A 72089-nucleotide genomic window follows, 5' to 3' on the forward strand; every position below is an offset into this window, starting at 1 on the left:
TAAAAAATGGTAACAACAGCAAAAATACAACATACACACAAAGGGGGTCATTACGACCCTGGCGGCCGGCGCTAAGGTGGCGATAACACCGCCAACAGGCTGGCGGTGTTCCGCCAGCGATTATAACCGTGGCGGAATAGCCACTGCCATACCGCCGGCCCCTCCAATTTACCACCAGGTTTCCGCCTGGCGGTCATAATCCCCAGGGCAGCGGTGCAAGCACCGCTGCCCTGGGGATTTCTGAGTCCCCGACCACCAGCCTGTCCGTGGCGGAAAACACCGCCATGGAAAGGCTGGCGGTAAGGGGACTTGGGGTGCCCCTGGGGGGCCCTGCACTGCCCATGCACTTGGTATGGGCAGTGCAGGGGCACCCAGGCAGAGCCCCGTCGCGCATCATTATTGCCGCCGGCTCTATGATGAGCCGGCAGCAATGTTGATGTGAAATTTACGCTGCGCCAGCGGACGGTAACACTGTTACCGTCCACTGGCCCAGCGGAAATGTCATAATAGGGAGCCAGGAATACCGCAATGGCGGTATTCTGTCTCCTGTGGCCTCGGCGGTCTTCTTGCAAGACCGCCGAGGTCGTAATGACCCCCAAAGTCTTGTTAAACAAAATCAGAACCCCAAAAACAAAAATTAGTACTTTTGAGAACTACCAATAACAATATGAATATGTCCCTATTGTTAGGCCCTGCACTGCAGGATGGGTTTAGGGCCTCACTGAATGTCAGGCCGTATAGCCAACCCCAATGGACACAGCCAACTGCAATGCTCAGCAGGATTTGACCCCCCACTGTGAGTCATGGAGTAGGGTCAGGGCCTGTGGCCAACTTCTGCTGTGCACAGCAAAAAGCACTGTATATCACCTTTACATACGATTTTAAAACTCTGAAATTTACTTAAAACACAGTTGAAGTGAAGTTACAAAGTAAAAATCTCAAAATCACTGAAATTCAACACTTATGGTCAGTCCACAATCGATAACTCAATGACAGCCATGTTAACCGTAACTAACTTATGCAATCTTTGTGACATATTACAGTACATGATTGTTTTCTTTACTGGAGAAAATATAGGTGGTCATTACAACCCTGGCGGACGGTGCTAAAGCTGCGGAAAAACTGCAAACAGGCCGGCAGACAAAAAAAGGGAATTATGACCCTGGCGGAAACCGCCAACAAAGACAGCCACTTTAACACACCGCCCGCCACGGTGGTACAGACAAGCAGTTCGGCGGTTACCGCCAACAGACAGGCGGGAGACAATGTACCGCCCACAGTATTACAACCCACCAATCCGCCACCTTTTCCGGGGCGGATTCACCGTGGATAAAAACACGGCGGAAACTGCTTTTGCTATGGGAAAACGCTCACCTGAACACATCCCACGAGGAAGGAGGCCACCATGGAGCCGGAATTACAAATACTCCCTGTCCTTGTCTTTCTGCTCCTCTACGACCAAAAGCTACGTAGGCGCCAAAGACACCGGTGAGTACTGCACCTACGACATGGGTAGGTGGGAGGCAAAAGTTAGGGGGGCACCCACCAAACACCCCCACCCTCGCATATTACAACATACACACCAATGCATTCACAAAAATCACAGTAACAACCCACAATCCCCCCGGAAGAATTAATAGACAATGCGAAATTCGGTCAAACATTATAATGTGCCAATATACATGTCATACAAAAATATACAGATATATATTTCAAAATCACTCATAATTATATATACAATATGAGAAGTAGTGCAGATATGTACACAACAATGTCCGTGCACCAACAGTCCAAAAATGCATGGGCGAGGCCCACAAACGATACCTGACCACTATCGGAGAGAACACTGCCGGGGCATCAGATCGAAATACTACAGGCACCTCAGGGGGAAGGGAAGAGGGGGCACCTCAGCCAGATGAATGCGAAGCCAGATCCACGATGGGGCTCCACGCCCATTGATGTATCCTGGGGAGTGCAAAGCCACAGTCTCACAAGTCTCTACAGTGTGTGGTTTGCCCACTGTGCCATCCTGGGGAATGCAAAGCCACAGTCTCACAAGTCTCTACAGTGGGTGGGTTGCCCACTGTGCCATCCTGGGGAGTGCAAAGCCACAGTCTCACAAGTCTCTACAGTGGGTGGGTTGCCCACTGTGCCATCCTGGGGAGTGCAAAGCCACAGTCTCACAAGTCTCTACAGTGGGTGGGTTGCCCACTGTGCCATCCTTGGGAGTGCAAAGCCACAGTCTCTCAAGTAGATGCAGTTCTCTACTGGTACTGGGTGGGACTGGTGCCCAGACTGGATGAGTCTCCCCGTGAAAGTTCATGTCCTGTCACTGTCCCAGCTGCACATGGGATAAGGATGCCTGATGTGGTGGCCTTTTCATTCCTACACGGTGCTTGCCCTGTTCAGCGGTCTTCACCATGGCGGTCTTTGCCCTGTTCAGCGGTCTTCACCATGGCGGTCTTTGCCCTGTTCAGCGGTCTTCACCATGGCAGTCTTTGCCCTGTTCACCGGTGCTTTGCCATGGCGGTCTTTGCCCTGTTCACCGGTGCTTTGCCATGGCGGTCTCTTCCCTGTTCAGCGGTGCTTTGCCATGGCGGTTCAGGACTGTTCAGCGATGCTTTGCCATGGCGGTCTTTGCCCTGTTCAGCGGTCTTCACCATGGCGGTCTTTGCCCTGTTCAGTGGTCTTCACCATGGTGGTCTTTGCCCTGTTCACCGGTGCTTTGCCATGGCGGTCTTTGCCCTTTTCACCGGTGCTTTGCCATGGTGGTTCAGGACTGTTCAGCGGTGCTTTGCCATGGCGGTCTTTGCCCTGTTCAGCAGTCTTCACCATGGCGGTCTTTGCCCTGTTCACCGGTGCTTTGCCATGGCGGTCTTTGCCCTGTTCACTGGTGCTTTGCCATGGTGGTCTTTGCCCTGTTCAGCGGTCTTCACCATGGCGGTCTTTGCCCTGTTCACTGGTGCTTTGCCATGGCGGTCTTTGCCCTGTTCACCGGTGCTTTGCCATGGCGGTCTTTGCCCTGTTCGGCGGTTCTTTGCCATGGCGGTTCAGGACTGTTCAGCGGTGCTTTGCCATGGCGGTCTTTGCCCTGTTCAGCGGTCTTCACCATGGCGGTCTTTGCCCTGTTCAGCGGTCTTCACCATGGCGGTCTTTGCCCTATTCACCGGTGCTTTGCCATGGCGGTCTTTGCCCTGTTCAGCGGTGCTTTGCCATGGCGGTCTTTGCCCTGTTCAGCGGTCTTCACCATGGCGGTCTCGTTGCTTTGCCATGGCGGTCTTTGCCCTGTTCACCGGTGCTTTGCCATGGCAGTCTTTGCCCTGTTCAGCGGTGCTTTGCCATGGCGGTTCAGGACTGTTCAGCGGTGCTTTGCCATGGCGGTCTTTGCCCTGTTCAGTGGTCTTCACCATGGCAGTCTTTGCACTGTTCACCGGTGCTTTGCCATGGCGGTCTTTGCCCTGTTCACCGGTGCTTTGCCATGGCGGTCTTTGCCCTGTTCAGCGGTGCTTTGCCATTGCGGTTCTGATATGGACATTGGTGTGTGGCATGATGATCTCTACACTGGGCATTGGTGTGTGGCATGACGTTCCATCATTGCCCAGTGGGGCTGTGGCAGCCGGGGCCCTCCTGGGCTGTGACTCCGGCGGTGGTCTCTGGACCAGTGACGATACTTGTGCCCTCCTGAGCTGTGACTCCGGCGGTGGTCTCCGGACCAGTGACGATACTTGTGCCCTCCTGGGCTGTGACTCCGGCGGTGGTCTCCTGACCAGTGACGATACTTGTGCCCTCCTGGGCTGTGACTCCGCGGTGGTCTCCTGACCAGTGACAATACTTGTGCCCTCCTGGGCTGTGACTCCGGCGGTGGTCTCCTGACCAGTGACGATACTTGTGCCCTCCTGGGCTGTGACTTTGGCGGTGGTCTCTGGACCAGTGACAATGCTTGTGCCCTCCTGGGCTGTGACTTCGGCGGTGGTCTCCTGACTAGTGACGATACTTGTGCCCTCCTGGGCTGTGACTTTGGCGGTGGTCTCTGGACCAGTGACGATACTTGTGCCCTCCTGGGCTGTGACTCCGGCGGTGGTCTCCTGACCAGTGATGATACTTGTGCCCCCCGGGCTGTGACTCTGGCGGTGGTCTCTGGACCAGTGACGATACTTGTGCCCTCCTGGGCTGTGACTCCGGCGGTGGTCTCCTGACCAGTGACGACGGTGCTGGCGGTTGTGTCTGGACTGCCGGAAATGATGGCGCACTTCTCCGCCGTGACACTCACAACAGGCTGGGCAGACTTCCTCTGGACCTTCCCCACCTTTGTTGGAGTCACAGCTGACTCACCAATCCCCTTCAAACCCATGTCAGTTGTTGTCCCACCAGGAGTCTTAACACAGTCCCGTCGTCCACTCTCCAATTTTAGAGCCTTTACAGGGGGTGGGCTGCCAGTGCCTTGGCTCCGGATCCTACTGCCTGCCCTAGTGGCCGGTGCACTCCACAAGCCTTGAACACGCACCACTGGTATTGGAGGCTTTTTGGCTGAGGCGCTACGACGGGACTGATGAATTGGAGGGGGGGTGGGGGCAAAAAGGTCAATTTTACAGAGAGACAGTTTCTGATGAACACTGGGATGGGTAGCTGGAGGCGGTCTGTAAGTGGAGGAAGAGGAGGTGGTTGTAGGAGGTGTCACTTTAGCTGTTTTGGGTGCAGGTGCAGGTACTGGAGGCTGTCATGAGGTGGATGGATGTTGGGTGAGTGATTGCCGGCGTTTGTGTACTTTGGGAGGGGGCGTCACAGACACACTGGGAGAGGACACAGGGGACCTGTAAATGGCAGTGGAGGTGGTGAGTGCAGGTGAGCGGCTTCTGGTGCTGGGTGTTCTTGTGCGATTCATGGTGCCTGTAGATGTGGTGCATGCAGGTGTGTGTGTAGACAAGACTGGGAGGGAGGAGGGAGAAGAGGAGGAGGGGGACACAGTGGGGACAGTGGATGTTGCTGTGTCTGTATGGGTGTGATGCTTGTGTGAGTGCCTGTGGGATGTGTGGTGGCTATGTTTGCTTGAGCTACTTTTGTGTGTTGACTTGTGTGCATGCTGGTCTGTAGGTGTGCTTGGGATGGGCTGGGGTACAGGGGATTGGGTCTAGGTGGAGGAAGTTGGAGGGGGGAGGCTAGACACAGGGACAATGGCTCCCATCAGTGCTGAGGCCAGAGATTGCAGGGTTCGCTAAAGGACAGCCTGACCAGAATGAATGCCCTCCAGGAATGCATTACCGTGTTGCAACTCTCGTTCTACACCCTGGATGGCATTCACAATGGTAGACTGCCCAACAGTGAGTGACCTGAGGAGGTCAATGGCCTCCTCACTGAGGGCAGAAGGGGTGACTGGGGCAGGGCCTGAGGTGCCTGGGGCGAAGGTGATGCCCACCCTCGTGGGTGAGCGGGCACGGGGCGAATGCTGAGGGGCTTCTGGGAGGGCGGTGCTGGTAGGGGAGGTGGCGGCTGTACCTGTTGAAGTGGGGGGCACAGATGGTGCCGCCACTACAGGGGAGCTCCCATCGGCGGACGAGTCTGTGTCACTGGTTGGTGATCCGGTGGCCGACGAGAAGCTCCCCTCGCCCTCCGTCCCACACGTGCATTCAGAGTCCGTGGTGTGGCCCTCCATGGCCATGTGGGATGCAGCTCCCTCGTGCTCCGGTGCCACTGTACCTCCGCCTGTTGATGCTGATGTACAAAAGGACAGGGAGAGCAGGAAAAGGGGGGGAGACAGAAGAAAGAGAGTTTTAGTGCATGGCATTCCGCTACCGTTGGCGGACAAGACAGACGCAGCAGCCCCCTGGATAACGCCGTGCTCCTGCACTCTGCACACGCAATTTCTGGGTTATGGCCTACATGTCAATGGTGGACACCTGCGCACATGGATGCCACAGGGGCAACTATCCCTCGACTTGGCACTCTGCTGAGGTGGGGTTGAGTGCCACATGGCCTAGGTTACGAAGGGGCCTTGCCTACCTAACTCGCCCTGGCCTAGGGACACCCACAGCCCACCTCCCCCACCCAGACACCTCCACTGCACGCAAAGTCCGCAGAATTAGGTTGTACTCACCCCCTTGTGTCTGCTGTGATGTCCTCAAGCGCCAATCCAACTCCGAGTAGGCCACCGCCAGGATCCGGAACATCAGGGGGGTCATGGTGTGATGCGCACCCCTTCTACATTGGGAGGCCATCCCCAGCTGAGCCTCCGCCGTCTTCTTGCTGCAGCAGCGAATGTCCTCCCATCTCTTCCGGCAGTGGGTGCCCCGTCTCTGGTGGGCCCCCAGGGTCCAGACCTCCTTGGCGATGGCACGCCAAATATCCCTCTTCTGGTGGACGCTGACCTACATGACATGCACAAGGGAAGAGGAACAGTCAGTACCAACTGCACCGTCAATGTGACTGGCCCCCTCCCTACTCTGGCCATGTGGCCCATTCATTCCCATGCATTAATGTTCTATGAACTCTGCCCCCTTCCCTCTTCCACCCAGCCCTCTGCACCCAGGCCTAGCCCATACAACGTGCTCCCTGTGAACTAACCTGTTGGTCTGGAGGACCGTAGAGTAGCGTGTACTGGGGGAGGACCCCATCCACAAGTTTCTCCAACTCCTGTGCAGTGAAGGCAGGGGCCCTTTCCCCAGACACAGCAGCCATCGTCGCTTCCAGACCGAGGTCACAGCAGCACTTGCAGTGTAGGTCCTCTCCTGTCAAAGGTCAGGTATCTAGTGATTGAACAGATAGAAAATGGCGGTGACGTCCGTGGCGGTAACGTCTGCGGTGGTGCGCATCATCACCGCTGGCGCACCTGTTCATTGGCTCCTGGGACCCATAGGGTCCAATGTTAACCAATGCAGCATTGCGCCGCTGTCTACGACCGCCTACCGCGACGGTGTGCAACGCCAGCGCAGTTACCCCACAATCCCATTGTCCCAGTTTAGAGGTCAGGCAGCTGCCATTTCAGGGGCCCACATGGCTTCATTTACGACTGCGTCACACATAGCTAGGCCTACACTCAACACACATACAGGAAGGGTTTTGTGTCTGGTGCAGTCTTGTGTGTAACTGTGGGTACATACCTGGAGGAATAGTGACTGGTTCTTCGTTGTTGTCCTTCGTAGGCACCGTCAGCTGGGACATACGAGAAGATGGCGGAATCCTCCGGTGTACCGACCGGTGGTGGACCTGTTGACAATGGAAGAAAGACATGTCATTGTCACCTACCGGTTTGACCGTGCCACTATCCAGGAACTATGTACCCAGTTGGAGCCAGACCTGATGTCACCAATCCACCATCCGACTGGAATCCCCCCTGACGTGCAGGTGCTGTCAGTGCTCCATTTCCTTGCAAGTGGATCATTTCAGACTACTGTGGCCATGGCATCAGGGATGTCCCAGCCTATGTTTTCCAACGTCTTGTCCAGAGTGTTGTCTGCCCTGCTGAAACACGCAAGGAGATACATCATTTTCCCTCAGGTGGAGGATTTGCCTACAGTGAAAGGTGACTTTTATGCCCTTGGACATATCCCCAACGTCATAGGTGCCATTGAAGGGACCCATGTAGCTCTGGTCCCCCCCCACAGGAGTGAACAGGTGTACAGGAACAGGAAGAGTTATCATTCCATGAATGTCCAGATGGTCTGTTTGGCAGACCAGTACATCTCGCAGGTAAATGCTATGTTCCCTGGCTCTGTGCATGACGCCTACATCCTGCGGAATAGCAGCATCCCTCATATGATGGGTCAACTCCAGAGGCACCGTGTATGGCTATTGGGGGACTCTGAATACCCCAACCTTTCCTGGCTATTGACCCCAGTGAAGAATCCCAGGACCAGGGCAGAGGAACACTACAATGAGGCCCATGGGCGGACTGGGAGGGTGATCGAACGCATCTTCGGCCTCCTGAAGGCCAGGTTCAGGTGCCGCCATATGACAGGTGGATCCCTATTCTACTCACCGAAGAAGGTGTGCGACATCATCATCGCCTGCTCCATGCTCCATAATTTGGCTTTGCGACGCCAGGTGCCTTTTCTGCAGGAGGATGATCCAGATGACGGTGTTGTAGCAGCTGTCGAGCCTGTGGAGCCTGTGGACAGTGATGAGGATGAAGCTGGGGAAGAAGAAAACGACAACAGGGAGTCAGTCATACAGCAATATTTCCAGCGACACACAGGTGAGAACATTTTCTGGTTTAACATTACATTAACTTTCCACGTCTACCTCCATTTCAATCACTATTTGTTAACTGAGTTGTACCCTTCCATTTCAGTTTCACAGGTGTGGTAACCTACGTGTCAACTGTTTGCATCCTTCATGGGCTTGTGATGTGTGACATAGGTATGTTAGCCTTACAATGGTAAAGCCATCATGACACTGTCATTGATAATACAAAGTACCAAATCATAGACTGACTCCAAATTGTTTTGTGTTTCAAGGGTGTTTATTTAAGTGCTCAAAAAATGAAGGGAGGTTGTAAAATGGTGATGGGGAATGGTGGAGGAATGTCCATGGCAGAGTCCAGTATATTAGTCTCACAGGTGCACTGCCCATCTGGGCATAGGAAGTGGAGCTGGGGCAGTTCGAATATGGACAGGGTAACAAAGTGGGACAGTGAGAGGACAAACAGGGTGGTCGTATTTCCTGGCAGGGGTCTTGCCATCTTGCTCTGTCCTGTTCCTGAATCTCAGGGACCACTTGCGTGGTGGTTGTCCATCTGCAGGGGATAGGGTGCTGGTGTGGTGGTCCTGTGGCGTGGCGTCCTATCCACTAGCGCCGGCGGAGGTGGTGGGCAGTTCATCGTCGTGGCTAGTAACAGGGGCCCCTTGGAGTGCCACGGTGTCCCTCAAGGTCTGCTGTATGTCCTTCAGCACCCCTACGATGGTGCCCAGGGCGGAGCAGAGGGTCCTGAGCTCCTCCCTGAACCCCAAATACTGCTCCTCCTGCAGGCGCAGGGTCTCCTGCAACTTGTCCAGGACCTTCGCCATCGTCTCCTGGGAGTGGTGGTATGCTCCCATGATGGAGGAGAGGGCCTCGTGGAGAGTTGGTTCCCTTGGCCTGTCCTCCCTCTGTCGCACAGCAGCCCTCCCAGTTCCCCTATGTTCCTGTGCCTCCGTCCCCTGGACCGTGTGCCCACTACCACTGCCCCAGGTCCCTGTTGTTGTTGGGGTGGTGGGTTACCCTGGGTGCCCTGTAGTGGTGGACACACTGCTGATTGACCTGTCCTGGGTAGGGAGGTTTGGGCCCACTGGGTGGGTGCTGTGCTGATGTTACCAGAGGGTGGAAGGTCGGTGTTGGGCTGTGCCTGTGCAAGGGGAACCGACTGTCCCGAGGCCCACGATGGTCCGGGCTGGTCATCAAGATCCAGTAGGGCAGAGCTGCTCTTGTCACTGTGGGCCTCTTCTGTGGGTGGAGTGGTGTTGTCTGGACCCTCTGGTGTGGTGACGGTCCTTCGGGTTCCTGCAGGGGCATAAGAGCATGAATATTGCATGTATGTGTGTAATGGTGTGCAATGGCTGGGTGTGCGTGAACCCCAGTGCAAGCATTCCTGTGTGGGGGCTTGTGTGATGATGGTTGGGGGGGGTGTTCTGGGTATGTGCAGTGACCATGCTTAGTTGTGTCATGCAGGGCTTGGTGTTGGGATGGGTGGTTTGTGTTATGGGTACATTAGTGAGGAGTTGGAGTGATAGGGGAGGGTGTGAGGGTGGGGGTGTGTGATAGCATGCAGGTAGGGTGGGGGATATGATAGTTAAGATTTGACTTACCAGTGTCCCATCCTCTACCGACTCCTCCGAGGCCCTCAGGATGCAAGATGGTCAAGACTTGCTCCTTCCATGTTGTCAGTTGTGGGGGAGGAGGTGGGGGTCCGCCGCCAGTCCGCTGCACTGCGATGTTGTGCCTGGAGACCGTGGAACGCACCTTCCCCCGTAGGTCATTCCACCTCTTCCTGATGTCCTCCCTATTTCTTGGGTGCTGTCCCACGGCGTTCACCCTGTCCACTATTCTGCGCCATAACTCCATCTTCCTGGCTATTGATGTGTGCTGTACCTGTGAGCCAAATAGCTGTGGCTCTACCCGGACGATTTCCTCCACCATGACCCTGAGCTCCTCCTCGGAGAAGCGGGGGTGTCTTTGGCGTGCCATGGGGTGGTGTGGGTGAGGTGTGGGGTGGTGTATGTGGTGATGAATGTGGTGAGTGTAGTGGTGTGTGGTGTTTTGTGCGTGGATGTTGTGTGATTGATGGTGTTGTGTGCCTCTGTGTGATGGGGTTGTCAATTGCTGTGCTGTCTCTCTGGCCTTCTTTCAGAATTTCTGGTCATAGGGGTTTGTGGGTGATGTGGGTGTGTATTTTATATTGTGTTGGGTGTGTGGGAGTGGTGTTTGTATGTGTATCAGGTGTGTGTATTTGGAATTGTCCAATGTGGCGGTGTTTTGTAGATGTGTGTGTATTTTTAGCGCAGCGGTGTGTACCGCCAATGGAATACCGCGGTTGACTGACCGCCGCGTGGATTCGTGGGTCGTAATAGCATGGGCGTGTTTCTGTTGGCGTGGAGGATTTGTTTCCGCATGTTTAGCACTGACCTTTGGTGTGGCGGTGTTGTGTGGGTGTCTGAATTTCGGCGGATTCCAAGATGTGTGTCATAATAGCTGTGGCGGTCTACCGCGGCCGCGGCGGTGTATTGGCGGTCTTCTGCACGGCGGTAAGCGACTTTTACCGCCAATGTTGTAATGACCCCCATAGTATTATAAAAAACAATTTTACATGGGCCCATGACATTTTTTTATCATAATAACAACTTCACCAGTGTCCATTGTTTAATTAGTAGGAAAATGCTTTAAACATCTCTGAGCTACCCATAACTTATTTTAGCACACTAATTGTGAAGGCCAGAGGAACTTTTAAAAATCTAATTGCAATCATGATACATTGGTGGCTCTGTCACACTGACAGTGAACTATCTAATTGGAATCAGGGTCTATTGTAACATTTGAATTGAGACAATCAAACAATATAGTCCAATGTTATTTTCTAATAAACCTGTCCCTATTTGAAAAAAACAATGTTTTAATGTTAATTACATGTAAATAATATGTCATATAAACCTTCATAGTCGGTGACTAGTGTAATATATTGCCATCTTATGATTCTGGTAACATTTGCATACCATTCAGCCCTAAGCATCGTTGTTTATTACTAGAAATGCTCATTGGCAGTATACAACCATTTTAGATAAGCATTGATTATCTATCTATCTATCTATCTATCTATCTATCTATCTGTTAGAAATGGGGTCTTTCGTTGACAGTAAGGTTACCCCCTGTTCAACAAGGACCCGCACTCTAGTCAGGGGAAAAGAGAATCACCCTCAGCTAACCCCTGCTTACCCCCTTGGTAGCTTGGTAGAGCAGTAGGCGTAACTTCAGAGGTAGGTGTAAAGTATTTGCACCAACACACACAGTAACTTAATGAAAACACTACAAAATGACACAACACCAGTTTAGAAAAATAGGAAATATTTCTCTAAAGAAAACAAGACCAAGACGACAAACATCCACCATACACAAGTCAAGTTATCAATAAAAATGCAAAAAGAGTTTTTAAGTGGTTTTAAACACCCACTAGCGCTGCCAGAGTGAAAAATGTACCTGGTGTGTGTCAAAAATAACCCCGCACGGGCAGGTGTGCGTCAAAAATTACTCCGCACGGCGGTACGTGAGTCGAAAATTCAGCCGCACGATGATCCGAAAATCCAGCAGCGCAGGTTGTGATCTCCCATCCTCCGTCAGCGATGCTGCGCATTGTTTCTCCTGCTCCGTTGGTCGATTCTTCGGTCGCGTTTCCTATGAGCGTAGTTTCTCAGCTGCGGAGCCGGCGGCACATCGCTTTTTCAGCCGCAGATCGGATTTGCGTCAATCTTTTCCACGCACAACGCTCTGTGCTTGGATTTCCTTGTCTTTAGGCTGCCAGCTTCTCCTTTCAGGGTCCCAGGAACTGGATGGGCACCACAGGGCAGAGTAGGAGTCTCTCCAGAGACTCCAGGTGCTGGCAGAGAGAAGTCTTTGCTGTCCCTGAGACTTCAAACACCAGGAGGCAAGCTCTAGATCAAGCCCTTGGAGATTTCTTCTGAAGATGGAAGGCACACATAGTCCAGTCTTTGCCCTCTTACTCTGGCAGAAGCAGCAACTACAGGATAGCTCCACAAAGCACAGTCACAGGCAGGGCAGCTCTTCTTCCTCAGCTATTCAGCTCTTCTCTAGGCAGAGGTTCCTCTTGGTTCCAGAAGTGTTTCTAAAGTCTGTGGTTTTGGGTGCCCTTCTTATACGCAATTTCTCCTTTGAAGTAGGCCTACTTCAAAGTAAAGTCTCTTCTGAATGTGAAATCCTGCCTTGCCCAGGCCAGTCCCCAGGCAGTCACCAGGGGGTCTGAGACTGCATTATGTGAGGAGAGGCACAGCCCTTTCAGGTTTAAGTGACCACTCCTCCCCTCCCTCCTAGCACAGATGGCTCATCAGGAAATGCAGACTACACCCCAGCTCCCTTTGTGTCACTGTCTAGTGTGAGGTGCAACCAGCCCAACTGTCAAACTGACCCAGAAAGGGAATCCACAAACAGGCAGTCACAGAAATGGTATAAGCAAGAAAATGCTCTCTTTCTAAAAGTGGCATTTTCAAACGCACAATCTCAAAATCAACTTTACTAAAAGATGTATTTTTAAATTGTGAGCTCAGAGACCCCAAACTCCACATGTCCATCCGCTCCCAAAGGGAATCTACACTTTAATCAGATTTAAAGGTAGCCCCCATGTTAACCTATGAGAGGGACAGGGCTTGCAACAGTGAAAAACAAATTTAGCAATATTTCACTGTCAGGACATATAAAACACATTACTATGGGGGTCATTCCGACCGGGCCGGTGACCGCGGAAGCACCGCCAACAGGCTGGCGGTGCTTCCTGGGCCATTCTGACCGTGGCGGTAAAGCCGCGGTCAGAAAAGGGCAACCGGCGGTTTCCCGCCGGTTTACCCCTGGCCCAAGGAATCCTCCATGGTGCCATGGGGATTCCGACCCCCTTCCCGCCACCCTGGTCCTGGCGGTAAAAACCGCCAGGAACAGGATGGTGGGAACGGGTGTCGTGGGGCCCCTGGGGGCCCCTTAAAGATTTTCTGTGTCTGCAAAGCAGACACTGAAAATTGCAACGGGTGCCACTGCACCCGTCGCACCCCCGCAACTCCGCCGGCTCCATTCGGAGCCGGCTTCATCGTTGAAGGGGGTTTCCCGCTGGGCCGGCGGGCGGCCTTCTGGCGGTCGCCCGCCGGCCCAGCGGGAAAGCCAGAATGGCCGCTGCAGTCTTTTGACCGCGGTGCGGTCATTCGGCGGTTCCCTCCAGGCGGGCGGTCGCCAGGGTCAGAATGACCCCCTATATGTCCTACCTTAACCATACACCGCACCCTGCCCTTGGGGCTACCTAGGGCCTACCTTAGGGGTGCCTTACATGTAAGAAAAGGGAAGGTTTAGGCCTGGCAAGTGGGTACACTTGCCAAGTCAAATTTACAGTTAAAACTGCACACATAGACACTGCAATGGCAGGTCTGAGACATGATTACAGAGCTACTTATATGGGTGCCACAACCAGTGCTGCAGGCCCACTAGTAGCATTTGATTTACAGGCCCTGGCACCTCTAGTGCACTTTACTAGGGACTTACTAGTAAATCAAATATGCCAATCATGGATAAACCAATTACATACAATTTTACACAGAGAGCATATGCACTTTAGCACTAGTTAGCAGTGGTAAAGGGCTCAGAGTTCAAAAGCCAACGGCAACAGGTCAGAAAAAATAGGAGGCAGGAGGCAAAAAGACTGGGGAGGACCCTGCATAAGCAATAAACTCCAACACTATCCATCTATCTATCTATCAATATATCTATCAGTATATTAGACCATGCAGCCTTAGGGCGGTCTTTCCCCTAACTTTTCCCCTACCTCCTCCACATTTCTGAACTCGTTTTTGCTGGCTTTAGGACTATGGGGGTCATTCCTACCCTGGCGGTCCATGACCGCCAGGGCCGGGGACCGCTGAAGCACCGCCAACAGGCTGGCGGTGCTTCCTGGGCCATTCTACCGCCGCGGTCAGAAAAGGGGAACCAGCGGTTTTCCCCTGGCCCAGGGAATCCTCCATGGCGGCGCTGCTTGCAGCACCGCCATGGGGATTCTGACCCCCTTCCCGCCATCCTGGTCCTGGCGGTAAAAACCAGGGAATCCTCCATGGTGGCGCTGCAAGCAGCGCCGCCATGGGGATTCCGACCCCCTTCCCGCCATCCAGTTCCTGGCGGTTTTTACCGCCAGGAACAGGATGGCGGAAACGGGTGTCGTGGGGCCCCTAGGGGCCCCATAATGATTTTCAGTGTCTGCTTTGCAGACACTGAAAATCGCGACGAGTGCCACTGCACCCATCGCACCCCAGCAACTCCGCCGGCTCCATTCGGAGCCAGCTTCATCGTTGCTGGGTTTTTCCCGCTGGGCCGGCGGGCGGCCTTTTGGCGGTCGCCCGCCGGCACAGCGGGAAAGCCAGAATGGCCGCCGCGGTCTTTTGACCGCGGTGCGGTCATTCGGCGGTGACCGCATGGCTGGCGGCTGTACTTTACCACTGCTAATCAGTGCTAAAGTGCTTTAAACATTGTATTTTGTCCTATCCCCAATTGGCATATTTAATTTACCTATACATCCTTAGTAAACTGCACTGCATGTGCCCATCATCAGCAAAATAAATGCTACTTTTGGGCCTGCAGCACTGATTGTGCCACCCACTTAAGTAACCCTCTAACCATGTCTCAGGTCTACCATTGCCGAGCCTGTGTGACAGTTTTACACTGCCATGTCAACCTGGCAAAGGAATCTTTTTGCAAGGCCTAAACCTTCCCTTTCTATACATATGTCACCCCCAAGTTAGACCCAGAGGACGGGATGCAATGTAAAAGACAGGACATGTACATTTACGCTTTAAATGTCCAAACAGTGAAAAAATCCCAAAGATGTTTTTCACTACAGCAAGGCCTATCTCTCCCATAGGATAATATTGGGGTTATCTTATTACATTTTATAAGCGTAATTCACAATTTGGAAGAGATCGTTTTTCACATTTAGTGTCTCTGGAATGACAATTTAAAATCACAACTTATGGTTCAGTCAGGTTTTAAATTGTGATTCTAAAAAACGCCACTTTTAGAAAGTTGGCATCTTCTTACTTTAGCCAGATCACTTGTCCTAGGTGGGTGACTGCTGGGCTTTGTGTAGTATCCCAGACAGCCACACACAATGAGAGTTTAGGTGTGACTTCATTTGCTGGGCTTTGTGTAGTATCTCAGACAGCCACACACAATGAGAGCTTAGGTGTGACTTCATGGCTTTGATGGGGAATCCTGACTGGATGGGAAGGAGGAGCTGGGCACAAACTCACTTACGCCTGAATAGGCTGTATCCAGTCTCCACATAAAGGGCTGTATAACCCCTCATGGTGAGTCTGGAGCCAGGGCAGGAAGGGCAGAACTTCTGTGTACTTCAAAGGCCTGCCATCAAAGTTTCCCCCACTTCAAAGGCCAAATTGTGCATAAGTATTAGACCTCTGACACCAACAACTCAGTACACTTCTGGACCTGTAACTACTTTGCCAGGAAGAAGGACTGCTGTGCTGCTGAAGGACTGTCACTCTGCTGGACTGCTGCTTTGTTTGCCTGCTGTCTTGCTGTGTTATTCTGCTGCCTGCAGTTCCCCTACCTGGGTGAGAAGGAAAAGACCTGTATCACTTAAACCCAGAGTGACCCCAAGGGCTAGCTGACTGTCCTCCTGATATAAAGTCTCAGGAACATAAAATACTTCCAACCAACACACTTTTGCACCTAGACTCTGCCAGCTGTGAGTTGTCCCTGCCAAGAAGTGCCACCCCAGTCCTGGACCCTTAGAAGTGGGCCTAAGATGCCTGCTCCAGCAGAACCAATGCATCCTTGGTCAACGCAACACATCATCGCTGCTGCATGGACGGGAACCGGTGCATCACTTCTGTTGTGGGGATTGGGACTGACCCATTGTGCGTGTTGCATGGATCAGAATCAGCTCATCACCACGGTTGCAGTAACAAACCTGGCACATAACCTCCAGACCCACTGCATCTCAGAACCGATGCATCGCCACAGCTGCGTGGAGAAATTCTATGCTTCTCCTCTACTGCAAGGGGAAAATTGACACATCTCCTCCACTGCAAAATTGACACCGGTGTATTGCTATTGTTGCATCCTGCATCTTTAACGTTCATGCAACCAGGATTAAGGTAATTTTGTTCAGAAATCCACACAGGCTCCCTGTATATGGCCTGCACTCCATCGTGGTAAGCCTGAACTTGTGTCTTTGTATCAGTCCTTCACAACTAGATGTCCCTGATTGGCGCATCTTGCTTCTAAGTGCTATTTTACAGTTTGATCTTTAAAAATTCAGAATCCTAGTTCTACTTATTGGATTTTTTGTTAATTTTGTTTGTGTTTTATTAATTAAATCTTACTTTATTTTTGTAAACTGGGGGGAATTCATTCTGTGTGGTGTTTTCACTGTTTAACTGTTTGAGGAGTTGCACAAATACTTTATACATTGCCTCTAAATTAAGCCTGACTGCTCTGTGCCAAGCTATCAGAGGGTGAGCACAGGTTAATTTAGGGCTTGCCTGACACTACCTTGACTTGCATTATGGTTTCTGTTTGACCCAGACTTACACCCCATTCAACCAACAACCCAATTTCTAACCCTCTCTCACAGAATTCCCATTTTCTATTGCTAATTACGTCCTTACAGTTCCGCAAATGTGTGTGAAACTCTCCAAAAATAGGTCATCTACTTTGGGGTCTTCATGTAGTTTTGTACAGATCTGTCAAATAGGGGCCAAAAAAAGGGGAGTGACTTTTCTAGTTTTAGCTCCCATATGCTTCCTTATTTCCCAATAAAGCAAAACAGCTGAACGGAATAATATAACATTTAGGGCAGGTAGAACTTAACTCAATGAAGTGCTTTTGCTTAGGTTGGTGTAATCTGTTCCATAATTTGTGAGAAATTACCATTTAAAAAGTGTTGCAGTCAAAGCATGAAGATCTTACATTTCACAGTGTTCCATATCGAAGGCATGCTGTTGGACCTGGGAGATAAATGCCCAATTATCTATTGTGGTATAGCAAATTTAGTTCCTGTTTTGAGCACAGTCACCTAAAATGATACACTGTGTTGAGAGAAATACAAGCAAAGAAAGCATAAGGGAAGAGGGTGAGCCTACTCTGTGCTCCAGGCCCATAAAAATGGGCCAGAAAGGAACCCCCACTGTTACTAAAGCTAATCTGAAAAAATATTGCAGGATTTGAGAATCCTGTGCTGGGTCTGACTCTCCCTAGGTCCCATGGACCTTCAATTTTAGACTCTTACTATATGTATATATATATATATATATATATATATATATATATATATATATATATATATATATATATATATATAATTCTATTTCCTTACTATGAGATCCCTGTAACCTGTCTTTTTCAGTGAATATGTAAATATACATATATATATATATATATATATATATATATATATATATATATATATATATATATATATATACATTCACTGCAAAAAGACAGCTGACAGGGATGTCATAGTTAGGAAATAGACTTTAATAGAAATTCACTGAAAAAAACAAAGGTTACAAGGAGAGTTATCTCTAGTAGCTATAACTCATGCCCTAAGGTAACTATAACTTGTGCCTCAAAAAATATTGTATTGATAAAATCAGTGATGTTATCAAAGATGTCATGAGTGACATAATTTTTGGGCTAATTAACAGTGCACACCGAGGGTGAGAGTTATAGTTACCTTAGGGTACAAATTATAGTTACTTGAGATGACTCTAACAGTTGAAGCTCTACGGTTTTGTATGTTTAAATAGTGAGCCTGACTATAACGTTGCTGTAACCTTTGTTTTTTTCAATTGATTTCTATGTTTTTTTATTCTATTTCCTAACTATAATGTCCCTGTAATTTTTTTTTCAATGAAGTTCTATGTTTTTTTCTAACATAAAGCAATCTTCATTATTATACGTTAATCCAACACCCACAGCGCATGGCCTTCAGCTGTGCCTGGCAGCGGTTGGCATCAGGGCCTGTGGCCAACCCGTATAATCAACCAACCGTGCACCACACATGGCCTAGGCCGTACATAATGGGGTTGGCTGTAAGTCCACGTGGCCCCACTCTCCCTGCTGATTTTGACTGACCCCTGGGACCTCATCCCCCCGAGGCCCAGCATAAAAATATTAATTTTTTTGGTGAGGGGACCAAGGGGCCACTCAGCCCCCTCCCCTGGCCAAATTTGGCATCAGGGACTCAGCCCTGTGGGGCCTGGCCTCAACATATTATTTGCTTTTTGGGAGGGAGGCCACAGTGCCCCCTTTCCCAGGCTGATCTCGGCCCCGGGGACCCCATCCCCTGGGGCCCAGCCTAAACATAAAAATTTTTGGGGGGTATGCAGCCCTCTTCCACAGGCCAATCTTGGACCGGAGATCCCACCCCTGGTGCCTGCTGTGGCATCTGTGTGCCTCCCAAGGCATGCAGCCAAAATGGTTGGGGACCACAGGGGAGCCTCAAGGCCCCTGCGGTCCCAGGTGGCTCCTCATCTTCTGTAGAGCCGGAATTGCTGTCACAGCGAGGGAGCTGCTAAAGATGCAGCTCCCTCTATGTGAGAGCAATAGTTTCCTCTGTTTCCCTGCCCCTATGTATGCAGGCAGGGAAACAGAAGAAGCCTCCACTCACTTTCTGCAAGCGGAATGTTTGTTCTGGCTTTGTGGGAGCTGTCAGCTGTTTCCTGGGGGTCGGCAGACCCTGGACATAGCAGGAGCTGGCTCTGGAGGGTGGTAAACCCCAGGGCCATCTATGGCTCCTCGTGTAGGGCTGCACGTCCATCCTTCAACTTATACAGCCCCGGGGAGGTGGTGGTCCCCGGGGGTCTGTGACGGACATTCTTCGTTCTATAAATTCAGCCTGGAACAGACCATCTTCATTATTTAAATTCAGCCCCTGGGAGGTGGAAGTCCCCTGGGCTGCAGGAGGGCCATCTTGCATCCACACACAGCTTGTATTTTGCCGTGGGGAGGTGGCGTTCCCAGAGGCTGCAGGGGGGCCCCCAAGCCCCACCACATACAGAATGTATTTAGGCCTAGCCATCAAAGTCCTTAGGGGTGCGGGGCCACCCAGCAGCCTGCAAACTGAATGTTTTTAGCCCCAGGGAGGTGGCAGTCACCGGGGCTGCGGGGGGCACAATGCTTTGCCCCAGAGAGGTGGTGGTCCCCTGGGCGTGGGGGGACCACGCCCTCCACATTATTATTTCTGATTGGCCCAGGGGGATGGTGATCCCTGGGGTTAATAGAAGCCCTACGAGGGAGGTCCTGTACGCCCCCTTCCTTTTTTAAACCTCCCAATGCCCCGGGGACCTGGCCCTCCTGGGTGCTAATTAACAGAAAAGAGCAAGAATCTGACAGTTTTTTAAATATTGGAAAAATCGGCGGATCCATAGATTTTTCTGATGTTTTTAAAAATAATACTTTTTAGCCCCTGCGGGGTCACTCTGGGGCCCCAGCACCAGAGCTAAGGGGCCAGAGTGTCCCTATCCTGGCCCCTTTTCATTTTGTTTTTACTTTTGTTTCTGGAACTCATCTGAAGCTGAGTCCCAAGATGGCTGCTAAAACTTCCTTGTTAAAGTGTTGGCAGTTAATCAGATCTCAGCACAAGATTGAGTGGGTTTGCGGACCTTTCGTGTCCCTATATGTACAATTTTTTTTTCTTTAATTTCTCAAAAAATACTGAACGGATTTACACTAAATAAGCAAAAGGACGCTTTCTGGACCAAGAGCTACTATTCTGCCAAATTTGGTGTAAATCGGTCCAATGTTTCGGCCGCTATTCCTGCTCAAAATCCGTACAGAAAAATGCATGGGGAAGAAGCATTTTGGGACACCCCCCTTTTCTCTTTTCTCAGCCCCTGCTTTACTGATCACCCTCAATCTTTCCAGACAGCAGCTGAAGTGAGCGTTGAACCTTTTTGAAAACTTTTGTGAAGATTAATTACACAGCGCCAAAGTTATTAGCAAAAAAAATTGTTTTTTCTATAGAAACCAGGTCCTAAATATAACTACCTAGTGGCGAACCCCACTAAGGCCCATATTTATACTTTTTTTGTGCCGCATTTGCGTCATTTTGTGAATCAAAAGTGGCACAAACTTGCAAAATACAGTTGTATTTTGTAAGTTTGCGCCGTTTTTGCGTTAAAAAGCAGCGCAAATGCGGCACTAAACAAGTATAAATATGGGCCTAAGTGTAATATATATATGTATAGTATAGCTGTACTTGACCGCCCCACCAATGCTTTTGGCCATGTGCTGTATGTGATGGCTATCTGGAGCAAGTTGGGCACAAGGTCCTGTACTGTGGGAGTTAGCCATAAATAGAAAGTTATACATAAGGAACAGTTGGATGCGATTTAAGAGCAAAAAATCTAAAACTTCACAGAAAATGTCAAAGATTACAAAAATCTATTTCTAGCGTTGTTTATGAAACCAAAACATACTATTTTGAACCCTCAAAATGCACTAAAATTATTATTTTGATCCACTTAAGCAAGCAAAAATACTTTTTGTTGAAATCTGCGAATTATTTGGCAAAGAGTAATGCAAATACAATAAAGTTTTCATTATGAAGTGAACATCACAGAATGGCACAATTCCACTGGTTCTTCTTATTTGCATTTATCAACAGTCTCGTCATGAAAGGCAAACAAAGCCCAGGTATTCTGGATAAAATCAGTGCCCCTTGTTAGCTACACAGTGATGCTTCAACAATCACTCCCTTTTACAGACAGATCGTATTTTTTAAGAATACAAATGGTGTTTTTTTGCCGCTCCCGTTCCAACTGTCCATTCAAGACCGGCTGAGGAAAGGTTGCGTCTGACTTTACTGTGTCAACAGCAAAGTTAAGACTACCCGATTTATAGATCATGGCAGATGAAGACACAGGCCTCCTGTGCTGATTCTCGCTTTGGTAAACTTCAGCAATCACACCAGTGCCCTGGACTGAGAAAGAAGATCCTTCCAAAAGCAACTGTTCTGGAGCAGGCTGTCGACATTTCCATTATGGGGCGCGTGCCGTGCCAGCCGAATAATATCGGAGAGAAAGATGTAGGGTTGCCCAAACGAGCCCTGTTGATCATAACAGTTCACCTCATGCCCTGTCCACCTGCCACCCCATTCTTGATAATCCCGAGTGCTCACTGTAAAAGGTCGTGGTCACTGTAAACTTTTGGCTCAGGGAGTTTGGCGGGGTAATATACAGAAAATTGCTATTCTTGCACTAGGACTGAATAACAGGCCTTGCGAAATGTTAATGCCGTAGTAATCAGAGTAATTTGGGTATTTTCATGTTATTCTTGTTATGCAAAATTACTGAAAATTATGCAATTACGTCCTCTTGCGTAATTTGGAGTAATCTGGGGTAAAACTGCGGGCTGCAAGAGCACAGGACGCGAGTTGCTGCTCATGTTCTACTGTATACTGTGCTAATTTCTCAGCACAGCATGCATTCTCGGGTACCTCTCTCAATCCTGCTCTTTATTGTTTAAAATCTATCTATCAATATATCTATCAGTATATTAGACCATACAGCCTTAGGGTGGTCTTCCCCCTAACTTTTCCCCTACCTCCTCCACATTTCTGAACTCGTTTTTGCTGGCTTTAGGACTATGTGTACTTTACCACTGCTAATCAGTGCTAAAGTGCTTTAAACATTGTATTTTGTCCTATCCCCAATTGGCATATTTAATTTAGCTATAGATCCTTAGTAAACTGCACTGCATGTGCCCATCACCAGCAAAATAAATGCTACTTTTGGGCCTGCAGCACTGATTGTGCCACCCACTTAAGTAACACTCTAACCATGTCTCAGGTCTACCATTGCCGAGCCTGTGTGACAGTTTTACACTGCCATGTCAACCTGGCAAAGGAATCTTTTTGCAAGGCCTAAACCTTCCCTTTCTATACATATGTCACCCCCAAGTTAGACCCAGAGGACGGGATGCAATGTAAAAGACAGGACATGTACATTTACGCTTTAAATGTCCAAACAGTGAAAAAATCCCAAAGATGTTTTTCACTACAGCAAGGCCTATCTCTCCCATAGGATAATATTGGGGTTATCTTATTACATTTTATAAGCATAATTCACAATTTGGAAGAGATCGTTTTTCACATTTAGTGTCTCTGGAATGACAATTTAAAATCACAACTTATGGTTCAGTCGGGTTTTAAATTGTGATTCTAAAAAAACGCAACTTTTAGAAAGTTGGCATCTTCTTACTTTAGCCAGATCACTTGTCCTAGGTGGGTGACTGCTGGGCTTTGTTTAGTATCCCAGACAGCCACACACAATGAGAGTTTAGGTGTGACTTCATTTGCTGGGCTTTGTGTAGTATCTCAGACAGCCACACACAATGAGAGCTTAGGTGTGACTTCATGGCTTTGATGGGTAATCCTGACAGGATGGGAAGGAGGAGCTGGGCACAAACTCACTTACGCCTGAATAGGCTGTATCCAGTCTCCACATAAAGGGATGTATAACCCCCCGTGGTGAGTCTGGAGCCAGGGCAGGAAGGGCAGAACCTCTATGTACTTCAAAGGCCTGCCATCAAAGTTTCCCCCACTTCAAAGGCCAAATTGTGCATAAGTATTAGACCTCTGACACCATCAACTCAGTACACTTCTGGACCTGTAACTACTTTGCCAGGAAGAAGGACTGTTGTGCTGCTGAAGGACTGTCACTCTGCTGGACTGCTGCTTTGTTTGGCTGCTGTATTGCTGTGTTATTCTGCTGCCTGCAGTTCCCCTACCTGGGTGAGAAGGAAAAGACCTGTATCACTTAAACCCAGAGTGACCCCAAGGGCTAGCTGACTGTCCTCCTGATATAAAGCCTCAGGAACATAAAATACTTCCGACCAACACACTTTTGCACCTAGACTCTGCCAGCTGTGAGTTGTCCCTGCCAAGTAGTGCCACTCCAGTCCTGGACCCTTAGAAGTGGGCCTAAGATGCCTGCTCCAGCAGAACCAATGCATCCTTGGTCAACGCAACACATCATCGCTGCTGCATGGATGGGAACCGGTGCATCACTTCTGTTGTGGGGATTGGGACTGACCCATTGTGCGTGTTGCATGGATCAGAATCAGCTCATCACCACGGTTGCAGTAACAAACCTGGCACATAACCTCCAGACCCACTGCATCTCAGAACCGATGCATCGCCACAGCTGCGTGGAGAAATTCTATGCTTCTCCTCTACTGCAAGGGGAAAATTGACACATCTCCTCCACTGCAAAATTGACACCCGTGTATTGTTATTGTTGCATCCCGCATCTTTAACGTTGATGCAACCTGGATTAAGGTAATTTTGTTCAGCAATCCACACAGGCTCCCTGTATATGGCCTGCACTCCATCGTGGTAAGCCTGAACTTGTGTCTTTGTATCAGTCCTTCACAACTAGATGTCCCTGATTGGCGCATCTTGCTTCTAAGTGCTATTTTACAGTTTGATCTTTAAAAATTCAGAATCCTAGTTCTACTTATTGGATTTTTTGTTAATTTTGTTTGTGTTTTATTAATTAAATCTTACTTTATTTTTGTAAACTGAGGGGAATTCATTCTGTGTGGTGTTTTCACTGTTTAACTGTTTGAGGAGTTGCACAAATACTTTATACATTGCCTCTAAATTAAGCCTGACTGATCTGTACCAAGCTATCAGAGGGTGAGCACAGGTTAATTTAGGGCTTGCCTGACACTACCTTGACTAGGATTATGGTTTCTGTTTGACCCAGATTTACACCCCATTCAACCAACAACCCAATTTCTAACCCTCTCTCACAGAATTCCCATTTTCTATTGCTAATTACGTCCTTACAGTTCCGCAAATGTGTGTGAAACTTTCCAAAAATAGGTCATCTACTTTGGGGTCTTCATGTAGTTTTGTACAGATCTGTCAAATAGGGGCCAAAAAAAGGGGAGTGACTTTTCTAGTTTTAGTTCCCATATGCTTCCTTATTTCCCAATAAAGCAAAACAGCTGAACAGAATAATATTACATTTAGGGCAGGTAGAACTTAACTCAAGGAAGTGCTTTTGCTTAGGTTGGTGTAATCTGTTTCATAATTTGCGAGAAATTACCATTTAAAAAGTGTTGCAATCAAAGCATGAAGATCTTACATTTCACAGTTTTCCATATCCAAGGCATGCTGTTGGACTGGGGAGATAAATGCCCAATTATCTAAGGTGGTATAGCAAATTTAGTTCCTGTTTTGAGCACAGTCACCTAAAATGATACACTGTGTTGAGAGAAATACAAGCAAACAAAGAATAAGGGAAGAGGGTGAGCCTACTCTGTGCTCCAGGCCCATAAAAATGGGCCAGAAAGGAACCCCCACTGTTACTAAAGGTAATCTGAAAAAATATTGCAGGATTTGAGAATCCTGTGCTGGGTCTGACTCTTCCTAGGTCCCATGGACCTTCAATTTTAGACTCTTACTATATATATATATATATATATATATATATATATATATATAATTCTATTTCCTTACTATGAGATCCCTGTAACCTGTCTTTTTCAGTGAATATGTAAATATACACATATATATATATATATATTCACTGCAAAAAGACAGCGTACAGGGATGTCATAGTTAGGAAATAGACTTTAATAGAAATTCACTGAAAAAAACAAAGTTTACAAGGAGAGTTATCTCTAGTAGTTATAACTCATGCCCTAAGGTAACTATAACTTGTGCCTCAAAAAATATTGTATTGATCAAATCAGTGATGTTATCAAAGATGTCATAAGTGACATAATTTGTAGGGTAATTAACAGTGCACACCGAGGGTGAGAGTTATAGTTACCTTAGGGTACAAATTATAGTTACTTGAGATGACTCTAACAGTTGAAGCTCTACGGTTTTGTATGTTTAAATAGTGAGCCTAACTATAACGTTGCTGTAACCTTTGTTTTTTTCAATTGATTTCTATGTTTTTTTATTCTATTTCCTAACTATAATGTCCCTGTAATTTTTTTTTTCGATGAAGTTCTATGTTTTTTTCTAACGTAAAGTAATCTTCATTATTATACGTTAATCCAACACCCACAGCGCATGGCCTTCAGCTGTGCCCGGCAGCGGTTGGCATCAGGGCCTGTGGCAAACCCCTATAACCAACCAACCTTGCACCACACATGGCCTAGGCCATACATAATGGGGTTGGCTGTAAGTCCACATGGCCCCACTCTCCCTGCTGATTTTGACCCCTGGGACCTCATCCCCCCGAGGCCCAGCATAAAAATATTTATTTTTTTGGTGAGGGGACCAAGGGGCCACTCAGCCCCCTCCCCTGGCCAAATTTGGCATCAGGGACTCAGCCCTGTGGGGCCTGGCCTTAACATATTATTTGCTTTTTGGGAGGGAGGCCACAGTGCCCCCTTTCCCAGGCTGATCTCGGCCCCGGGGACCCCATCCCCTGGGGCCCAGCCTAAACATAAAATGTTTTGGGGGGTATGCGGCCCCCTTCCACAGGCCAATCTTGGCCTGGAGATCCCACCCCGGGGCCCTGCCGTGGCATCTGTGTGCCTCCCAAGGCATGCAGCCAAAATGGTTGGGGACCACAGGGGAGCCTCAAGGCCCCTGCGGTCCCAGGTGGCTCCTCATCTTCTGCAGAAGCCGGAATTGCTGTCACAGCGAGGGAGCTGCTAAAGATGCAGCTCCTTCTATGTGAGAGCAATAGTTTCCTCTGTTTCCCTGCTCGTATGTCTGCAGGCAGGGAAACAGAAGAAGCCTCCACTCACTTTCTGCAAGCGGAATGTTTGCTCTGGCTTCGTGGGAGCTGTCAGCTGTTTCCTGGGGATCGGCTGACCCTGGACATAGCAGGAGCTGGCTCTGGAGGGTGGTAAACCCCAGGGCCATCTATGGCTCCTCGTGTAGGGCTGCACATCCATCCTGCAACTTATACAGCCCCGGGGAGGTGGTGGTCCCCGGGGGTCTGTGACGGACATTCTTCGTTCTATAAATTCAGCCTGGAACAGACCATCTTCATTATTTAAATTCAGCTCATGGGAGGTGGAAGTCCCCTGGGCTGCAGGAGGGCCATCCTGCACCCACATACAGCTTGTATTTTGCCGTGGGGAGGTGGTGTTCCCAGAGGCTGCAGGGGGGCCCCCAAGCCCCACCACATACAGAATGTATTTAGGCCCTGGGAGGGGGTAGTCCTTAGGGGTGCGGGCCACCCTGCAGCCTGCAAACAGAATGTTTTTAGCCCCAGGGAGGTGGCAGTCACCGGGGCTACGGGGGCACCATGCTTTGCCCCAGAGAGGTGGTGGTCCCCTGGGCGTGGGGGGACCACACCCTCCACATTATTATTTCTGATTGGCCCAGGGGGATGGTGATCCCTGGGGTTAATAGAAGCCCTACGAGGGAGGTCCTGTACGCCCCCTTCCTTCTTTAAACCTCCCAATGCCCGGGGGACCTGGCCCTCCTGGGTGCTAATTAACAGAAAAGAGCAAGAATCTGACAGTTTGTTAAATATTGGAAAAATCGGCGGATCCATAGATTTTTCTGATGTTTTTAAAAATAATACTTTTTAGCCCCTGCGGGGTCACTCTGGGGCCCCAGCACCAGAGCTAAGGGGCCAGAGTGTCCCTATCCTGGCCCCTTTTCATTTTGTTTTTACTTTTGTTTCTGGAACTCATCTGAAGCTGAGTCCCAAGATGGCTGCCAAAACTTCCTTGTTTAAGTGTTGGCAGTTAATCAGATCTCAGCACGAGATTGAGAGGGTTTGTGGAACTTTCGTGTCCCTATATGTACAATTTTTTTTTCTTTATTTTCTCAAAAAAATACTGAACGGATTTACACTAAATAAGCAAAAGGACGCTTTCTGGACCAAGAGCTACTGTTCTGCCAAATTTGGTGTAAATCCGTCCAGTGTTTCGGCCGCTATTTCTGCTCAAAATCCCTACGGAAAAATGCATGGGGAAGAAGCATTTTGGGACACCCCCCTTTTCTCTTTTCTCAGCCCCTGCTTTACTGATCACCCTCAAACTTTCCAGACAGCAGCTGAAGTGAGCGTTGAACCTTTTTGAAAACTTTTGTGAAGATTAATTACACAGCGCCAAAGTTATTAGCAAAAAAAAATTGTTTTTTCTATAGAAACCAGGTCCTAAATGTAACTACCTAGTGGCGAACCCCACTAAGGCCCATATTTATACTTTTTTTGTGCCGCATTTGCGTCATTTTGTGATTGAAAAGTGGCACAAACTTGCAAAATACAGTTGTATTTTGTAAGATTGCGCCGTTTTTGCGTTAAAAAGCAGCGCAAATGCGGCACTAAACAAGTATAAATATGGGCCTAAGTGTAATATATATATGTATATTATAGCTGTACTTGACCGCCCCGCCTATGCTTTTGGCCATGTGCTGTATGTGATGGCTATCTGGAGCAAGTTGGGCACAAGGTCCTGTGCTGTGGGAGTTAGCCATTAATAGAAAGTTGTACATAAGGAACAGTTGGATGCGATTTAAGAGCAAAAAATCTAAAACTTCACGGAAAATGTCAACGATTACAAAAATCTATTTCTAGCGTTGTTTATGAAACCAAAACATACTATTTTGAACCCTCAAAATGCACTAAGATTATTATTTTGATCCACTTAAGCAAGCAAAAATACTTTTTGTTGAAATCTGCGATTTTTTTTGCAAAGAGTAATGCAAATACAATGAAGTTTTCATTATGAAGTGAACATCACAGAATGGCACAATTCCACTGGTTCTTCTTATTTGCATTTATCAACAGTCTCGTCATGAAAGGCAAACAAAGCCCAGGTATTCTGGATTAAATCAGTGCCCCTTGTTAGCTACACAGTGATGCTTCAACAATCACTCCCTTTTACAGACAGATCGTATTTTTTAAGAATACAAATGGTGTTTTTTTGCCGCTCCCGTTCCAACTGTCCATTCAAGACCGGCTGAGGAAAGGTTGCGTCTGACTTTACTGTGTCAACAGCAAAGTTAAGACTACCCGATTTATAGATCATGGCAGATGAAGACACAGGCCTCCTGTGCTGATTCTCGCTTTGGTAAACTTCAGCAATCACACCAGTGCCCTGGACTGAGAAAGAAGATCCTTCCAAAAGCAACTGTTCTGGAGCAGGCTGTCGACATTTCCATTATGGGGCGCGTGCCGTGCCAGCCGAATAATATCGGAGAGAAAGATGTAGGGTTGCCCAAACGAGCCCTGTTGATCATAACAGTTCACCTCATGCCCTGTCCACCTGCCACCCCATTCTTGATAATCCCGAGTGCTCACTGTAAAAGGTCGTGGTCACTGTAAACCTTTGGCTCAGGGAGTTTGGCGGGGTAATATACAGAAAATTGCTATTCTTGCACTAGGACTGAATAACAGGCCTTGCGAAATGTTAATGCCGTAGTAATCAGAGTAATTTGGGTATTTTCATGTTATTCTTGTCATGCAAAATTACTGAAAATTATGCAATTACGTCCTCTTGCGTAATTTGGAGTAATCTGGGGTAAAACTGCCGGCTGCAAGAGCACAGGGCGCGAGTTGCTGCTCATGTTCTACTGTATACTGTGCTAATTTCTCAGCACAGCATGCATTCTCGGGTACCTCTCTCAATCCTGCTCTTTATTGTTTAAAATGGCATGACCTCAGTCAAACAAATCAGGATGATTTTGGCCAGATCTAAAAAAATAAATTGTTAAAGTGGTTACATTTATGTTAGAGACTTCTAGGAAAGAGAACACAGACATTCTCAATTGTCAAAACATACATGCAATTCGCAGGATCTGCTAAACAAAAGGCTATTGTGCCCCACATACTAGATAACATGGGCACGCCAGCAAGAAGGTCAACCTATTTCTTTATGACTGACTGTTAAATTGCTACTAGGTCATTCAAATTTGATCTACATTTGTGAGAGATTTGATGCATCCAGTTGAAAATAGCACACATCCGTTCTCCTCCAGTCAGTGCGTTAAAGTATTATTGTCAGTTTTCAAGAAATAACAATTTTCCTAAAAACCTGGCCTCACAAACTCTGCACTGTGGGGTTTTAACGCGCAAAACTCAATTTTAGAATAACCATTGACAACTTAATGTTGGACTTACCTGTACATCTCATTTGTGCCCATGTATTACATTTGACCTGTTTTTATGTGCAATGGTACTGAACCTTGTAAGTGCACATAACTGCGGGTGCTGTATTTACCAGTTGCAGTATTAAAGCACATCCAAACTCTGGGAATGAGGCACCTAATGGTCTAATGTATGTCAATGCTAACATTGCTAATAAAGTTCACCACAGTAACATTTTTACCACTATTGCTCCAGTTACGATTTGCATCCCAACAATTTTCCCCAGACAAATTTAGGCAGGTCAGACTTTCCAAAGTTTATCAGAGTCAGGAGAAGCAAGACATCTGTAATTTGAGGAGGTAGAACCGATTCTACGTTATTGTTCATTTTAATTGAAGTCGTTACCAAACCCAGTACATACTTCTCCCTGAGGATTAGGATTTTACACATGTGGTAAATACATCTCCTCCTCCCACCCACTTGTGCACAAATTTCAGATAAGTTGGAAAAGGGCAAGAGACTTAGGGGTATTTTTAGGAGCCCGGAGCGCCATTCCAACGCCACATCAGCATAATTTTTTTTACACTAATGTGGCATTAGAAGGCCAAAAACGCCACACCATATTTACAAAGTGGGCCACTTTGTACCCCTTTGTGCTACATTATGCCTGTGCCAGGCGTAATGTATGCAAAGGGGGAGTTCCCCCATTAGGTGGTCCGAACAAATGGCGCAAGAGAATCTAAGAGATTTCCTTGAGTCATTTTTATCTACACTTTTAGTGCCTGCTCAGAGGAGGAGTTAAAATGGGGCATGCCATTTAATACAATGGGCCCCTATATCTCTACAGGAGTAGCGCCAACATTTTGGTGCTACTCCTGCAGAGAACATCAATAGCGTAAAGAAATTAAGTTATTTCCCCCTACCCTGCACCATGGTGCGCCGTATTTTAAAAACACGCACACATGGTGGCAGTAGTGGGGTGCTAAAGGGCACAAGAAAAATGGTGGCGCACTGAGTGCAGATACACTTGTCTTAAATATGCCCCTTACTGCGCCTGGTAAACTCCATGACTTCAGGTTGAGGTATTTAGAGGGTGCATGTTCATACTTGGTAATAAAGCACAATAGGTGGCCTTGGTGTGTAAGCAACAAATTCAACAGGTTTTGCCTTTTTACTGGACGTTTTCCCTCTTGAATATCAATAGGTTTGACCTCCCAAAATCTTTTAGGGAAACAGTAAGGTGTGATCCTTAATGCACAACTTAGAATTCCGATCCCTGCACAATATCTTGTTTGTAGAATGATCAGCATCCAGATCCTGGCCCATACATTTGGCATTTTAATCTGGGTATAGATGTATATATAAGAGAATTTGTTTAGTTAATTCATCTTGGTTTTTGACTACTTGTTGTATTTTGTGAGAATGACCTCCATTTACCTGTCTGGTTGGACATCTCTCCCTCCGCACATGGAATACAGTCATAGCAGCAAACTGGCTGTCCCTGTTGGGGAGCCTTCCTGTATCCTGGAGGACATTTCTCACTGCATGCAGAGCGAGGAACCTGGGGAGCTTGCTGCAGAGAAAGATTGAAGAAAATGGCCATAAACATGCAATCCAATTCAAAATGCCTTATAAATGACTGCTGAAGCTTTGAAAAATACAATAGTTCATCATTATCTGTGCTTTGTCATGTTATGTGTCTTTAGGACCTCTGATAGTAGCAGGACTAGTTGCACTGAAAAATGGTTGTCATTCCAGTCAGCCCGAAAGACGGATCAGTACTGGTGTCAGAATAATTTCACTTTAAGGCGGTTCACTTTGGCACAATACTGCTTTGATGTCAAGTGGCTGCAAATGAAGAGAAGTGCGAATGCTAATAATATTTGGGATATCTTAGCTGGGAGACATCCAACATAGTTCACAAGTCTCACCTTTTTAGGTCTGCTCAAAAGACTGCTTTAGCTGTACATACATATTGTAGGGAGTTGGGTTACTAATTGAGAGGGAGAATCCCTACTCAAGCAGCAACTACAATTTTTGTCTGGGTGAAACACAAGCAAGCCCTAAATTAACTTGTTCTTAAGCTTCTGGTTGCTTGGCACAAAGCAGTCAGACATAACTGAGAGGTAACGTGTGAAGTATTTATGCAGCCCTTCAAAGAGCAATTAGGTGTAAACACAACATAAGAAAAACCTCATACCAATTTATAAATGATTAAAATTGAATACATTATTTGAGAGCAAAACAACAAAAATCCAACCAGTAGAACCAGAGATATGCAATGTTAAAGATTTCAGGTAAGTAAAGCACCTAAAAGCAGAAAAAGCACACAAGACTGGGTAAAAGCCACAAGTTCAGGTTAACCACAACGGAGCATGGTTTGGATGCTGGGACCAGGTCTGAAAAAGTTACATGGTGGAGTCTGGTGCGAAAAGTCTAGTTGCAGTGGAGGGGCCGTGAGGACCAAGGGGAGAATTTCAAATTGTCTTCGCTGCAGCATGAAGAGCAGGCCAGGTTGTTGTGGGGGTAACGTATTTAGCGTGAAGATCCTGTCAGGTAAATCAGACAGTCATTGCTGGAGATCCACATTGGAGGTCACTGAAGGCTGTTGATGCTGTACCATGAAGTGCGTTTCTTGAATTGGTGGGCGTCACTGGTGGTCGCTGTGGTGCAAAGAGCCAGGTTCACCAGAACTTCGTGCTGACAGGCAGTGCAAGATTTTGGCACAAGATGCCTATTCACAGTTGCAAAGAACCCAAAACTTCAGGATTTCCCCTTTTCTTGGAAAGTGGGCTCAACGGATGCCACAAAAAAGTCCAAGACCTGAGAGGCACCTCTTGGGGCTCAGGAACCCATTCGAGCAGAGGCCAGAAAGGCTCAGGCAGTGCTATACAGTTCCTAGTGCACATTAGGATGGCCGAACTTCAGAATATTGGGACCAAGGCCTTCCACACCGTTAGACACTGTCAGCCAAATTCCAGGCTAGCTCACAGTGACCTACCCAAACCCCTAACCTTACTGGGGTAGAAGGTGATTACGGCAACCTAAACATAACACTCTGACTCCCAAGGAAGTAGTAGGAACACATCACACCCTTTCATTGTACTACTCATGCATGCCCAGGAGAAAACACAAGAGAAAAACAAGATAAGTTTTCAATGCATTTATTGAAACAATCGTAGTCATAGAGAGAGAATGAGCTGCAATAATTGGTAATATGAAACAGACAAAAGTTACCAGCATTATGAACATGAACATGATAAAGATAATGAACAACCAACCATAGTAAACGAGTTCTAGAGGTTCCTACATAACCCTAAGACTCTATTGAGAGCATAGGGGTGTATCTTTCTGTCTTTGCCTGATCTAAGGGATTAGCCTTAGACCGGTACCAGGAAACTGAGTTGGGAGTCAGTCTGTAGCGTGGATGGCAATCCTCTCTGGAAGCTGGAAAAGTAGCACCAGCAAATCTGCATGCTAAATACAGCATTCGTCCCAGGATGGTCGCAGTCTGAATGCTCCTCCACCTCTTCTGGATCAGTGCATGATTTATCTAATAAAACCGCACTGTGTTAGAAGCACAGCTCTGATGCAATGCTATGTCTAGGTGTCAGAAGCTGTCTCCTGAATGGGCAATACCAGCATTAGTGTATCATGTACAGTGTTCCTAGCCTTAAACAGAATGTACTGATTATATGTAGAAAAAAGGCTAACTAAAACTAACAATTCATTCACTATATTCCTAGAATAATATCATGCAAGCAAAGTGTGTAAAAATGCCACTGCTAAAAGTGATTCAGCTAAAACATGTAAAATGTGAAGTAAAAAATGAAGCTAAAACACAGTAACCAACTTGGGTCACATAGGTCCTCACAACAACCTTCCCTTGCAAGTGAAACTACAGATTATAAAATCTCATACTAGAAAATGATTAAAAGGAATAAAATGTCCACAAACAAAGCAAACAAGCTAATATAAAAATAAGCAATTGAAACAGAACAATTAACTTAAAAGCAAGGGACATAGGTGGTCATTTCAATCTCAGCGGTCTTTTCAGAAGACCGCAGAGGGACCGCCGTGCTGAAGACCGCCAGTGCTGGCGAATTATGACTACTCGAATCCCTCCATCCTTTTCCGGACGGAGATCCGCCAGCAGCCATACTGGCGGTCAGCGGGGAAGTGGAGGTTGCTCCACCTCCACTGCCCCGTCAACAGAACACCGCCCACCGAATCACCTCACGTGATTCGGCGTGGCGGTGTTCTGTTGACAGGGTGCTGGCGGCGGAGCAGCTCCAATGGATCCTGCACCCTCCCGGAGGATCAACGGACCAGGTAAGTTGATTGTGTGTTAGGGGAGGGGGGGTGCGGGGTGTTGTGTGTTGTTTGCATGCATGGGGGTGTGAGTATGTAGAGGGGTGTGTGAGTGCGTGTATGCATGCAGGGGTGTTCTGTGTTTGGAAATGTGTGCTTGTCTGTCTGTATCTATGTCTGTATGGATGGGTGCGTGTATGACTGCATGTGGGTGTGCGTGTATGACTGTGTGTGTGGCTGTTGGCATGTTTGTTGGTGTGTGTGCAGGTATGTGTGTTGATGGTGTCTGCGCGCGTGTCGGTGTGAGTCTGTATAGTGATGTTGGGGGTGGGGGGGGGTCCGGCCACCTTTGGGGGATGGCAGGGGGGCGGGGGGTGTCGAGGAAGGACTCAGGGGTGAAGGGTTGGGAGTGGGGGACACCCTATCAGTGTCAGGGAAGGAATTCCGAGGCACTGATAGTGCTTACCGCCATGGATTTCATGGCAGTTCCCAACCCCATGAAATCCATGGCGGTCAGCCGGATCATGATATTGCCGGCAGTCTTGTGACGGCCGCCGGGCTGGAGACCCAAGTCTCCAGCCCAGTGGTCGGATCGTAGAAGTGGCGGATGACCATGGCTGTAACCGCCATGCTCATGATTTAATTTTTATTACCGCCAGCCTGTTGGCGGTAAGACCGCCGCTTCTCTGCCAACCGCCAGGGTTGTAATGAGGGCTAAAGTCTTTAATAATTAGTGGGAGCATACAAGAAGAAATCTATATTGTCAGTGGCAATGAAATCCACAATGGATTCCGCTTCCTCAGACCACAGAGCCGCGGGAGCCTCAGTGAGCAGGTCAAAGGAACAAATATGGTTGAGAGCCTCAGCTGACATCCCGGAAGTACCATCCTGTGCAGTGCCTACACTGGGTGAGCCATAAGGAAGGGATCCTGGGGTTGTCTATATCTATAAAAAAATGACTTATAAAAGGTATCCTAAAGCAATCATAGGATAACTCTGAAAATAAACACTTAATAGGGACATCTTCAGATTCAAGTCCATAGATTGTACCACTTGCGTAACAAGACACACATCCAGTGCACACTCTCGAAAGGGCACCAAATACAGTAAAACACAGGCTGCACATGGTAGAACTATACTGGCCGAAAAGACAAAGACCAATTGTTATTTAGTTCCTCAAATAAATGTTCACCAAAGTACTATATCACTCATTCACGACACAGTTCGACATGTGGCAGTTCCATCACCATTTGGCTTGGAGGTGGGACATACATTACGAAGCAGCAAAAGCAGAATTTAAATACCACCAATTAGGAATAACATAAGTGGTATGCTTCCAAATACACATGAAAACAAGGAGTGTGTAAAAGTTGGAATCACTCCAAAAATGTCAAGAAAGTGCTGACAAACCCAGACCCAGTTGCCTTAAAAAGTCTACAACACTTCAGTGTTAGATGCATTAAAAATGTGACTCTCAGGTTCACCAAAATGTTTTGAAAACCTGTTGTTTAACAGCAATTGTATTTCAGAGGACACCGTGCAACTTGCAATTCAAAGGTTTTACAGGCAGAGGTAAGCGCCTCATGTTTCTGAAACAATAGCGCTTTCAGAGAGCTCATCTTAACATTAAAGGTAGGGATAGAAGGCCACAAACTGGCTACCCTAATCTCATGTGAGGGAGGGAAATGTACGTTACAATAGCAGGTCACTATTTGAGGAACAGAAACCACAGAGGGGACACCTGCTCTTATCCTGCAACTGCCTTGATCATTCAGCATCAATAACTTCCTTTTGAAAGTAACTAAAACACTGAGCATATCAAAGAAACTGGTATTCCCTTCACGTAATATGCCAGTTTTGCCACAGATGCATTACAGACTCCTTGCAGTGTCACCTGTTTACAAATGTTTGAGTGGCTTGAGAAGTCTTGTATTCATTTCCACAAAAAAGAAGTTCCTTTTCCCTGCTCTTATATTGTGATTGAAAGGTAATTTCCACACCTTGTGAATGAAATTCCCCCTAAATCTTCAAATCTGCTTACTGGAAAATGTTTCAAACATGATGTAAACTGAAACGCAGAGATTGGCAGTGAGATGACCTTGTGTATTAGCCATAATGCTGATGGTGTTTCTGCTCCTGTGAAAGGCAACTTTTCTAACTTTTCTATGTTAAGCATTGTGTATATAGCATCTTTCTTTGCCAGTATCTATTGTTTATGTGTTAAATTGAAAAGCAAGAATAAATGTGTTGTATGTACATGCTTCCGGGGCAGTCCATTCAATTTCAGAACTTGCAATGTCCAACTGAACTGCATAATAAATCAAAGTTGACTTTGTCCATGCTGCAAAAAAGATATGTCATTTTATATGATGTAATTTGCAGAAGACACAATGCTATTTAACATGGAAATACAAGAGGACAATGTGTTAATTCCTTTACCAACTACAGCCAATGCTTTCTCCAAATTATTCTGATCTATTTGCCTTAAATGAGCAGTAGCTTTCATTTGAGAAATCTTCAAAATCTCATTATAAATGGCATTAAAAAAATCCTTTTAAAGGAGGTGATCTAGGACCTAACAAGAAATTTTGCACATCCATGTCATCAAAGAGGAGAGAGATGAGCTCTTTTAAAGCTGCTAAAGTAGAATGTTGCAGCCATTGCTGACATAACTTTCCCACACTGTAAGAAATGGCAATCCCTGTGTGTTGTGAGTGGATATAATGAGGGTATGGTCTAACGCAATATAACCACAGCACACAGAAATGTACAGTCCAGATTTGTATTGAGGAAAAGTGTCCCTGGTAGTAAGATCCAGGATGCGGGGAACAAAATATGATGATCCCAAGTTGGTGTTGCACAGTGTCTTTAATCGTAGGCACAGTTTGCCACAGACTTATGTCATCTTCGAGATACAGCCAACACGTGTTTCGTCACCCAGGTGACTTTATCAAGGCTGGACCGTCCGGCCAAGGGAATGAGTAATGGAGAAAATCGATGATAAGGTAAGTTGGTCTTACGTAGTAGAAACGGATCTCGTGGTATGGGCAGTATATCGGCGGAAATACTCGCAAAAGTCGGTTTGTGATGATCCAGTGGTTGCAGGGTGAAATGGCAAGGCCCTGATAAGCCTTGGGTCGAGACCCTGTGTGTATCTCGTGGAGCACCCGTTAAGTCCGAAGAAGCGCGTCTAGGGTATGGTCTGCTTGCTTTCAAACCCAGGGAGGAGTTTATAAAATGTGCTTGGCAGCCATTTGTGTCCACTGGCTACAATAAACGATCGTTGGGACCTGGAAGTGTAGAATTAAATGTACCACTCTGAACCATACCACTGAGCTGTTTTTTGGTGTAATTTACAAAATGTTTCCAATTATCAAAACGTGCAATTGCAGGTATACTGGGCACAATAATTTGTTTAATTTTTGCTAAACCAAGGCCAGTGGTCTGCTGATCTGTGTCATTCAGAAAAATAAACTGTAGTAGAACTAGACACATTTTAAATAAGGCATCTATGCTCTGCACTTGCCATTCTTTCGTTCCCCAGACTGATTTTAAATGAATTGTTTCTTTCCAATATTCATAGCTCTTAATAGCTAGTTGGGAAACAAACGAATGTGAGTAAATTAAGTTAGTGTTGGTCAACATGTTTTTTTCTTGTTTTTGTAGATCATAAATTAAAATAATAAGACACAAATCTGAAGTATGATGCCCAGAAAAACATGTGCATTTATCTAAATATGCCTTGAGACTTCCCACTGGTGGAGTTGGGCAGTGTTCCCATTGTGTATTATTGAAAATTGCACTTGGAGCACTAGCTCTATGTAGTTAATGGCTTGCATAGTAGTGGTAACAAAACACTTCACCGTAATTGGATGAGTTCATGCACATATCCTCACTTTCAAATACAGTGTAATATTCAAGCTCATATAGCATTAAACATCTGTAGGAAAGTACCATCTTGCCTGGCATGTTACCCCCATTTTGACTTAGGTGTCAGTTTGGTTTTTCCTGTCTCACTGAGATCCTGCTAGCCAGGACCCCAGTGCTCATAGTTTGTGGCCTGAATGTGTTCCCTGTGTGGTGCCTAACTGTGTCACTGAGGCTCTACTAACCAGAACCTCAGTGCTTGTGCTCTCTCTGCCTTTAAAATTGTCACTGCAGGCTAGTGACCATTTTTACCAATTCTGATTGGCACACAGGGACACCCTTATAATTCCCTAGTATAAGGTACCTAGATACCCAGGGTATTGATGTTCCAGGAGATCCCTACGGGCTGCAGCATTTCTTTTGCCGCCCATAGGGAGCTCAGACAATTCTTACACAGGACTGCCACTGCAGCCTGAGTGAAATAATGTCCATGTTATTTCACAGCCTTTTTACTCTGCACTTAAGTAACTTGTAAGTCACCTATATGTCTAACCCTCACTTAGTGAATGTTGGTGCAAATTTACTAAGTGTGAGGGCACCCTGGCCCCAGCCAAGGTGCCCCCACATAGTTCAGGGCAATTTCCCCAGACTTTGTGAGTGCGGGGACACCATTACACATGTGCACTACATATAGGTCAATACCTATATGTAGCTTCACAATGGTAACTCAGAATATGGCCATGTAACATGTCTACAATCATGGAATTGTCCCCCCCTGCCAAATCTCGTATTGGGGTGCCAATCCCATGCATCCCCGGGGCTCCAGCATGGACCCCGGGTACTGCCAAACTAGCTCTCTGTGGTTTTCACTGCAGCTACCGCTGCTGCCAACCCACAGACAGGCGTCTGCCCTCCTCGGGTCTGGACATCCCAGTCCCAGGAAGGCAGAACAAATAATTTCCTCTGAGAGAGTGTGAGAAAGTAGCCTCTTTCTAGCCTTGTTACCCCCACTTTTGGCCTGTTTGTGAGTGTATGTCAGGGTGTTTTCACTGTCTCACTGGGATCCTGCTAGCCAGGGCCCAGTGCTCATAGTGAAAACCCTATGTTTTCAGTATGTTTGTTATGTGTCACTGGGACCCTGCTAGTCAGGACCCCAGTGCTCATAAGTTTGTGGCCTATATGTATGTGTTCCCTGTGTGGTGCCTAACTGTCTCACTGAGGCTCTGCTAACCAGAACCTCAGTGGTTATGCTCTCTCTGTACAAATTGTCACTAACAGGCTAGTGACCAATTTTACCAATTTACATTGGCTTACTGGAACACCCTTATAATTCCCTAGTATATGTACTGAGGTACCCAGGGTATTGGGGTTCCAGGAGATCCCTATGGGCTGCAGCATTTCTTTGGCCACCCATAGGGAGTTCTGACAATTCTTACACAGGCCTGCCACTGCAGCCTGAGTGAAATAACGTCCACGTTATTTCACAGCCATTTTACACTGCACTTAAGTAACTTATAAGTCACCTATATGTCTAACCTTTACCTGGTAAAGGTTAGGTGCAAAGTTACTTAGTGTGAGGGCACCCTGGCACTAGCCAAGGTGCCCCCACATTGTTCAGGGCCAATTCCCCGGACTTTGTGAGTGCCGGGACACCATTACACGCGTGTACTACATATAGGTCACTACCTATATGTAGCTTCACAATGGTAACTCCGAATATGGCCATGTAACATGTCTATGATCATGGAATTGCCCCCTCTATGCCATCCTGGCATAGTTGGCACAATCCCATTATCCCAGTGGTCTGTAGCACAGACCCTGGTACTGCCAAACTGCCTTTCCTGGGGTTTTACTGCAGCTGCTGCCAACCCCTCAGACAGGATTCTGCCCCCCTGGGGTCAAGCCAGGCTTGTCCCAGGATGGCAGAACAAAGGACTTCCTCTGAGAGAGGGTGTTACACCCTCTCCCTTTGGAAAATGGTGTGAAGGCAGGGGAGGAGTAGCCTCCCCCAGCCTCTGGAAATGCTTTCTTGGGCACAGATGTGCCCAATTCTGCATAAGCCAGTCTACACCGGTTCAGGGGACCCCTTAGCCCTGCTCTGGCGCGAAACTGGACAAAGGAAAGGGGAGTGACCACTCCCCTGACCTGCACCTCCCCTGGGAGGTGTCCAGAGCTCCTCCAGTGTGCTCCAGACCTCTGCCATCTTGGAAACAGAGGTGCTGCTGGCACACTGGACTGCTCTGAGTGGCCAGTGCCACCAGGTGACGTCAGAGACTCCTTCTGATAGGCTCCTTCAGGTGTTGCTAGCCTATCCTCTCTCCTAAGTAGCCAAACCCTCTTTTCTGGCTATTTAGGGTCTCTGTCTCTGGGGAAACTTTAGATAACGAATGCAAGAGCTCATCAGAGTTCCTCTGCAACTCTCTCTTCACCTTCTGCCAAGGAATCGACTGCTGACCGCGCTGGAAGCCTGCAAAACTGCAACAAAGTAGCTAAGACGACTACTGCAACTCTGTAACGCTGATCCTGCCACCTTCTCGACTGTTTTCCTGGTGGTGCATGCTGTGGGGGTAGTATGCCTCCTCTCTGCACTAGAAGCTCCGAAGAAATCTCCCGTGGGTCGACGGAATCTTCACCCTGCAACCGCAGGCACCAAAAAGCTGCATTACTGGTCCCTTGGGTCTCCTCTCAGCACGATGAGCGAATCCAGCAACTCTGTCCAAGTGACTCCCACAGTCCAGTGACTCTTCAGTCCAAGTTTGGTGGAGGTAAGTCCTTGCCTCACCTCGCTAGACTGCATTGCTGGGAACCGCGACTTTTGCAACTACTCCGGCCCCTGTGCACTTCCGGCGGAAATCCTTTGTGCACAGCCAAGCCTGGGTCCACGGCACTCTAACCTGCATTGCACGACTTTCTAAGTTGGTCTCCGGCGACGTGGGACTCCTTTGTGTAACTTCGGGTGAGCACCATTTCACGCATCCTCGTAGTGCCTGTTTCTGGCACTTCTCCGGGTGCTACCTGCTGCTGAGAGGGCTCCTTGTCTTGCTCGACGTCCCCTCTACCTCCTGGCGCAATTTGCGATATCCTGGTCCTTCCTGGGCTACAGCAGAGTCCAAAAACGCTAACCGCACGATTTGCAGCTAGCAAGGCTTGTTGGCGTTCTTTTGGCGGGAAAACACTTCTGCACAACTCTCCACGGCGAGAGGGATCAGTCCACCAAAGGGGAAGTCTCTAGCCCTTTTCGTTCCTGCAGAAACCTCAGCTTCTTCTGTCCAGTAGAAGCTTCTTTGCATCCACAGCTGGCATTTCCTGGGCATATGCCCATCTCCGACTTGCTTGTGACTTTTGGACTTGGTCCCCTTGTTCCACAGGTACCCTAGATTGGAAATCCATCATTGTTGCATTGTTGGTTTGTGTCTTTCCTGCATTATTCCTCTATCACAACTTCTTTGTCCTTGGGGGAACTTTAGTGCACTTTGCACTCACTTTTCAGGGTCTTGGGGAGGGTTATTTTTCTAACTCTCACATAGGTTTGGGGTCCATTCGTGGTTCGCATTCCACTTTTGGAGTATTATGGTTTGTGTTGCCCCTATCCCTATGTGCCCCCATTGCATCCTATTGTAACTATACATTGTTTGCACTGTTTTCTAAGACTATACTGCATATTTTTGGTATTGTGTACATATATCTTGTGTATATTTCCTATCCTCTCACTGAGGGTACACTCTAAGATACTTTGGCATATTGTCATAAAAATAAACTACCTTTATTTTTTAGTATAACTGTGTATTGTGTTTTCTTATGATATTGTGCAAGTGACACTTGTGGTACTGTAGTATCTTCACACGTCTCCTAGTTCAGCCTAAGCTGCTCTGCTAAGCTACCATTATCTATCAGCCTAAGCTGCTAGACACCCTATACACTAATAAGGGATAACTGGGCCTGGTGCAAGGTGCAAGTACCCCTTGGTACTCACTACAAGCCAGTCCAGCCTCCTACAGAGAGGGTTTTACACCATCTCCCTTTGGAAATAGGTGTTAAGGGCTGAGGAGGAGTAGCCTCCCCCAGCCTCTGGAAATGCTTTGAAGGGCACAGATGGTGCCCTCCTTGCATGAGCCAGTCTACACTGGTTCAGGTTTCCCCCAGCCCCTGCTCTGGTACGAAACTGGACAAAGGAAAGGGGAGTGACCACTCCCCTGTCCATCACCACCCCACAGCTCCTCCAATATATCCCAGACTGCTGCCATCTTGAATGCAGAGGTGTGAGGGCACAATGGAGGCCTCTGAGTGGCCAGTGCCAGCAGGTGACGTCAGAGACCCCTCCTGATAGGTGCTTACCTGACTAGGTGGCCAATCCTCCTCTGAGGGCTATTTAGGGTCTCTCCTGTGGGCTTCCCTTCAGATAACGAATGCAAGAGCTCACCAGAGTTCCTCTGCATCTCTCTCTTCGACTTCTGCCAAGGATCGACCGCTGACTGCTCAAGGACACCTGCAAAACTGCAACCAAGTAGCAAGAAGACTACCAGCGACATTGTAACACCTAATCCTGCTGGCTTTCTCGACTGGTTCCTGGTGGTGCATGCTCTGGAGGCTGTCTGCCTTCACCCTGCACTGGAAGCAAAGAAGAAATCTCCCGTAGGTCGACGGAATCTTCCCCCTGCTATCGCAGGCACCAAACATCTGCTTCACCGGTCCTCTGGGTCCCCTCTTATCTTGATGAGCGTGGTCCCTGGAACACAGGAGCTGAATCCAAGTGACCCCGACAGTCCAGTGATCCGTCTGTCCAAATTTGGTGGAGGTAAGTCCTTGCCTTCCCACACCAGACAGTAATCCTGTGTACTGTGTGAACTGCAGCTGCTAGAGCTTCTGTGCACTTTTGCAAGGAGTCCTTCATGCACAGCACATCTCAGGTCCCCAGCACTCCGTCCTGCATTGTTCAACTTGCTGAGTTGACCACTGGCTTCGAGGGACCCTCCTTTGTAGTGTTGAGACGACTGCCATGCTCAGTTTTCTTGAACCCATGTTCAAATACTTCTGCGGGTGCTGCCTGCATCTGCATGGGCTCTCTGTGTTGCTGAGTGCCCCCTCTGTCTCCTCCTCCAAGGGGTGACCTCCTGGTCCTTCCTAGGCCCGGGCAGCACCCATTTACTTCAACTGCGACCTTTGCAGCTACCAAGGCTTGTTTGTGGTCTTTCTGCGTGGAAATAACTCTGCATCCTCCAGCAAGCTGTGGGCCATCTTGTGTGGAAAGGAGAAGTTCCTGGCATCTTCCGTTGTTGCAGAATCTTCAGCTTCTTCCTCCCTGAGGCAGCCATTTTGCACCTTTATCCGGGGTTTAGTGGGCTCCTGGACTTGGTCCCCTTCCTTTACAGGTCCTCAGGTCCAGGAATCCATCTTCAGTGCTTTGTAGTCTGTTGTGGTCTTTGCAGAATCTCCTATCACGACTTTAGTGTGTTTGTGTGGAAGTTGAGTAACTTTACTCCTACTTTTCAGAGTCTTGGGGTGGGGTATCTTGGACACCCTTCGTGTTTTCTTACACTCCCAGTGACCCTCTACACACTACACTAGGCCTAGGGTCCCTAAGTGGTTCGCATTCCACTTTCTTAGTATATGGTTTGTGTTGCCCTGGGCCTATTACATCCTATTGTATTCTACAGTGTTTGCACTGCTTTTCTAACTGTTTACTTACCTGATTTTGGTTTGTGTGTATATTTTGTGTATTTTACTTACCTTCTAAGGGAGTATAGCCTCTGAGATATTTCTGACACATTGTCACTAAAATAAAGTACCTTTATTTTTAGTAACTCTGAGTATTGCGATTCTGATGATATAGTGCTCTAAGATATAAGTGGTATAGTAGGAGCTTTGCATGTCTCCTAGTTCAGCCTAAGCTGCTCTGCAATAGCTACCTCTATCAGCCTAAGCTGCTAGAACACTACTAATCTACTAATAAGGGATAACTGGACCTGGCACCAGGTGTAAATACCATCAGGTACCCACTAAAAGCCAGACCTGCCTTCTACAACATCCCAATCATGAGACATTGTTTTAACATCCCAATCATGAGACACAACATCTGGTCTACAATGACCTTAAAAACATATGGATTTTGAATAGTCTCTGTTCAACCAAAAATATAATCTGGAACCTTATCCCAAACAATCCCATCAGGAACTAGACGGCAGAAATGTACACAAGGGATAGGTCTCTTTGCACTTTGTGGGAAGACAAATGAAGCTTCAACCCCTCACCCACCAGCTTGACAGCAGAACTTCCAGGAAGATAATGTCCACTTAAAAGCAAGAAAAAAAATAGTCACAAATACTATCCACAAGAGGAAAGAAAGCAGTACAAGTATAATCCACAAACAGGACAATGGATGGATCAGATAAGTTTGTTTCAGCCAAAGAAGAAAAGCACGTAGACCATGAAGTGAAGTGTCAATGTCAACAAAGTACAATTTGCAATGTATGGTCTGCCAAAATTAAAGAATCCTAACAAGGACTGACATTTTTTAATTGTGTTTGTGGTCATTACTGAACACACTTCTCTAGGAAGTGTGGTGCCAGACTTTGTCCCTCATTTGATAGCTTATATCAGAAGAATAAAAACACTGAGAAAAACTATGTTTTTTTTTTTTAAGTTGAATTTGTAGCAATGCTCAGCAATCACAAAACAATGTGATCCACCCTAGCTAGGTGAGTGTTTAAGTCATCGTCCATTAGGTATATGTCATTGACTATGCTTCTAGATCAATATCAGGTAATATTGATGTTACACGTGCTGCAAGCAGTCATGGACTGTTCCTATACCCTTGAAGGAGCCAGCAAAAATGGCATTGAAGGCAGAGCATGGAAAAAGCTTTTAAATACATGTTTTTAGGTGCTATGTTTTGGTAGAAAAACCTATCGGAAATATCCACGGTCGTTTTGTATTTTTTACATACAGTATTGTTCATTATTGCCATACTGTGTGAATTTTGTATTGTAAATGTGCATGTGTGGCTGTTTCATTGTCTATAATCTAAGACTATTCTATAGGAGTGATCCAGCTTAGCTACTGGAAATAAAGGGTTATTCATAGGAGATCCACATGGTTCAATTACTCCCTGGCACTTGGGTTGCGAGATAATCTTTCTCACTGGAGCATTTGCTTCATGTTTAATTGGGTATTGCAGTTGCACTTGCAGGCTTGACTTTATGGCTATTACATGATGAGGCAAGTCCTTATTCCTACCCACATGGTTGTGCTATAGTTGAGAGGCTTGTGCAACAGCCCATTCTGCTGTGTATGCTCATTGTACTTCTTCAGAAATAAGGACCGAGAAGGATGGTAATAATACATCTTCCCCTTGAGGGAGCTTTCCAAACACTCCGGAGGCCAATCATTTTCAACCCAAGAGAACGTCAGAACTAAGTGTTAAGGTTTCCCAGAGTATTATTTTGATTGTGCTCATTCTGTCCCCCTCAATCTGTATATTCAATTTATACAGTTTGCTGGGAAGGGTGACCTGCTGATCTGGGGCTTTGACTTCTATGTAGTCACTAGTTTCTTTCACATTCAGAAACTCTTGAAGATTCTGGGGATCTATCATGACCTCTGCCATGCTGTCTAGAAGAGTCCCTGCCCACATCCTGTTCTGAAGTAATGTGCTCAGAATGTGCAGCAAACTTTGCTGAAATTCTTGCAACCATCTCCTTTTTGAATTGGGGTTTTGGTTGTGGAAGTTTCTCTTTCTTTTTTGTGATGATGTCAGACGAGCAATGTGAGAGGTTTGTTCGTTTCACATACTCTTCTTTTCTGTGCTCTGACCACGCCACTCTCTCAGACTGTTTGTAGGATAAGTCCTGAAAGGAACGAGAAGGGCTTGTATCAGTGAACTGATGCCTTTCTGGTTGTTTTAAAGTATCACAGTTACATGAATTAGAACACTTTTCAGAGCTTTCCAGGTGAGGAGATTCTCCCCATGATTTAGTTTTTTCTTTATTTGTTCTTTTTTTATCCCAGCATTTCTTAGATGACTTAAGTGCTTGCTTGATATTGTCATTTTCAGAACTACCTTTAAGCTGTGACTTATTTATTCTAGCCCCCAAATTATCTTGACCTTTAAATGTAGCTGTTTCAGCAATAACTTTTGGTAACTCGCACTCCTGATCTACTAATGTAGCACTACTTTGTTGTGCTGCAATGCTTCTGCTTCCAATTTTATATTTCATAAAATAATTGGGGATACTGTTGCAAAGTTGCCATTATGTTCATTTCCAGTTCCAGGGCAGGGGCAACTCTGTATTCAATTTGTATCAGTTTTAACACTTCAGGTAAAACGACAAGAGATGGTGTACCATGAGTTATGGTATAGATTGCAGCAAAGACTGTACCCAATGTGGAGGGGGCCCTCCCAATTGGCACGCTCATTGTGAGACTTCTATGTATATCTTGGGGTCCCGTATGGGGAAATACAGCTTGAAGCCGATTTGTTTTTGAGTGATCCAGAGTGATATTTACTCCCGTCTGGTGGATAACTTATCCATAATAGCCTTAACGGTCACTGGGTTAATCCCTCATGTAGCTGGTTGGACAGCTGGAGCAACCCTCGCTGGGTCAGCTGTTATTGTATGCATGACAAACGGTATTAAACCTCTGTACAATCTAACTAAATTATTGTATAAAGTACGTGAATAACCCATGGGTTAATTTTGTGTGTGGATATGGTATGTAGCCAGCTAGAACTGACTATGTGGCTCCCGGCATTGCCGAATGGACCCAATCTAAGGTTGTTTACAACATGCGGTAGGGCACCTTGAAAACAATTTTGATATTTCTAAAACATTAAGGGTATTCCGAAGAGTTGCTATGGTTTGTATTGGCCTGGTACTTTGGCCGCTGTGTATGTATGAAATGTGTTTGTGTTTGCATAAATTGCAGGAAAAGTGACCCATGACTAAAATATTTCAGTATTGTATGCATCATGTGCATCCACCATGAAGGTAATATCTCCACCCCCATTAGGTAGCCCATGTTGCATTAAATGTTGTGTAACAGCATGTATGCAATTAGCAGGCATATTAATTGGACTCACAATTCTGATATACCGAATTCATAGAAGGAAATACTTAAGTAGGGTATCCTTTAAGGTTCAAGCTTGAAGAACCTACAGACAACTATTTGTGCTTCCTATAATGCTGTGGAGGAGTTGATCTCTAACACCACAGAGGTCTCCATTTTAAGTGGAATAGGGGACCTTGGGCACACAAGAGAAAACTACTCATGAGACCTATTAAATAAGAACCTGGCTTATTTATGTTGAGCACCATGCTAGATGGTTCCTACTAAGACAACAGGACTGCACATGAGGATGACAGAACTTTTAAATATGGGGGACTAAGTCCTTCCACACCATCAGAGACTTTTGGTCCAATTCCAGGCTACCTCACAGTGCCCCTAACCTTACCAGGGTAGAAGGTAATTATGGCAACCTAAACATGACACTCTGACTCCCAAGAAAGTTGTGGAAACAAATTGCACCCTTTCATTGTATTACTCATGCATGTCCAGGGGAAAACACAAGAGAGATAATATTAATAATGAGGTAGGCCGCAATTAGTGACCAAATCTAAATTTGGAATTTGTACATCCCCAAAAGCATTTTTCTAGTCACAAACGGCCCAATTCTGCAATTCGGCCCGTTTGCGACTAGAAAAATGCTTTGTACATGTAGCCCTATACCCCTATAATAATACATTATATAATATAATATTTTTTTCACCTGCTAGGCTTTGGAATGGTTTAATATTCAACTCTCCCCACTACTGTGTTGGGTTGAATGTCTGGTACATGTAATGTACACTTCATCAATAATAATTTTCATTTCAGGACATAGATTCAACATCATTACTGGGGTTTGCATTTGTGTGAATCAGCATGCATGTGTAAACTAATGAAACTCACACAAAGGCCTAATCATTCTATTATTCAGTATTTTAACTTTTAGGTTGCCGCATTTGTAGCTGAAGACACATTTGAGGAATAATCCAGACTTTTAATTTCATATTGTCTGTAATTCATTTTATGTCCAATACCCAGGGCCAGTGTACCACCACATGCAACTGAAAAAACCTCCACTTCAGACCAGGATCAAGCCTTCGGTGAAGACACCACTACTGCAAGTCTGGTTGATGGGGAACAGCTCATCCATCTGGTCAGTCCATCCTCCCACCCCCAGCTGCAACAACACCTCATCCAATAGATACAGCCACTTCCTATGTCCTGAGAAACATCACACCAATCTTGTGCCTCCCCAGTGCTGGCTGCTATTGAAACAACACCAACAAAAACCTCCAGTTGTGCCGTGACCCAGTGGGATGGGGCACACTATCGCAAAGGCACAGGCTAGGGGGGGTAGGGCTCATGGGATGGAAGCTGTAGACCAGCGAAGTGCGGCCACTGGCATCACTGTCACCCAGACCACCATTGACAGAGTCTTGTGAGCACTACAACTGTCCCAAGGCATGATGGGCCTGGTCCTAAGAGAGCTCCAGAACATTAAGCAGGTGCAAAGGGAGCACAAAGTTGAGATGCAGAGAATCAACTCCAATTTGTGCTCCTTGACTGGGGTGATGCTTGACATCTATCATCATATGTGCAGGGATTTTCCTGTACCATCAACCCCTGTCTGTGATCCTTCAACATCAGGACAAAGTTCACCTACCTCAGCCACAGACAGGGAGGCCCTGCTACAACAGGAGACTGCTTCACTCACCCCTGTCCCTCGGCCACCGTGCCCCAGGAGGGGGGCATTCATCCGGACCACCAAGAAAGGATAGCAAGACCTCCACCATCTCCTTCAGGAGATGCTTATCCTAATTTCCTCCAGTGTGTGTCCACCATTCACTCTGTGGACTATTTCACTGACACATTAACCTTTTGTGAGGACAGTTGTATTTTGTACATTGGATGCCACACAATTTGTGCTCAACAAATACAGTTTCATCCACCATGATGGACTTTAGTTTTTTATTCTTGTTCTTTTTCACTCTGGTTTCAAAGATATTGCACTCATTTTTGTTATCAAAATAAATGCGCATAACACAAGCCAAAGACTGGTATAGTATTGAGTTTGGTAATTCCTTTTTTATGTCTTTGATATGATTTTTTAAAACTATCAACCAACATGATTAAAAAAATAGATGGCAACTTAGTTATGTGTTTTACCATTTTAAAACAAATCTAGAAAAATAAACAATGAAACCTCGATGTAGTGGTGTAATGCATTTGTAGGTAATAAGTATTTGACAAAATCATACATGATTTTCACAAACCATGCATGACCCTAATAGTCTGAGCGATTTAGAAGTTAACACTCCAAATCCTTGACACCATGAAAGAAAAGAAAAAGTTCTTAAAACCAAATTAAATAGGCAAACTATTAATGATTCATGACCTCAGCTACAGCAGGATATCCTGCCCTCACACTAGGAATCCTACATCAATAGCACCAATAGCCTGCATCATGACAATAACAAATTTGAGGAGACATAACTATTGCATTACACTGTACAGTATCTGGTGGAATGTTACAACCACCTTTCAGTTGTGTGCTACAAAAAGTTATTTAAACTAAGAGGAGACACATCAACAGCTTCATACCCTGAAAACAATTTGAAGATTTAGCCAATGTGAAGGGATATCATTATGCTATGGCTTGACAAGTACATGTGGTTAGAGTAAGATAAGCAGCACATTCTGCCTTGGTGGCAACATCCAACAAAAAAAAGGTGTTGGAAAATGGATTATTGGTAAGGGCAGGTAAGTGCCTACGCTTAGCAATAGGCCACTAACCTCCACTTAGGCCCAGGTAGGTATCAATAAATTAAACCCAGCTCAACCCTTGGTAGCTTGGCAATGAGCAACAAGGCTTAACTTATGAGACTAGTGTGTATAGCATTTAAAAATCACAAAACAGTAAATAAGTAAAACACAAAATGCAATAAAAATCCAACACCATTTTATACAAATAGACTAAGGCCCTCAGTCGGACCTTGGCGGGCGGCGGGCGCCGCCCGCCAAGCGGTAACCGCCGAATGACCGCTCTGCGGTCAAAAGACAGCAGCGGCCATTCTGGCTTTCCCGCTGGGCCGGCGGGCGCCCGCCAAAGGAGCGCCCGCCGGCCCAGCGGGAAAGACCCTGCAACGAGGAAGCCGGCTCCGAATGGAGCCGGCGGAGTTGCAGGGGTGCGACGGGTGCAGTAGCACCCGTCGCGATTTTCACTGTCTGCATAGCAGACAGTGAAAATCATGGTGGGCCCTGTTAGGGGGCCCCTGCACTGCCCATGCCAGTGGCATGGGCAGTGCATGGGCCCCCAGGGGCCCCACGACACCCGTTCCCGCCATCCTGTTTCTGGCGGTGAAAACCGCCAGAAACAGGCTGGCGAGAAGGGGGTCGGAATCCCCATGTCGCGCTGCAAGCAGCGCCGCCATGGAGGATTCCCTGGTCCAGGGGAAAACCGTCAGGAAACCGCCGGTTCCCGTTTTCTGACCGCGGCTTTACCGCCGCGGTCAGAATAGCCCTGGAAGCACCGCCAGCCTGCTGGCGGTGCTTCCGTTGCCCTCCACCCTGGCGGTTTCAAACCGCCAGGGTCGGTAAAAGGGCCTAAGTCTTTATCTTTAAAATGACACCAAAATGATTAAAATTGGATAAGTGGAACTGGAGACATGATTTTTTAAAGAATTAATGTTTTCTAGCGCCTAGAAGCTACTAGCGCACAAAAGGTCACACTGGAAGGGACAAATTCCAGAGTTCAGGCCAACCACGAGATAACACTGTTACACTTAATTTCAGAAGTGTTTCTTGATTCAGGAAAGTTGTCCACAGCACCAGCCAAGGGTTCAGAGACTCTGGTTTGCCTCTTGGGGTCTGGGACTACAGCTCCCAAAATGCACCTCTTCAACTTATGGAGTTGCTCCAAACATTTCCAAATTTCTGGATCTTCTTCCAGAGGTCCTTTTCGGGTCCTTGAAGTGTCCACAACTTGATCCAAGGTTTCAGAAGCTCTGAGTTGCTCCTTGGAAGTTGGGACTACAATTTTGAGAAAGCACCTGGTCAGAATCCTCAAATGGCCACTGGACGCTGGTCAGCTGGGCTCTGCTTGCAGGACTTGATCCAGGGGACTCTGGGCAGCTCCTTTGTACCTGTAGCAAACAGGGAGTTCCTCCTTGAGGCCGTAGAAGACAGGTAAAGTCCTTTTAGTGGTGAAGGCTAAGTTTGCAGCTGGTGCAGTCCTTCAGATTGCAGTGCCCAGGTGCAGGTCAGGGGTCCAGCAGGGCAGTCCTTCTTCTTCTTTGTCTTGTTCCTTGTAGGGCATCTGGTAGGGATCTGGGGTGTGGGTGCAGGTCTGCCAGTTTTATCCTTGCTCCTGGGAGAAAAACAGGGGGGTCCTGGTTCTCCAATCAGATGCAGGGTCCTTCCCCCTGTGATGACCACTTCCTTGGAAGTATGGCAAAAATCAATCCCAGGGAGCAACATTGTTCGAAAATCCATCATGGCTGAAACTGATTTTTGGAGTTTGCATCTGGCTGAGCCCACCCACTGGTGTGGCTAAAAATCTTAAACACACCCCTCGCCTGTCCTCTCCCAATCTAATCAAGAGGGCACCTAATTGTCTAGGTTTGCATGATGTGAGGGAGGTGCTGGGTTGCTCCAAATGTCCTTCACTGACTTTGAAGACCAGTTTGGCCACCCTCCCACCTTCCTGCTTCTCCATCTGCAGAGGGACGTTCTCCTCCCCCATGCACATCTCCTTGTGTTCAGCCCAGGCTACTTCATTCCTCATCAAGGCAGCCTGGCCAGGCTGCCAGAGGCTGGCCAATCAGAGCAGAGCACTGCAGGGCTGAAGTCGGCAACTTTTTAGGTAGAGTGTAAAACTCGTTACCTGAACAACTTATATTAAATCCGACAACTGTAAGTTGTGGGATTTATTATAACAGTTAATTTGATATCTGACACTTAAGGGGACTTCATAAATGAAAATAAAGTCTCCACATTCTAGCCTATGGAGGCCATTCAATACAATGAGGGAAAAACACATTTGGCTGATTAACCTCAGCAGGGCTTATAAAACTATTTGATAAGGTCCCTGCTTATATTTATATGGCATCCAACCATAGGGACACATAGGGCACACCTTAAGGGTGACGTATATATACAAATAAAGTAGTATAAGGCTTTGGAACTAATTTTAATTCCAAAGTCAAATTTGCATTTAACTTTCATTTCAAAGCAGCCAGCTAGGCAGGCTTGCCTTTAAAAGGACCCTGGCCACCAGGGCAGAGCACCTATGGGTGCAGTACCCATGCTGTGGTCCCTAAACCTACATGCCCTACTATATACTACAGACCTATAGGTAGGTTGACATAGCCAATTATAATTAGCCTAATTTGCCTACTTATTTTATACAGAACACAGGCCCTTAGACTGGTTAGCAGTCCCCAGGACACCATCAGAGTCAGGAAAACACCAGCAAAAATTGAAAAATGGGGGCAAAAAGTTAGGGAGCCTCTGCAATCAGCCCTGTTTTCTCACAACGGGTCTGATATAATCTCAAGAACCTCCATTCTAAGACAGTGCAAGTTGTCTCTGTACAAGATCTGTAATTCTAAAGTGTGTGCCTGTCCCAGGATCAACCCATGTCCCCTTTGTACTTTCCAAAAGAAACATATCACTGCAAATGTAACAACTTTAAAATGTCCACATGAAGATGAGATGGTGAAGGATCCTAAAACAGAATAATAAGAGAAAATTAATGAATTCACATAAGAAATGTGACTCAAATTATAAGCTAGAAGGACATGTATACTTAGCACAAGCAAAGATAATCTATGGAAATAAACACAGTAGTTAATGCATGGAAACTTTGATCTATAAACATCTTTGCCTAGGACATTCATGAACTGACTGTTCCTACTAAATGACCATTACAGACTGATATTGTCAGTATGTCAGAAATTGTTATGACATTGGCTGTTAAAACATGTAAAGATACACTTACACCCTGGTGAAGAAGTGGTCAATAACATCTTGATGTAGGTCACTTCCTTCTTCTTCACCACTGTCTTCTTCATTGGGCATTTCAACATCCTCACCAGCTGACTCTTCATAGTCTCCATCGTCTACGATGAATGAGATGTTCCGTTGTAGGTCAATGTTGTGCAACATGCAGCAGGCAACCATGATTTGGCACACCTCATAGGTGAGTAGAGGAGGGCTCCACCGGTCTTGTCCAGACAGCGAAATCTGGCTTTCAGGAGCCAATAAAGCCTGCTTCACTGGCCTCCGTGCTCTTCCATGGGCCTTATTGATGTGGATTTCCCCAGACGTTGTGTGATTCCTCAGCAGTGCTAACAACTATGGTCGGTTAGGGTACTCTGAGTCTCCTACATGGAAGCAGTATATTAATAGACTAAAATAATATCAAGGCATTGTACATTTCTAAACTAGGAATAAAGCAAATGATCCACAAATCATATTGTACTTACCAACAAGACAAGCCCTTCCAGGTCCAGGTTGTGACATTTGCAGGGCTATGATGCTGTTCAGTAGTAAAAAGGAATCATATGTTGACACTGGAAAGAGGGCACACACACTTGAGAAGTACAAATCATGTAAGTAGACAACTTGCAGATTGATGGAATGGAAGTTCTTCCGATTGCGGTAGACCTACTCCCTAACATGAGGTGGCACCAAGGCAATATGTATGCCATCAATTGCTCCAACCACGTGTGGTAGGCCACCCAAAGCAGAACAATCTCCCTTCACATTGGCCAAATCCTGATGTCTTACAAACTGGAAGAAGCTGTTGATGTGTCTCATTATTGAAGAAAGGACTTCTTGTAGCACACCATTGAAAGTTGGTTCTGAACTGACTCCAGATACTGCCACAGTGTTTTGGAAAGATCCAGTGGTCACAAGGTTAAGTGCTGCCATGAGTTTCACTATTGGTGTTATTGCTCTTGTATTCCTTTTGGGAGGCAGAAGATCAGGCTCCAGCTTGGGACATAAAACCAGTATGGTTTGCCTATTTAATCTGAATTTCTTCTATGGTGGCAAGGTCTGGAAACGCTCCGAAGACTTGAGGATTTTATCTTCTTGCCCTCCATATGTTCATATGTCTGCATTTAAGGTAAAACAAGCTATCACTTAACCTGGTCACATGATGCCGTGATAATTAACACACATACTTTGTCCTAGTAAAACTAGTAATCTTAATGTGTTATATATGTACACATAATTTTGCGTAAGGTTGCAACTTGAAACCTCACTTTTTAACATGTCTGACATTTTTAACAAACAATGTGCAAATAATACATTTGAAATGTATTATTTGCACATTAGTTTTTTTTATTTTTTATTACCATCAATGGAAGTATAACATACACTGCAGCACTATCAATGTTAAACAGGGTAACAGTACACTTTTTAATCTTTCATATTCTTACAAAAACAGTGTTGTATGTATCTGACACTGGTAAACAAACTAGCCACCATTTTGAGTGGTGGTGACGCAGAAACAATTTGGAAATACACTGATTCACATCCTAAAATGGCAACCGTCTGATCTTGATGTCAGGACATTGGCTATCCGACAATCTTTGGTAGAAGTTGAACCATAGTATGTGTAACACACCACAGTGGACATAGCCATAGGCTAACATGTGTGACAGCTAAGCATGAAAGCCAATGGCTGTGTCCATCTCTGTCATAGATCACGGGTACTGTGTACTTGTCTGTGGCATCTGGAAAAAAGCTCACTTGCCTCCTAACACTCCATCCAACAACACCTTCTCGACTTTTGCTGCTGTTACTGACCTCTGGGAGCCAGGATGCCTTCTATGAAGAATTGAATCCCCTCACTACGGAGGTCCTGTCCCTGTTCAGCCAGCTCTAGGGGAACCCAGAGGAACAAGTACATGTTTGAGAGGGAAAGTGTTTACTAAGTAACTTGTTCCTTCTTTTTCCACAGGCCAATTTGTCCTTTTTTGTTCATGTGTCAAAGTGTTGTAATGGGACTGTACTAAACTGGATAATTTAGCTGGGTACAGAATGTTCTTTGACAATGCTAGAAATATCTGTATATTGAAATGAATAAGCTGCCTTTTCTGTTCATGTTCCTCATAATTCCAGATTTCATTTGACAAACTGCAGGCCCCTTACTTCCAGTGACCAGTAGACACTGTATCACTAGTATAAGTGAAAACATACAGCCCATATCAAATTGAAATAAAAGTAAAGTACAATAAGAAACCTTTAAATTATGGAGTTGTCTGATGATTTTCTTTCAAAATAAACTACAGTCCATATTTTTAAGAAAGGTATATCTATGTTTTCAACATGTCATGGTGCAACATATGAGGAAAGGTATTTCCTGTACTGCACGTCTAAATGAGACAGGCTCTCAAACACCCATACAAGTATGTCTCATTACTAAACACACTTGTTCATACTTTCCCAAACACCATGCTCTCACTGATAGACAGCAGCCTTTCCGTACTGCCACTAGTCTCTGTATGTGGCTCAAACTATAGTTTCTTGCTCTTATAAGATTAGGCAGTAAGCCAAAGTAGCTGTGTATGGGGGTATGTGCAAATGTACAGGTTGTTTAGCCTTTAGTGAGGCACAATGATTTGGAATGATCAGGAGTGAGTCTTACTACAAGAAAGGTTTCATAGCCCTTTCCTAGATGATGTTTGTGGCCTGAATTGGTAACATGAGGAGATAGAAAGTATTGAGGATACTCAACCGATCACTGCAAATTAGTATTTCCTAGGAACGTTTAAATGTTGGTAAATAATCTGTACTGACAGTTTCAGAAAGGCATGCAAGAGATGCAACAAAATTGTGCCACAGCACTACAGACAAACAAAATCACTCAAAAATAATTTGTTTCTATTTTTTCTCATCCACACATGTCAACGCCCATCAAAAGTGTCAAATGTTGCAGGCCATCACCGAGAAGTTGATGACTCTCTGGGTCCATAAGCTGCCCAGCCTGCATTGCAGGAAGAGGTGGGAGGACCTTTGATGCTGGACCAGAAAGTCAGCAGGAGTCTGACTCTGCCAATCCTCCCAGCAAGGCAGGGCATGCTCAGCACCCTGACCCATCCCAATGGCCCTCATCATTGCAGTGGCCTACCTGGAACTTTATGGGCAATTAAGGACCCATCAGAGGCATACAGGGGTTAAGTTATTGTTTGCAGCAATTCTTGTTATTTAATCTATTTCATTTAAAACAATGTTTTATGGCATCAACATGACGGTTGACACACATCCAACGCCCACAAGGATTTCTGGAGGTGTAAGTTTTTCAGATGGTGTTTGATGCTGTGTTTGGGGTAATGATTTGTGCTAAAGGTAGCCAGTAGATTCCTCTTCACAAACCAAGTACTATTTTGAACAGACACACGGCTACATAAGAAAAAGGAAGTACCTGCATTTTGTAGAAGTTGATTAGGGACAGTTGTAACAAACATGACACATCTGAGGATTGAGTCAGGTGCAATGCTCCATCACAAATGTGAGTAGGTAATATAGGCCATATTACAGGTAACATAGCAAACTAGGCACTTATGATATAGCTGATGTTTCAGACCTTGCATTGGTAAGTTGGTGCAGTGACCAAATGATAATGAGCATCTGGTCTAAAAGGACTGGACACATAAGTATGATGGCATCATTCCCTATCAAAAACATGTTATGAATATGTTTTCACAGTAAGATTCAAGTCAGTTCATGTTGACAGTAGCAGATTGGCATGAAGCTTTAGCCCTTCCCAAATGTGCATGTAAGCCAGTCTGTTTCAAACAACATGAATTTTGTAGACAAACTGTATAGATTGAAACAGACAGGAATGTGTCCTCATTGGAGACAGAGTTACACGTACACAAAACAAGGTTTAGTGTCCTTAGTTATGTCCAGATGAGAAATCAGTGATGATGACACATGTGATACTTAGAGGCACATTTGCAGATGGAGGTTTGCATTGTGCATATGTAGGGGTATTCCATCTTGAAAAGTCAATATCAGGCCCAAATCATGACTCTTTGTGAAAATATTTTTGCTCTGTAGTGAAGTGGGTGAGAAAGGCCTATGTATTTACTCATGCTGTTGATGCCATTTATAAATCCACCACAAAAATATTTTAAAATGTATTTTCGACAGCAGAGGTAATGAACATAGGGCCTCATTATGACCCTGGCGGGCGGCGGAGGCCGCCCACCAGGATGCCGCCCTCCATATTACCGCTCCGCGGTCAGAAGACCGCAGAGGGTATTATGAGTTTTTCCCTGGGCTGGCGGGCGGTCTCCAAAAGACCGCCCGCCAGCCCAGGGAAAAACTCCCTTCCCACGAGGATGCCGGCTCGTAATCGAGCCGGCGGAGTGGGAAGGTGCGACGGGTGCTACTGCACCCGTCGCGTATTTCACTGTCTGCTACGCAGACAGTGAAATACTAGCGGGGCCCTCTTACGGGGGCCCCTGCAGTGCCCATGCCATTGGCATGGGCACTGCAGGGGCCCCCAGGGGCCCCACGACAATCCTTACCGCCATCCTGTTCCTGGCGGGCGAGCCGCCAGGAACAGGATGGCGGTAAGGATTGTCAGAATCCCCTCGGCGGCGCAGCGAGCTGCGCCGCCTTGGAGGATTCTTAGGGGCAGTGGAAAACCGGCGGGAGACCGCCGGTTTTCCCGTTCTGACCGCGGCCAAAGCGCCGCGGTCAGAATGCCCAAGGGAGCACCGCCGGCCTGTCGGCGGTGCTCCCGCCCCCGTTGGCCCTGGCGGTTCTCTACCGCCAGGGTCATAATGAGGCCCATAGTGTACTATTACATTGCTAAGCTAATTCAGTTCAGACTCCACGTTATGTAGTACATTTGAAATATACTTCAGTTATTTGAAATAAGTGTTACTGTTGTTGAAGGGCCAGACAAAGGAAACATGTTTTCAGTTCATAGACATATTGATACAACATTGCAGTATTTGTGAATACACATTGATCCATATTTACATTTTGGTGAATATAAATGATGCAGATTATTTGACCTTGTACACATACTTTTCAAATGTACTTCTGGTCACTGTAATTCTTGGGGACATACCTTTAGTACTCAAAACAGCAAAACCCTAGCAATCAGAGGCATGAAACAGCTCATGCAGAGAAATAAAAGTGGATTAGAGACAAGGCCATACATGACATAGGAGCTAGTATGGCGAATTTCAAAACTATAAGCAAATGGTTTCAGAAAATATTCCCTACATGCATGAAACACTGATTATAAAGAAGCCATGCTTGAGAGCCTTGAAGCTGGTTAAATATGTAGACTTTGCAAATGTTCTGTGAACAAACTTCATGTACAATTCTATTTACACAGATGTGCTCAAACTGTTGTATTTGTCTTTTCAGCATCGTCAGGGACAGGTGGAAGAAACATTGGCACCGATAGGGGAAGCAGCTGGCCATTGTGGTTCCAGTGCTGACACCCCCAACACCAAGGGACCCAGCGCCACGGAGGGTGAGAGGACCGGCATGGAGGCCACAAGTTCTTTTACATCATCTTCAAAGACCTCCACAGAAGACAAGTCACTAGTGCAACTTTACCATTTGAATCCTTGTCCACCACCCACATTCCTATCTCCACCCTCCCTCTTGCTCCCCATCAGTTGGCCAAACCTGCCCTCCTAAAAGGGGTGGCATCTCCTTTACTGCAGGAACCTCCCCAATACCCCTGATCCTCCTACCATGCTCATTGAGGAGGTTATTGACTTCTTGCGGACTTTGTAGGCCAGACTGTTCTCTTGAATGCCATCCAGGGGTTTAGCTGCCAGATGCAACAAATGTGGGCTTATCTGGAAGGCATTCATAGTGCAACATCTGGCCTACAGAGGTCATTCCAAGGTCTGGCCTTGTCACTGACTGCAGCCTCCTATCCTACCGAACCCTTGTGCCCCAACTCCCACCACTTCCCTATCCCAATTTCCTATTCCCAGCCCTGTCCAAAGCATACTCATTCCATTGCATGTACCCACTCCAACACATACAAGCAGCACATCCACACACAGCCACAGACACAGCAAAAAACAGAGGCACACACACAAACATATATCACACATACTACCACAACCACCACCATTACAATAACCAGCATACCTGCAGACAACACACCCACCACCATACCTGCAGACACCACACCCACATGCAACACAACCACACCAGCAGACACCACACCCACCACCAAACCCACATGCACCACCATCAACATACCTACAAACAGCAAACCCACCACCACAACAATATGCCCCACCATATCCACAAGTACCACATCCACACCCACGCCCACATCCACAGGACACAAACACCCACACTCACCCGACCAACAGACCCCCAGCAGAAAACACACATTCAAACATACATCACATACACCAGCCCCACAGACAACTGACCCATTCCAAATCACAAACCAATCCTACCAAATGTAAACCCACCCCTCCCAAACCCCAACCCGCCCCTGCCGTACCCAAACCCACCCCCCGCCCACACCCAAAACAACCAATCCCAACCCTCCCCCTCCCAAGTAAGATCATTGAGGTGCCTGCTTTGTGTCCAATAGATGCCCCTTCCTGAGGAGGGTGTACTTGGTGGTACAATTAGGAGGCAAGTTCCGGTCCTGTAGCCCAATTTCCCCATGCTGGACTCTAACAGGTATGTTTATATATTTAATTTGAAAAGTTAATTGAGAGACTTATCTCACTGGCTTTTTAAATTTCATTTATTTTCCATTCTTTTGTCCTGTCGTTAATTTGATATTATTAGCAATTGATTGCTGATGATGTTATTTATGGCAATATGTGTGACATTCACATATTCTCATTTCTGACAGTGACATGCACAGGGTTATATTTTTGACACATTTTGACATAATTATATAGTGCATACATTAGTGTTGTACATTTGTGATGGGCATGTTGATTTTTGTGCAAGCATTCATCGTGTTACTGGACAGTTACACCAAATATATATATGATTATATTTTTATGAATTGAGAAGGCATGTGTGTTTTGTTCAACATGCTTTGTTGATAATATACAAATATTCATTATACAGGAAATATGACACTTTAGAGCTAAGTGGCATCCAATATTTAATTGAAATTGAACAAAGCAAGGGGACATGTGACCTTAATACATCTCTGACATGTTTGTTGTTTAGAGGTTACATTGGTTGTACATTCTGTGTAAACCCACTTGTTTCATTGTGTAGTGCAAATACTACATTATATTGGCTTTATGTATATACAATAATAATGTGTACTGTTTATGTATATGATACGGTAGTTTACGTTAAGTTATTGCACACACCTGTGTGGACACATTCCCATATAGGGATTGTTGTGCCTTTTTGTACATGCCCTTTGGGATCCAGGCAGTTGGCACCAGATTGGTGAATGATATTGAGATGTTGAGGTGTTTTATTTTAAATTTTTGTAACTACCACATAACACACATATGCAGTGCACATCATTGTGCTGTTGCTTGCACATATTTTTTAAACATGCATGAGTTTAGTGCAATTTAGAGCCTGACAGGTAAAACAGTGACTTGCCTTCAGTTCCAGCAATGATAGGGTTGGTTTTTGCCTTGGCCCAGTAGCAGCAGCAAATGTAGGACTTGCATGATCAGATTAATGGTGGCAGGTAATGAGAAAAGTAGCAAAAAGGTAAGTTTTGTGCTTTTATCCCTCTCCCTCCCAATCCGCCAGCTCAGGTGTAGTTGGTTAGCCGTCACAGTTGTATCAGTGGGAAGGCACATCATGATTGGTTCGGCTGCAAAAGTGACTGGAGTCCCGCTGCCAGCTGCTTTTGCCTATAGAGCCGTCGACATTGGTAAAGATTTCTGGTGGTGGCAGTAGTTGGTCAGTGGTTTTTCATCTGGGGGCACTGTCAACATCTAAATAGAGTGGGCGACCGACAAGGCAGTGGACGGTTTTTATGACAGAGAACCAGTGACTGGACCATTACCCCCAGAATCTAAATCAGGCCATTAGTAGCTTTGGCCTTATGGAGGTTTTTCAAGGATCTGGTGGTCATTGAAAAGCAAGACAGTGACCACAATGCTTGGCACTTTTCAATGGCGGACTTTGTAGATTATTTGGATACTATCCCAAAATCTTAAAGTAGGGACATTAGGCCAGCAAACAATCGGTGCACTCTAAACTGGGCCAGAGTGTCCACTAAACCTGAGACCTTGGTTTCCATAAATAGGGTGTTCAGTATAGCTATAGAGGATATAGATAGCTTTGACACCATTGAGGCCAGAAACCTTGCCATTCCTCACATTCATAGGGCTTTCTTTCAGGAAGTTGGTGATTGTTTCTGCCAAGATGCCAGGAAGGACTTTTCTATCTTTCTGCAAAATTCTTCATCATTCAACAAAGATTGCAAGGTTGCAAAGTCTGACATTGCATGCACCTAAATGTTGTAGAGGTGATCTCATAAGATCAAAGAGAACACATTATAAAAAAAAACCAGGCACAGGCCTGCTGGGCTTGGGATTCCAAACACTGTGACCAAATAACTGAAGCCTTATATGCAAAGGATGGGAAAAACATTTGGGAGGTAGTGGCTTGTGGGTATGACGGCAGAACTACAATTTTAAATAATTATATTTCGACTAAGGTATGGTGGAATCACTTCTCTGACCTCTATGACCTAACAGGATAGGCCGCTACTGACCCGCAAGTTTGGACAAAGGTAGAGTGCCCCATAATTAAATCTGAAATACATATTGACCCCTGTAGTTAGTAGGAGTGCTATTATAAGTATTGCGACAGGGAAAGCAATTGGGCCAGATGGGTCCCTGGTGATCCTTTTAAATCTGAGATAGCTAACTGGACTACATAGTTCAGTAAACTAGCAAGTACAATAGTGGGTGGTGCCCAAGTTCTTCCCTCCTGAAAAGCTGCAGTAATGGGACATGTTCGCAAAAAAGGCCCTAAAGATTCGCCATTGAATCATAGGCCAATTAGCCTTATCAACTGTCACAGAAGATATTCTGTAGGCAGATTAAGAGCACTTTTGAATCCTGGATTGAAGAATCAGCCGTTCTGTCAGACCCTCAACTCGGATTCAGGCGAAATATCAGCACCATAGATCAAGTGTTCAGATTTATGTCTATAGTCTGGAAAACTGTAGGTATTCAGAGAGCCCTTTTTGGAGCTAAAAAACACCTTTGACGTAGTCCCTTGATGAAAGCTCTGGGAGACACTAAGGTAGATCAGTATCCCCTTGTCACTATTGACATTCTAATCCAGCTTCATTCTGGCACATATGCGCAAGTGAGGTGGGGCAGCAAGGGGAGCTCACAGAATGCTTTAGAGTTGAGAGGGGGTACAGCAGGGGTGTGTGCTTCCCCCTACTCTCTTCTCTCTGTACCTAAATAATGTAGTGGCACAGATGGTACAGTGCAGGAGCAACGCTCCAAAGACTGCAGGATCTGAAACACCAATACTTCTCTTTGCAGGTGACACTTTGGTAGCCTCCAAGGCCATGTCACGACTACAGACCCTGATGGATAATTTTTCTGCTTTTTGTCTAGACCGGGGACTAAAAGTACATTTGGGGAATCAAACTTCATGTGTATTAACCCACCCAAAACTTTTTGAGTGGCTATTGAAATCAAGGGCCATTACCTGGAGAGGGTGAATGATTTTGATTATTTGGGCATTAGATTAACTGCTAACATGGCTTGGTCTCCCCAAATCAGGAAGAGTGGATTAAACTTGTGTCAGCATGTATTTGGCCTGGACAAGCGAATTCCTCATACACAAAACAGATTTCGCCAGCCCTCAAGATCTACCAGGCCAAGGCAGTAGCAAGTGTGGGTTACACTGAAGCCACCCCTTTGGCATCTGTTGAACATACAGTGCTAAGATCCTTAGTGAATTTACCCCAGAGTACCCCCACACTGCCTTTAATGTGGAATGTGGGCATAAAGTCAATTGTGGCCATGGCTCAATTATGACGGATCTTGTATTTGTGGAGATTGAGGAACACTTCAGTCCTGGAAAATTACTTACGTGTCTTTATAGAAATTGCAGATCTAGATAGGAGCGGGAAAATCAAGTGGATAGTGAGTTTAAAGGCCTCTCTCATAGCTTTGGGCCTTGACGAGTATTAGAGCACAGCCTTAGACGTTTAGCTTGGTTACCTATTGCGTTCACATACCTAGTCATGTTTTTTCATTTCTTGACCCTATCCCTTTGTACTTTTCTTTTTATACCAGCTTGGGTAACTACTGCCAATGTCTCTAGCTGGCCGCTGTGGCCTTAAACTGGGACACATTTTATTCTGTTTTCTTTAAAAAAATAAAAAAATGGGGGTACCCTCTTTTGGCAATATGGTGTTCTTACTGTGCTAAGGTTATGAAATTCTGCAACTATAACCCTTTTGCTGCAAGCTGGTTTATAAGCATCCTGTTCGTACACAATTTTTATAGCACAAAACAATATGATGATCTTATTGTGTTTTGATTATGACGTTTTATAACTGTAACCTCTTTGCTGCTAGTTGTTCTATGTGCATTCTGTTTTGTATGCACTGTTTTCTTTAACAAAAATGTTTTAATACTCACGCTTTTATCTGTACTTTTATGGTTTTTAACCAACATAAAGTTTGATATGATGACATTTTAAAACTGCACACATAGGCTGCAGTGGCAGGCTTCCTACTTGTTTAAAAGGGCTACTTAAGTGGGTCGCACAGTAACTGCTGCAGCCCCATCACTAGCATTTAATTTACAGGCCCTGGGTACATGTAGTCCCACTTTACTAAGGACCTATAAGTAAATTAAATGGGCTATTTCAGTGTAAGCCAAGTTTACCATGTTTAAAGGAGAGAGCGCAAGCACTATAGCATTTCTTAGCAGTGGTTACATGTGATGAGTCAAAAAAGCCAGCAAACACGGGTTCAGAAAACCAGAGGATGAAGGCAGAGAGAGCCAAGTCCAACACATATATTGAGGCTTCCAACCAATACTCTTTCCCAATTTGTCTGTTGACACATTAAACAAAACTGTAGCTCAACAGACCAGCCCACTCCAGCAACTGGATGCCTTAACTTTGAGAGACTGTATTTTTGACCTTGGATATGTACACATACACCTAGAAAAATAATTCCCTAAAAACAGAACTTGCTAAACATGTGCAGTTCCCAATGATTGATAATCCCCATGTATGATATGGTTTCATGAACTATTTCCATAATTCTCAGGAAACGTATTGCAAATTACAATTTTGATCCCTCACTATATACCATATTTGGTATATTTACTTATCCTTTAGTAAATGAACACAAATCATTAGAGTAGCTAGAGTATACATGCAGATTTGTAGGTTGAAGCAACACACTCATCAGGTTTGTGATTCACATTACAACCACGTATATCTGACTTGAGTGAGTCTTCTTGTAACTACTTGGGGAACTGCAGTTATTAAAAACAAGATTTCTCCCTTTGTTAGAATGTTGGTATTCACTCAGCATGCACCACTGTGAGGATACACAACTTAACTCACCTCCAAGTATAAACACACTAGATTATTTATTCAATACCCACTTAAAAATAAACAGCCAATGTATAATTTTAGCAGCACTTTAACTTTCCAGTAAAAACAAGCTCTTATATTAAATAGAGTGTGTTGGAAATGGCTTCTCTGCGGGGTCACTTCCAAGCTTTTTGCCTTCCTCCTCTTCTTTTTCTGACCTCATTTTTGCTGGCTTTAGGACTCTGGACACTTTACCACTGCTAACCAGTGATAAAGTGCATGTGCTATCTCCCTAAAAACATGAAACATGGTAACATAGGTTCATTCCCAATAGGCATATTTGATTTACTTGTAGGTCCCTAGTAAAGTGCACTACATGTGTCCAGGACCTGTAAATTGCATACTACTAGTGTACCTGCAGCACTGGTTGTGCCACCCACATAAGTAGACCCTTAACCATGCTTCAGGCCTGCCATTGCAAGGCTTGTGTGTGTAGTTTCACTGCCACTTCGACTTGACATTTAAAAGTACTTGCCGAGCCTTAAACTCCCCTTTTTCTACATATAAGTCACCCCTAAGTCAACCCTAAGGTAGGCCCTAGGTAACCCATAGGGCAGGGTGCTATGTAGGTAAAAGGCAGGACATGTACATGTGTGTTTTATATGTCCTGTAAGTGAGAAACTCCTACATCCGTTTTCCACTACTGTGAGGCCTGCTTCTTCCATAGGATAGCATTAGGGCTACCCTCATATACTGTCTGAGTGGTAGATTCTGATCAGAAAGGGGTAAGCAGGTCATATTTATTATGGCCAGAATGGTAATAGAAAAGCCTGCTTATTGGTGAGGTGGATATTATATTACTATTTTGGAAATGGCACTTTTAGATAGTGTGCATCTCTCTGCACTTAAAATCCACCTGTGCCGTACAGTCTGTCTCCAATCAAGGCCTGGGCTGATTGACAGCGTCTTTGTACATTTCACCTAGACAACCACAAACACAGGATCCTCAGTCACACCTGCACTCATTTGCATACTGAATGGGTCTTCCTGTTACGACTCTGTCATCCCATCTCTAGGGGGTGCAGGAAAGGGACTGTCTGTAGCCTGGGAATCACCTTGAACACTCATCTAGAGTCCCTTTCTGACTCCTGTTTGTTTCCCTTTTCGCTATGGTATGCTTTTGTAGAATTACATATGCTTCCTGGGACTGCAAATCCCATAATGCACAGCCTGGTAGTCAGGAAAGCCTGGATTCTGCTATACATTGTTTTCTATGGGAGAAGTTCAGTTGCTCTTTTTTACTGGATTCTCTCCTCCAGGACTTGCAAGTGTCTGAAACTACACCTGAGACCTCTCCTGTGCAGCCCAGTCATATGATTCCACCTGGGTTTTGCTGCAGCATGGAACTGCTTATAAGCAGCCATATCCCCAAGATCCTTGTCGTACATTGGAGTTCGATTCCTTTGTGTTCCAGACCCTTTATCAGATGGTGTTCCAGTCTTGTTCCTGTTCTGTTTCAGCTTGAACCTGCTTGTTCCAGCTAGAGTCTGCTTCCAGTCTCTTAGCCCTGTTCCTGTTTCCAGCGCCTCCTCCCTGTTTTTCAGTCCTGTTCCTGCCTTGTTTCAGCCTGAACCTGCTCTCAGTTTCCCATTCCTGTTTCCTGCTTGTTCCAACTCCCTATATTCCAGTCCTGTTTTTGCTTGATCCAGCCAGAGCCTGCCCTCTGTTTCCCACTCCTGTTTCTGCTTGTTCCAGCCAGAGCTTGTTCTCTGTTTTCCAGTCCTAGCCCTGCCTTTGCTTCAGCCTGAGCCTGTTCCCAGTTCCTGCCTCTGCCTCCTAGTTTGTTCCTTCTGTTTCCGTTTCCTCTTGAGTATTTGTGTCTGGTAAGTGTACTATGTCTTCACCTGTGTATAAGTGTTTTCCTTTGTACTGGGGTTGGCTCCTGGTTTCCAAGAGGCAATTCCAGCCCCCATCCTTTGTCTAGTGTTATACGTAGTCTTTAGTGCCTAACAGTGACAGTGTGCTATAGATGTTTTTCCAGGAATTGCCACTGTGTTTCCCGCTGGACCCACAAGGGCTTGTCTTGTGTATGTAAGTACAATCCTTGTTTGTGCTGTAAGGGTCCAGAGACAGAATCACTTCTGCTGCCTCCATTCTATGGGGCTTGCGGGGTGAATATCTGTAAGAGCAATCTGCACAGAGGCATTGACATTCCCTTTTGCTGTGGGAAGTTCTGAGCCCTGTGTACAACCTTAGTGGTAACCCCAATGTGTTTGTCCATTAGTAATCCGTTTCCTGTTTCTTCACACTAAGGTTGCTCTGCTTTTACTTTCCTGTTTCTGTGCCTGTCCATAGCTGTCCTTTCTCGTGTATGCCTTTAACTGCTCTTCTGCCCCAGTACACTACCTCTTTGGGATATTCTATGATCTCAAGGGGTGCCCCAACCAGAGTCCAGATCAGACCCGCCCAAAACCGTGACACTTCCTGGGCTGGAAGGGTGGAGGGCCTGACACATTTCAAAGGCTCGTGGTCTGCCCTCACACAATGGACTGCCAAACCCCCCTATTGGCACCCTGGCAGACAGTCCTGCCTGAAAAGGGAATTTGTGCACTTCAAAACCACTCTTTGAAGTCTCCTCCACTTCAAAGGCATTTTTGAGTATATAAACTGGGTCCCTGACCTCACCAAATAAGATACTTCTGCTCCTGAACCTGTCAAGCGGAACTGCCTGGCTGCATAAAGAACTCATCTGGACTGCTTTCCTGCGAAGGAATGCTGCCTACTGTTGTCCTGCTGCCCTGCTGCTTTCTGACTTTGCTGAGAAGGGCTCTCCAAGGGCTTGGATTGAGCTTGCCTCCAGTTTTCTGAAGCCTCAGGGCCGAAAAGACTTCATCTCTTCAAGAAACTCCTTGTGTGCTTAAAATTGAGACACAGTCTGCCAGAAATGATGCCCAACCATGGTGCGACTGAGAAATCGCAGCACAGCCGAACCGGAACGATGTAGCCTGACTTCCAGAGTGAAGAATCGAGGCAGCGCCTGTCTTGCCACCGGAAATGCGATGCACAGCCCTACCAAATTGACGCACAGCCGAACCAGAAAGACGCAGCCTGACTTCCTGAGTGGAGAATTGACGCAGCACCTGCTGTACGATAGAATGGCTGCAACTTCGCCCTGCACACCAAGGATTTCCACGCTTTGTCCCTGGGTGTCAAAAAGATCCCCGCACCACAGTGAGGAACCAAGACTGCAAGCAGGAAATCAACAAAAAGCCCCTTGCAGCGTGGAAAGAAACAATGCATAGTCTGTGCCGTGCCAGAAATTCCGATGCACACCCTATTTTTTCATGCATCTCCTCCTATTAGGTCTCCGTGTGTGTTATTTTTGATGCATACTAGGTACTTTGTGTAAACAAGAGACAACTGTTGATTTCTCAGATTTAAGACTCTTTAATCTTGCAAAAGTGATAGCGCAATATGTGCATATTGATTATTTATCGTTTTGAGCTTAATTTAACCTGATAAATATCTTATATATTTTCTAAACCTGTGTGGTGTATTTTTGTGGTGTTTTCACTGTGTTACTGTATGCCTTATTGCAGAAATACTTTACACATTGCCTTCTAAATTTAGCCTGACTGCTCAGTGCCAATCTACCAGAGGGTGGGCACAGGATAATTTGGATTGTGTGTGACTTACTCTGACTAGGATTGCGGTCCCTGTTTGGGCAAAGGTGAATACCTCTGCCAACTAGAGACCCCATTTCTAACAGGTTGTAATGTACTTACTGTGACAAAAATCAAGAAGTGTAATGAAATCTGTAATTGTGGCTCTTTGTTATGAACAAACCATTTCTAACCATTCAACCTATAGAGAACAAGCACAAATAATTAAATAAAACTGTGTATGCAAATTTGTATATTAAAGCCACACACCTTCAGCTTGCTGCAGGTCTTCTGAAGCAGTTGCCAGACCTCTATTAAAAACAAATGGAACTGCAGCTTTTTATAAGATGATCAATTCTTTTGCATTTAACTTGTGAGGGACACCTGGTAAGGACTAGTAGAACTTCAGCTTCATGTACAAATTACAATGCTTTTGCATTTGGCGCCAGAGGGACACCTAGTAATAACTAGTGGAACTGCAAATTTAGGCAACAATTTCAAAACTTTGCATTTGTCTTGAGAAGACACCTAGTAACAGCTAGTGGAACTACAGCTTCATGAAAGGATTTCAAAGATTTTGCATTTAACTTGTAGGAGCCTCCTAGTAAGGAGTACTGGAACTGCAGTTTCATTTAAGGTTTTCACCACTTTTGCTTCTGACTCCATAGGGACACCTACGCCAGACTTACTAACATTTCACATAATGCAGCAAGGCAATGCAGTGCAGCAAGGCAATACAGTGCATCAAGCTAACTTGCTACACTGCATTGTGTGAAAGGAAGACATCAGAAATATTCCATATTTACAAAGTTACAGCACATTTCTGCTCTCTCTTTACTCTGGAGCACTGTGTGCTACCTCAGTCCAATGCGGGGACCTTGCACCTTAGTTCAAGGGAGCCTGTGTTACGGGGCAGGATTTTGTTGTGCAGGGAAAAGCACCTTCTTGCACAAAAACAGTCCTTTAAGGCATTTTCCTTTTTCTATGTGTGATGCATAAAAGAAGGAGCAATAAATATGTTGCTCCTCATTATGCCTGGGACTGGGAGCTGTACCATTTTTGCATTCCCAGGTTAACAACTCTTTGTAACTCTGGGAATGCACCAAAATCCAAGGGTGGATGTGTTAATACCTACCCATGGAGTGCCTCAGTGCTGCAAGGTAATACAAAGCGTTAATATGCGCTGTCTTCAGTTATTTGGGATTTACTAAACCAGGCAGAGCCATGCAAGGTGGCTGTGCTTAGCTTAGTAAATCCCACTAAAGGACTTGCATTGCTTTGCAATGACTTGCATCACTCAAGCCTTTCAGAAATATGACCCTAGTAACCACCAGTATTTCCTGGTGGGACTTGTAGTCCCAGGATTCCCATCTGCTGCCTGGGGGACGGACCTGAGACGCAGGTGCTTCAAAATGCGCCGCGTAGCCCCGACGACTGCTCTCGTATTTCCTGGTGGGACTCGCAGTCCCACGATTCCATCTGCTGCCTGGGCGACGGATCTGAGATGCGGGCGCTTCAAAGCGTGCCGCGTAGTCATGCTGTGCGGGCTAACCCCCATTTGGTAAAGTGCTTGCTCTCTATGGAATCACAAAACCACATATGGAAGGGAACTGCTATTTTTCTCAGTGACAGTTGTCCTGTAACCAGCATTTGTGGGTTGAATCCTCTGCTTGCTCTGGAGCCCATAATTCCCGAATGAAAGCTTTGGGCGTCCAGCCTCCAATGAAAAAATGCCCTGTGCAGCCTTGATGAGGGAATCTGAAAAAAGAAAAAACAACCAGCTTCATGAATACATTTTACTGTTTTTGCATTTGACTTGAGAGGGATACCTAGTAGCTAGTTGTAAAACTGCACTTTTATGAAAGAATGTCATTGCTTTTGAATGTGGCTTGTTGTGTTCATGTAAGAATGTCACTGATTTTGCATTTGACCTCGGAGGTACACCTAGTAACAGTTAGTGGAACTGGGTTTCATGAAAGAATTTCAGTGCTTTTACATTTGACTTGTAATGGACATCTACTACTATCTAGTGGAGCTGCAGCTTCAAGTAAGGTTCAATGCTTTTGCACCTGACGCGATAGGAGCACCTAGTGATAACTACAGGAACTGCAGTTTCATGTAAGAATGTCATTGCTTTTGCAGTTGACTTGATACAGACACCTAGTAATGGCTAGTGGAAATGCAGCTTCATGTAAGAAATTATATGCAATTTCATTTAATTTGAAAAGGGCATATTGTAACGACTTGTGGAACTGCAAATTCATGAAAGAATTTCAATGCATTTGCATTTGAAATGAGAGTGGCATCTTATAACAACTTTTGGAATTGCAGCTTCTGGAAAGAAATTTAGGGCCTCATTACCACCCTGGCGGTCATAGACCGCCAGGGTGGAGGCCGGATGTAGCACCGCCAACAGGCTGGCGGTGCTACATCAGGTATTCCGACCACGGCTGTGAAGCCGTGGTCGCCCAGCCGGGTCCGGCGGTTTCCTGCCGGATTTCCCCCGGCTGGGGGAATCCTCCATGGCGGCGCTGCATGCAGCGCCGCCATGGGGATTCCGACCCCCTTCCCGCCAGCCTGTTCCTGGCGGTTTACACCGCCAGGAAGAGGCTGGCGGGATCGGGTGTCGTGGGGCCCCTGGGGGCCCCTGCACTGCCCATGCCACTGGCATGGGCAGTGCAGGGGCCCCCTAACAGGGCCCCATAATGATTTTCAGTGTCTGCTTTGCAGACACTGAAAATCGCGACGGGTGCCACTGCACCCGTCGCACCCCTGCAAATCCGCCGGCTCCATTCGGAGCCGGCTTCCTCTTTGCAGGGGCTTTCCCGCTGGGCCGGCTGGCGATCTTTTGAAGATCGCCCGCCGGCCCAGCGGGAAAATTGTAATGGTCACCACGGTCATTTGACCGCGGGGCGGTGTTTGGGCGGTTTCTGCCCGGCGGGCAGCGCCCGCCGCCCGCCGGGGTCGGAATGACCCCCTTAGTGCCTCTGTAAGAGACACCTAGTAACCAGTAGTCGAACTACAGCTTCATGTAACAATTTCAATATGTTTGCATTTAATTTGAGAGGGGCATCTTGTAACAACTTGTGGAACTGCAGCTTCATGAAACAATTTCGATGTCTTTGCATCTGACTCAAGAGTAAGCTCTGATAACATCTTGAGGAACTGCAGCTCTGAGAAAGAATTTTAAAGATTTAGGATCTGACTCACGAGGGACCTATAGTAAAGCCTTGTGGACATGCAGCTTTGTGAATATATGTGTGCATTTGTGGGTGTGTGTGTGTGGTGTACATGTGTGTGTGTAAAACAATAATTCCTTCCACTTTCCAGAACATAAAGCAGTGGGCATTTTATTGTGAAATAAATATAGTGCAACTCAAAGAACAACTTCCAAACTATACTGATGAAGGCACTTTACTTATCCAGAGACTGCTAGTACCTACATACAGTAGATTGCCTTCACAAATGTTCCATTCCAAGATATTTCAAAGACATTTATTGAAAGTTGTGATATTGATTCATCAGCATATACCACCTTCTGTTTCGGAGCAAGACCCATAAACAAATCTAGCTGGAAAAGGTCTAACTTAGACCAAAGAGTTAACTTTACTAGAAGTAAAGTTAGACTTTGGTCTAAGATAGAATTTTGGCCTAAACGTAGACCAAAAGTCTAACTTTACTACTAGTAATCTTAGACTTTAGGTCTAAACTTAGACTTCAGGTCTAAACTTAGACTTTTGGTGTAAGGTTACCTTTGTGAATCAGGCCCATAGAGGTACGTAACAGCAATACAGAATATTAATAATAATATTTGTTGTTCAGAGAAAAATCTTCGATTCTCTCTCATAAACATGAATAATGTCTAATGGCATTTAGCTGGGAACCTATATAAATCAGGGTTTCTAAGTGTACGAAAAATCTTAAATGGTTGGGAATAAACTAGGAAATAAAAAGAAAAAATATGCTCATGCATATAAGGAAGGTGTCAGCATTGCAGAAGCTCGGGCAAGAATCTTTTTATGATCAGAAGATAAGTGTTAACCAAACCCACACTCAGCAAGCATTGGGATAAGGGAAAAAAATAATTTGTCTGTACCTCTCAATGAATAAAGGAAAGTAGAAGTGTCTAACAACCTGTGTGAATCCTTCTAAGCAATACCCCTTGTTCACACCATCAGGGCTTCATTTCCATTGTCCTTTTACATTGTCACATTGTAAGTTGCAACATCTTAGGCTTTTCCCAGAGTAGTCCTGTGAATGATATTGACGTTAGTCTTCTAGACATCGCAGAGAACAAATTTCTGAATAAGGGACTGTCACTTCACATTAGGGGGCATATTTATACTTTTTGATGCAAAACTGCGCTAATCCCCATTCAAACAACACATGTACACAAGTCTTGGTTGTGCTATGG

The sequence above is a fragment of the Pleurodeles waltl genome, chromosome 7 (assembly GCF_031143425.1).
Source record: "Pleurodeles waltl isolate 20211129_DDA chromosome 7, aPleWal1.hap1.20221129, whole genome shotgun sequence".
In the NCBI taxonomy this organism is placed as follows: Eukaryota; Metazoa; Chordata; class Amphibia; order Caudata; family Salamandridae; genus Pleurodeles; species Pleurodeles waltl.